We start from the raw sequence: 72,089 nt of genomic DNA on the forward strand, positions 1-72,089 counted from the left end.
TCTAGTCATAGGATTCTAGCATTTTACAAAATATGATGAAATGTAAACAAGCACAAATGTCTCATTTATTTAGAAAGAATTGTATGTGCAAAGCACTGAGCCAAGTTCTGTAAAAGCATGCAAGATAAAGTCTCTGTCCTCCAGAGCTGATAATCTAGGACAGAAAATATGGCCCATACATGTGGAAGAGTTTTTGTTTCAAATTACTAAGTAATTAAAATCAGGAAGAAGAGTAATTTGAATAATTCAAATATAAGAATGTTCAGGGAAGGTAAACACAATGTTTGCTGAGGGGTCAGGGCGAGTTTTATTGGAGGAATTGGCACCTTGAAGAATATAAGTTTCCAATAATAATTCAAAGGAATCTTAATAAGCCATTGCTTATTAAGTGTGATTCAAAGATGATTTTTTCAAAATCTTTTCTTAATGAGGTGCTTTAATTTTGATGCTTAAAGCTGGAAGAGAACTGATTCATTCATTATTTCATTCATTTATTTATGCATACAATAAATAATCATTGAGTATTATTGTGCACCGTGCATTGTTCTGTTTGCTCATGATGGACCCAGTGCAGATAAGATTTCTGCTCTCTTAGAGCTTGTGTATCATTTGAAGAATCAAATAATAAAGAAGCAAATAAAGACAATAAGATGGTAAATGCAAATTCATTTTCGATTTGAAAAAACACAGAAAATAATGATGATATGATTAGTAGTAATGACACAGAGGCAGAGAAGAGAGACTAGAGTGTTAGTCAGATAAAGCCTCTTTGAAACAGATGGAGACAGTGACATGAAACTCTGAGGAAAGAGTTTTCCTAGTCTAGAGACATGACAGTGCAGAGACAAGCTAGGAAGAAGCATGGTGTTTGAGAAATAGAAAGAAGGTCAGCGTGGCGGGAATGGAAGGGGATAGGTGGAGAGCGATAGGAGTTGAAGTCTCAGAGATAAGTAGCCCTGTCAGGGCCTTGTTGCACAGAAAAAAGGATTTAAATTTTATACTACAAGTGATGGAAAACGCTTGGAGGATTTTAAAGGAGAAAGGAATGATATGATGAGATTTATAATTTTAAGAAATTCACTGTATTTGATGCATGAAAATTGCATTGCATGGTAGCAAGAATGAAATCTGAGATGAGTAACTGGAATCATTCAAGAAAGAGGTGATGTAGTCTTGCATTACTGTGGTCAGGACAGTGGGAATGGAAAGTTTTCAGGGGTAGATCAAACTGTTGAGAAGATTGGATGGGAAGAGATAAAAGAGTCCAGAATATTTCCTTCTCCTAACTCTGCTGGGAAGACTGAACAACAAAGCCATTTGCAATTGTTAAAATTAGGGTTCAAAAGTCATTCACACTTTTATTCAACAGTGGTAAAAACTTACTATTGAACATTTTTGTTATTGATCATCCCAAGGTCTGGACTGCAAATTTGGCATTGATGTAAAACAGACATGACAACTCTCCTCCCTAAATTTCTCCCACTAAGTTCTGACTAATAATAGCAAGGACATTCTGTCCCAAGTAGTATTGAACATATCAGGAATGTCAACTGTAAATTGAGTTTTAGATGTTCATGATGTAGAGAGAATTTAATCTGAATCATGCCATAGCAGGATCAAAAAAGACCTTCTCTACCATCAAGTGACTTTTAAAATTCTGCATTAAAAATTGAACTAAATGTATTAATATTATAATTGGAACTTTTACTTGAACACATGTTTGAGACTATCTCATGCTCTAATTTCTAACTTATTTCTTGAAAGAAAAATGTAGAATTTTGACTTTTTTGTGGTACCATATTAATAATGTACCTTTTATTTTCTGTTTTTTCTCCCATATCTCACTTTCCATTTTCCTACTGGTAATTGCTCCATCTTGTATATAAACTCCTTGTGCCCAATTTCTTATCTCAAGATTAACCTCTGGGAGACTACAGTTGAAAGCAAAATGTTATCAAATTGTTTCTACTTTTATAACTCTGTAAGTGACAAAAACAAATGGACATTTGTAAAAGATATAGCAAAGGATATTTTGTTGTTACTGTTAGCCCCTCCCCATTTTTTCTGTTTCATTTTGTAATAACAATACCACATGCATATATATTTGCCTCTAAATTCTAAATTCAGAAAAAATAAGGACTACTCCTATATTCTCAGCGTTATATTCTTACCAGTTATCACAGTGCCTGGATCATACCTACTTCCTACAAGACCAGTGTGTTGGCCGCAATGTGGAATAAACTGATGAATTAGAGTTCTTGCCTCCAATGACCTCAAACCCTAGTAGAATAAATAACATACTCCTCATTAACACAAAGTAGCAATTGCTAAGTGCCTTAAGACATGGAGTGGTGGAGGAGTGCTTTCTCATTGTTATTATACCTACTTATTAGTAGGAAAGAATAATTGACTTTTATTTGTTAAATTTTAATTTACACAGCATTTTCCTATAGAATTTTTTTTTCTGATACTTGAGACTACCTGCCTTCACATTGCTTAACCATCAGAACTCAGAACTAAAACCATTTATGTGAACATCTTTTATTCCAGGTAATTCTTGCCTAAGAAGATAAGGCTGTAAACCAATAACTAAACGCGCTGCTTACGTTAGAAAATTTAAGCATACCAAGGTGACTGGACAACAATTTGCTCATCAGGGATGTTATGTTGAGAAACTCAGACCCTTCCTGAAAGAGCCTACTAACCACATAATTTGGAATTAAATGCTATTGTTTTCTTTAAAATATTCGCAACTGAATTGGTCTAACATTATACAAGTGACGCCCCTAGATAATAAGTGTTTTGACTTTATTTATTGAGAAAAGTAAATACTTTGTAAGTTGTTATGACTCCTTACAGTAAAAATGAACATTCCTGTTCTTATTGTGGATATTTTTTAAAGCAAGTACAGAAAAATTATTAGGGGTTAGTTTAAACTGGAATAAGGAACACTTTTAAAGTAGATTAATGTCCCATCTTGCATGCCCTTGTGAGTCTGTACATGCTCTATCCTCTCTGACTAGAATGCCTATTCCACTTCTGCCTTTGTGCTAAACTTTTCCTTCAGGACTTAGATTAAGGTCTATTATTTTCCCAAAGGATAAAAGCTGGCGTATTTTATATTCACAGGAAAAAAATAAGACTGTAATCCCCAGCCTTCCTTGAAGTTGGAATCATGCCATTGGAATTGGCAGACATGGCAGTAAAATATCTTGTCCACAATCAATCTCTCTTCCCTTTCCATGGTGACCATTCCAGGCCACATGCTTAAGTCTTAGAGTCACTGCCTTAGGAGAATCCAACCCTCACTGGACTATTACGTAATTTAAAATCAAGCTTTATTACAGTGTCACAGAAACTTTGGAGTTGTTATAGCAGCTAGCATTAATTACACTAGTAACAAGTTGAGTCAGATATTTAGTACTTTGGCTTATGAATTTATTGTATCACAGTGACAGTAATTGCAGTTGTCTATTTAATTGCATGTTCCACACACAGACTATGAGCAATCTGAGAACAGCTGCAGGCCTATTCTTTTGCTCTGACACCTGTACAGTTTCTGGCATATTCTGAGGTTGCAATAAATGTCTGAATGCATAAATCAAGAGATGAAGACCTATAAATAAATGTTGCTCTTTGCCGAGTGGTCATGACAATATGGAAGTAACCAGTCCTCTTTCCAGCATTCTACCTCTGTCAGTGGAACAGTAACTTCCATTATGTGTGAGATAATAAAGACAAACTTCCACTCTTCTGTTTAATTGATGTCACTTCTTCTTCCAAGGATAAAAGAATGACTTACCTTTTGGGTCAGTCACATTGGTGAAAAAGCTCGGCATGAGGAAAAACATGACATAGTTGTATCAACTCATGTCAAAGAGATAGGGCAGACTTACGAAAATGCAGGAAAGTGTTAGTCAATTATTTAGGCTGAAACATCAGGTAAACTTAAGAGCAGTGAAATGAAGCTGTAAAGTATTTTAGGGACTTGATCAAGGAAGGTCTCAAATACATTTATTAGGAAAATACTGGAAGTCAGACATGCTTTAGGATTAGCCTCACAGTTTCCTGAGGGATGGACAGGAGGCATGAGAGAAGCCAAGAGTCTTACTGGGAAAGCATCACCACTGTCCCCGAAGATTCACCGAGAATCAGGTAGCCATTTGAAACTCTGAACGTGCCAAGCCTCATAAGTAGGATTCTACTTTTTACTGTTACCTTTCATTTTCACTCGTCATTAATTTTTCTAAACAAGAAAACCAGACTCTAAAGACAAAGTACAGTATTTGAAAGCAATGTCATACCTTTCTAGGGAAAAAAAGGCCCATTGAGTATGTAAGACATTGAACAATGGTCATTGTTTGACTTGGTGGATTACTGACACATGTTTGTAAAAGATTCTGTTCTGAAAGGAAGCAAACATTCTCCTGAAAGACTGGCTTCTTTTCTCTCCGATTTTAGTCCCCTTTTTCTAACTCTGCTATTATGTTGTTCCAGCTTTTAAAAGGAATATTTTACTACCTCTCCTCACACCAGCTAATACTTTCACAGCCAACCTATTTAGAAGGTCACTTACATTATAGTCTCTTTCAATCCAGAGAGTGACACCCAGAAAAAAGTCTCCCAGTACACCCGCATTGCTTCAGTCAGGTCACACAGATTGTGCTGCAAGTGTGTCTTCTGTAACAGCTTAGCATTCAGAAAACCTGGCACTAAGTAGGTCCAGGAGAAAGGCTTCCTGATATATTTATGGTCATTTATAATGTAGACAGCCATGTTGAGCAATGAAAGCTGAGGCATTTCTAAAACTAAAGAAATAGCATAAAAACTGTGCCTTTAATCAGTATGTCACATGATTTTTCACGCATTGTTTTAAGCAAAAAATTTCATTTAAAAGCATTTTATTCCTGCCAATACTTCTCTGGGGGAATGTTGAGAAATCTAAATATCAAATCAAGCATGAAATGTTGCACAATTTCTAATTACCAAGTCCTATGAAAAGAGTAGATCTGATTGAATGTAACAGCAAGAGTCCTATGGCATGATGTATTAAGAACACCTCTTGCCAGGCAAAGTGACATCTAAAGATGCTGACACAATCTCCCACTTAAGATGGTTAAAGTTTGCTTAGGGTAAAGCCAATAAATTCAGAGTAAAATGTGCTGTCAGCTAAAAGGTAACTGCGCCGAATGGGCCTCAGAAGTTTCTTGTTTTTGTTTGTTTTGCTTTTCTAATCTTCTGCCAGCATCATTATCACAGCGTTCATTTTCCCAATGGCTTCTTGTTAATCTATACAGGATGCAACAGGTATATTAAAATGCACTCATCCTTTGCTAACCTGGACTTTAATGAATACTGGCAGGTATTTGTTTCCATTAAAGGACAACAGGTCCTGGGCAACCGGTGTCCAAATCTATTTAGTGAATATCTTGGAAATAAAAGTTTAATATGCTATTGTTGCCATTACCTTTTATTGCATGTGGCTCCTGTCTTACCCTGAACACAACCTGCCTTGTGGATGTTATTGTATTTGTCTTCACAGTACAGTGTGCTGTTGTCAACTCTTATTATCCCTGCTTCACAGATGCCAACACAGACACACTGGCATTCTGTGACTTCCTCAATGTCAGTGTTAGAGAGGATTAATGAGTCACCGTGGTACACAATCCAGGTTGACAAGTCTACCGATGTTGACAACAAGGCAACAATGCTTGTTTTTGTGTGATGTATTTTTCAGGAGGATGTGCATGAGGATATGTTATGTGCACTTTTGTTGCCAACCAACACGACAGCTGCAGAACTATTCAAGTCTTCTTGAATCATTACATATCAGGAAAACTGAATTGGTCATTTTGTGTGGGAATATGCACGGACAGAGCAGATGCCATGACTGGACGGCTTCCTGGTTTTACTACTCGGGTCAAAGAGGTCACTCCTGACTGTGGGTCTACACAGTGTGTCATCCATAGAGAAGTGCTGGCTAGCCGAAAAATGTCACCTGAACTTAACAACGCTTTGCAGGATGTGATGAAAATTATCAACCACATTAAAGTACATGCCCTTAACTCACATCTGTTCACGCAGCTCTGTGAGGAGCTGGACGCAGAGCACACACGTCTTCTCTTACACACAGAAGTAAGATGGCTTTCTAGAGGTAGATCACTGGCCAGAGTTTCTGAGTTATGAGAGCCGCTCCAGAGATTTCTTTTAGAAAAACAGTCACCACTGGCAGCACATTTCAGTGACACAGAATGGGTCGCAAAACTTGCTTACTTGTGCGACATATTCAACCTGCTCAACGAACTCAATCTGTCACTTCAGGGGAGAATGCCAACTGTGTTCAAGTTGGCAGATAAATTGGCTACATTCAAAGTCAAACTGGAATTATGGGGGCGACGAGTGAACATTGGGATTTTTGACATGTTTCAAACATTAGCAGAGATTTTGAAAGAGACTGAGCCAGGGCCTTCTTTCTCCCAGCTGGTGCACGATCACCTACCTCAGCTTTCAAAAGAGTTTGAGCATTACTTCCCAACCACAAAAGACCCCCAAACTGAGAAGGAATGGATCCGTGACCCATTTGGGAATAAGCCAGGTGAATGACTTTGACTTTCCATGCTAGAAGAGGATCAACTGCTTGAGATCACAAATGACGGTGGTCTTAAAAGTATGTTTGAGGTAACTTCAAATCTCCATACGTTCTGGATTAAAGTCAAGGTGGAATAGCCTGAGATTGTCACAAAAGCACTGAAAAGCCTGCTTCCATTTCCAGCATCCTGTCTTTGTGAAGCAGGGTTTTCTGCAGTGACAGCAACCAAAACGAGACTACGGAGTAGACTGGACATAAGCAACGCACTTCGGTGTCACTGTCTCCCATCACCCCCAGATGGGACCATCTAGTTGCAGGAAAACAAGCTCCGGGCCCCCACTGATTCTGCATTATGGTGAGTTGTATAATTATTTCATTATATACTACAAGTAATAATAATAGAAATAAAGTGCACAATAAATGTAACGTGCTTGAATCATCCCAAAACCATCCCCCCTGCCCTGGTCCATGGAAAAATTATCTTCCATGAAACTGGTCCCTGGTGCCAAAAAGGTTGTGATGTACTTTGAATTCCTCTCTACTTGTACTCTTACATTAATGAAACATAGATTCTGAGTTAAAATCATACATATAAGATTTCATTGTGTAATTGAGTATCTTTTAAACAGCACTTTATTATGAGATTGACACCAATGAGAATTGTTCTAAATATGAAGCAATTAGTAGCCAGTAAATTTCATCTTTCATAAAGTAAAGGTGACAACAGAGCCATTAGAAACCAAAGTTCCATTAAAAAGTTCAATAAAAATTACCTCTTTCTCAGTTGAAAATAAGCAATTAAATATTAATAATTGGTGAAACATACATATGTTTTTACATATATATATATATTTGTGGGAAGATCATCACTTCTATCACAGTTAAGAATGGTGATACAGATTGTACAAAGACCTTTGACTTCCAAGTATCTTACATTTTGCTAACCTTTCATACCTGTACCTGTTTATTTGAAAGAAGTGGTAAGATGATTCTACTGTAAAAATTTCTATAAAATTTTCATATTTCATAATGGAAAAAAGAATGTTAAGTATGCTGGATCAAAGGGTAAGTTTTTATACTTATAAATCAAAAAAGGAAACAACAATTTTGTTTGCACATAAACCAAACTATAATGTTTTACAGATTGAAAGCATGACTGAAATATCAAAATGTTAGAAGGTATTTGGTTTTATTTAACTCTAATTCAGTTGTGAACATTACTGCTGAAATTTAATGCCCCAAATTTGTGTTTGAATTAAAAATGTTCAGGTCAGATGAACTGAAAAAGCCTTTTTACAATATCCTTAATAGACAAATTGAAAATTTTTTGATGCAATAGGTACAGCTCAGACTAAGCAAATAAAATAAATTTTCTATTATCTAATACTTTTCAGTGGACTAATCTTTTGAAAAGTGAGTTAAAATTACCTATTTAGACTAGTTTAAAGAAAATCAGAAGACCTTTAAAATAAGGTAATTTAAATAGAGCTTGACAAGTTAGTCTTCTGAATTCTTTTAAGTTTATTCTAAGCACTCATCAGTTTACATAATGCTTACTAGAGTCTGCCTTAGCATAAACTAAGCTATTTGAAGTCCAAATCAGGAATTTGCATGGCAAGCTTATAAATTACATATAATAGAATCACTGAGCCATTGGAACCTTAGATATTATCTAGTTCAATTCTCTTCAGTTGAGAGAGGAGGAAATTAAAGGTGCTAAAAATTTTAAAGAGCTTTCACATACATCATTTCACTCATTGTCACAGCAGCTTCAAGAAGGGACATAGATAGTAGTCATGTCATTTTACAAATGAAGGTCACACACTGAGGCTATATCTTCTGGTTGTTCCCTGGAGGCAACAAGTGACTCCAGGGGACTGTTAAGGATAGTGGGATCTTGAAGGCAGGTGCAGAACATTCAGGAGTATCTGTAGAGATGAATGGTGATTGGGAATCACCAAAAATCTACAGGGCAATTTCACAAAAGGAGACTCAGTTGGGTTGTCCATTGGCTGTGGCATTGTGAGCCTTAGGGTTTCAAGAGAGGTCGTTTAGCTGCTCAAGGTAAAAGATCAGGGTAAAATTGTTGGACAAATGGTGAAGTCAACCATCAGTGTCCAAGTCAGCCACAAGAACTGAAGAGCTGAGCAGAGTGTATTCCCTACCAACAAGTGGAAGAAACCAATGATGGGGCTGTTTGTTACAGGAGCTTCAGCAGAAGACTGGGGAGGCTGAAAATGCAATTATTATGAGGAATTGGAGCCAAGACAAACTTGGGTGTGAGGCTAGGCTCTGCATCTTTCTTTTGGCTTTGGACTTGGAGAAAAATCACTTATTTCTCTAATCCTTAGTTTTCTCAAATTCTGTCTTCAGACAGTTTGAAGCTTGAATTGTACAATTCATGTTAAAATGCTTGTAGCAAAGTGCTTGGTACAGAAAAGCTCAAAAATAACAAATAATGAACTGTTATTATCATTATCATTTAAAATCTGCCCCTTTTGTCTAGAAGTATTTATTTTTAACTGAGCCAGTCCTCTAAGCAGTAAGGTGCATCTGAACATGGAGTTAGCATGCAGCAAAGGGCTGGAATATATTCCTCGTAACTTAAAGTGTCTGATCCAAAGTTATTGGAGACAGAACAGAAAGCAAGTTTCCTTCCTTCCAAGTTTAGGAGAGCAAAATTTGCCACCCAACAGTGTGTCTCTTTGGCATGAGGATTCTTTTGGGCTGGGTAATCTTGAAAAACAGAAGACTCAGGAAGTTTTTCTTTTTACCTCCCCTTTAACTGTCTAAAAGAATTTGGATAGGGTGCCTGCATCAGGAGGAGAGCTATTACTAAAGATCACTTTTTTTAACATAAAAAATAATTATCTGCATGGCAGGGCAATCATTTGGTTACCAAACATTTGCTCTTCCCACCTCCCTGTGAATTATCTTCCTCACCTTTGAAATACCAGATTCCTACCCATTTCTCCTTTGATCACATAGCATATAAGCAATTGCCTGGCTGTGTGGAGGTCTCATATTCTTATAGAGCCCCCACAGGTATGTAATTAGTTTTTTTTCCTGTTTATCTGTCTCATATAAATTTAATTCTTAGACCAGCCCAAAGAAACTAGAAGGGGAGAGAAAAAATTTTTCTCACCAACACAAGTCATTTATTTCCCTTTAATAAGGCATTGTAGCTTTATAAACTCTTTTTAAATTAAAAAAAGGGAATTCTTTTGTTATTCTCAAAGCTGTATTTAAATTAACCCACAAATATCCATTAGAATATCCATAAATATTATTGTTAATCTCATGGAAATATCACTGCTTATGGTAAATTGCTAATTCAATGTAAAAATGGGAGACACTCATAAAATATTTTAATCATCCACCTTGTGGAGTTTGAATATTATTCAACCATAAAAAAGGAAATTCTGCCATTTGTGACAACATGGATGAAACTTGTGGGTATTATGCTAAGTGAAATAAGTCAGACAGAGAAAGACAAACATTATATGATCCCACTTATATGTGGAATCTAAAAGAGGTAAACTAATAGAAACACAGAGTAGATTGGTGGTTGACAGGGGCTAGGGGGTGGGGAAAATTGGGAGATGTAGGTCAAAGGTTACGAAATTTCAGTTATAAAATGAGTACGTTCTGGACATCTAACATACATCATGGTGATTACAGTTAAAAATACTGTATTATATACTTGAAATTTGTTAAGAAAGTTAATGTTCTCACCACACACACAAAAAAAAATCGTGACTGTGGGAGGTGATGGATGTTAACTAACTCTACTGTGGTAATCATTTCACAATATATACATATATCCAACAATTAAGGTGTTATTTGTTAATTATATCTCAAAAAAGCTGGAAAAATGAAAAAGAAAAGCCCTCTGAAACAGTGGAAGAAGAGCAAAGCCTGTGAATGGTGTGAAAAATGAGGGGATGGATTAAAACTGCTCTTGGTTATTTACTAAAAAATTATAATTTTATTTGATTTTTATTTTATTTTAATCATGAGACATGTTAGCAATAGGTCTGTGCTGGTATGTACAGCGTAAGCTTAGTTAGCCACGCTTAATGAGGCCAACTCAAAGTTTGACCTTATTATGTCAGACACTAAGGAAGGCAAGTAATCAAGAAAAGAGGATGGCCAAGATTGAGCTGCAGAAGATTCCATGAAGCATAGCTGGTCCTGTTCTTATTACCATTATTTTCCCTTCCAACTAGGTCAAACCTGAAGATTGTCCATGTATGGTTAGCCTACACTGATGTTCTCTCTTTGCAACCCCTATCCCAATATAATTCTATTGATTGTATCCAACCTAGACTTATACATTCTTTTCACTCCTTTGGGGTTAAGAAAAATTTGCCTAGTATCACTGTTGTGTAAAAGAACACATCCATAAGATATAAGGAAAATATTAGAACTGTTCTATATCTTTGTTATAGGGTGGTTACACAGTTGTATTCATTTGTCAAAACTCATCATTTTGCTAACAAGCACTTTTCAATAACAAAACATAGAATAAAGTAATATAATATGTATGAAAATTAATAGAAAAGTTTATTAAATTCTGTAGATTTGCCAGCAATGACAGGTCATTACTGGGCTTTTTTTTTTTGTTGTTCTAATTTTGCAAAAGGATTGCATTTTTTCAACTTGGAGACTCCAGAAGTTTAACTGAAGTTTTATTAACTTGGGGCTTTTGTGACCTAAATCATGAGAAAGAGCTTTTGCTAATGCTATGCTTTGTGCTCAAATTAAGGTATCTCACTACAGCACTAAGAGTATTAATCATAAACTCTTAGTCTATTTATTTGATAGAACAGGCAACAGAGAAGAAAATGAATCTCTCCAGTATTGTAAGCCACAGTTATATAGCTGTATTGCTTCTAATTGTCTGATCTACAAATTTTGAAACAAATGGAAAAGATTTAAACAATGTTGTCCCTCGCAGCTACATGGATGGACCTAGAGACAGTCATACTGAGTGAAGTAATTCAGACCAGAGGAGGACAAATATATGATATTGCTTATGAGTGGAATCTAAAAAAATGGTAGAGATGAACTTATATACAAAACAGAAATAGAGTTACAGATGTAGAAAATAATCTGATGGTTACAAGGGGGGAAGGTGGGGAGGGATAAATTGGGAGATTGGGATTGACATACACATAATACTATATATAAAATACATAACTAATTAGGACCTACTGTATAGCACAGGGAACTCTACTCGATACTCTGTAATGACCTACATGGGAAAAGATTCTAAAAAAGAGTGGATATATGTATATGTATAACTGATTCACTGTGCTGTACAGCAGAAAGTAACACAACATTTTAAATCAACTATACTCCAATAAAGATTTTAAAAATAAAATAAGCAATATTGTCCTTAAATGGAAGCAGAATAATAAAACCTAAAGTAAGTTCATTCTGTGTAAGTGAATGTGTCTCCTAGAAATGAAAAAAGAAAAAGAAAGGAAAAGGATTAGAAAGACAAATACACAAACACATGTAGATTATATTAAAACATAATTAAACATCAGGTATTCAAGATAGCTTAAACTGTACTAAATAGACATATGTTATATTAATTAGGCTATCCTGTGTTTCTGTTAAATATTATACTATTTGGCTGTTTAAATAATTGGTCACCAATTTAGTTTAAAATGCAAATTATTAATTTATTCACAATTTCAATTGATATTCTGGAAGGATTAAATAAAAATATACATATAAAGTGATTAGCACAATTCTTGGCAGAGAATTTACACCCAATAGATTGCAATTATTAAAGTTATGTACTATTTGAGTGGCAAGGTTTCTTTCCCCCAGCCCAGTTTTAATGTTATATTTGAGAGAACAAATCAGCAATTTAACATTTGACTTTATTTTAAGATAGAGATAGTCAGGTGTCTTCATATCTCTTTGAATTTGTAACTCTAACAATACAATTGATCAGGAATCATAGAAATTATAAGGCACAGTTTGCCAAAATTGCTATGAATCTATGCCCTTGAGAAGTCTCCTGAGGGACATTGCTACTCACCTCAAAAATACAGAGAGGAATGTAGGCTTCAAAGTAGGATGTAGTAAAGCTTTAATGAAAGTGAAATGTGAAAAAATAAGAGTACAATCAGATATTTCATACCTTATAAATGAATAAAGTTAGATGAGTTTATTTTTACAAGGCTCTAAAAAGGCATAGCTGATGTTAATTTAGACAGCTGAATTGTTTCAGATAAACAGTGACTTAAAAGCAGTTACCATAGCAAATGTGTTAATAATTTAGAAAAGACTAAGTAAAATCCATCCAACTGAGGAAATAAAAACACAAAGCACTAAACCTTAGATCCTCTTTAAAGTGATATTTTACTTATTTATTTTGTTTAGGAGAGTTTTCCTCAACAGAGCAATTCATTTCTTCTGATTTGATATATAATTAAGTTGCTTGTGCATAATTGTATTCCTTTAATTTACATTTCTAAGAAATCATGGAACTTCAAAACAGAAAGTTCATTACAATGTCAATATTTAACACTTCAAAAGAATCCCCCTGTGCAAATAACTAAGTTAACTGCTTGATTAACTCTATTTACTACATTCCTCTTCTCTTTCATTCATGCCATTTTTTTCCAGTTTCACTCAAGAAGTTAATTCTCTATGATTTATTGGGCAAGGAAATATTTTTCTTGGTTTACTTGGTTGACTTGTTTTCATGTGTGAACTTTGCATTTTTTTTTCTTTTACTGCTGTCAATTACCTCCAAAAAGCAATTTTTAAAATTGTCCACCAGACGTCAACTGTACTAAAGTATATTCTCCCCACCAAATTCTGAAAATCCTACAATGTACCACCATTATTTAAATTTATTTAAAGGGTAAAATATGTCCCTATAATCTTTGTAATATAAGATAAAGGTATCAGATTATAGAAAAAAAAGTAGCTCTAAATGACAGCTGACTTGTTAGAGTCCTAAAAGAAGAGTGTACTATAAAAAAATGAGAGGATATTTTTTATTATATTATAACTAGAATAATGGGTTGGGGGAACAGATCCTCTCTTTAGGTTAGCTAGATGTTCATATATTTAGTTCATTGCATATTTAAAATACAGTATTTGATGAATGTTAAATGCCCACAGAGTACTGTGATTAACTGAAGGATGAGCCTATAAATTACTTGAAAGCAAGGTCTCTGCCCAATTCCTCATTGTCTCCTCAGTTTCCAAAATAGTATAAGGAAAGAGAAAAAGGAAACGCTAGGTAGTGAAAGAAGAGAGGAGGGAGTAATAGAAGAAAAGAAGAGAAGAAGAGAATCAGTGTCCTGAGTTGATTAGATACATTGCCTGTTGTGAAAGATGTGTCATCTCCAAGGCTGGCTCTTGTACTTAAGTGTATTCCTGGGCCTCATTTTACCCATCTGACTAATGGGGATAATATTATCCACTTCATAGAGTCCTTGGGAGAATTAAATGAAATCATCTCTTCAAAGTATCTGGCACAAAGTAAACTTCCAATACAAGATATTTACCACATCTGGCAGAATGTAACATCCGAGTCATCATTTGAAGCAGGTTCTTTTCCAAATCCTGGTTGATAACTTGAATAAAGGAATCAAGATCAAGCCAATCTTACCTGACAAAGTGTTGGATGAAGTGAGCTCACAGTTTAAAATACTAAAGAATTCACCCATATTAAACAGCCAAATAATAGAACTCCAGTAGAGCAAGCAAAAATTCAAATAAAGAAGGAAGAACTGACTAAAGGAAAAAAAAAAAGAAGAAAAAAACTAATAAATTAGGCCATGGAAGGCAAAGCTAAGTGTAATTAAAAAGGAATACTAGATTTATACTTAATGATTTGGAAGCAGTCTTCCTTTCTATTCTGTATTGAGCAATTCCTCCTTAGAACCCTGGGTCCTGCCTCAGCCACTTGGATTTAAAAGGATAAGCTAAAACTGGAAAATGAGGAAGAAATGCTAGAGACAGAATCAAGATACACAGTAGTAAATTTGAGATCTGGGATGTAAACATAGGTAGGCAGGACTCCAGAGCTCTTATCCATGCTTTTTTTTTTTTTTATTGGGGTATAGCTGTTTTACAATGTTGTGTTAGTTTCTACTGTAGAATGAAGTGGAGTTCCCTGTGCTATACAGCAGGTTTTCATTAGTTATCTATTTGATACATATTAGTGTATATATGTCAATCCCAACCTCCCACTTCATCCCACCCCTCTGTCCCCCCTTGGTGTCCATTCGTTGTTCTCTACATCTGTGTCTCTATTTCTGCCTTGCAAAATGGTTCATCTGTACCATTTTTCTAGATTTCACATATATGCTTTAATATATATTTGTTTTCCTCTTTCTGACTTACTTCACTCCATATGACAGTCTCTAGGTCCATCCACATCTCTACAAATGACCCAATTTCATTCCTTTTTATGGCTGACTAATATTCCATTGTATATATGTACCATATCTTCTTTATCCATTCATCTGCCGATGGACATTTAGGTTGCTTCCACAACCTGGCTATTGTAAATAGTGAGGCAATGAACATTGGGGTGCATGTGTCTTTTTGAATTATGGTTTTCTCTGGGTATATGCCCAGTAGTGGGATTGCTGGGTCATATGGTAATTCTACTTTTAGTTTTTTAAGGAACCTCCATACTGTTCTCCATAGTGGCTGTAACAATTTACATTCCCACCGACAGTGCAAGAGGGTTCCCCTTTCTCCATACCCTCTCCAGCATTTATTGTTTGTAGATTTTTTTGATGATGCCCATTCTAACTGGTGTGAGGTGATACGTCATTGTAGTTTTGATTTGCATTTCTCTAGTAATTGGTGATTCATGTGCCTCTTGGCCATCAGTATGTCTTCTTTGGAGAAATGTCTATTTAGGTCTTCTGCCCATTTTTTGATTTGTTATTTTGATACTGAGTTGCATGAGCTGTTTATATATTTTGGAGATTAATCCTTTGTCTGTTGATTCATTTGCAAATATTTTCTCCCATTATGAGGGTTGTCTTTTTGTCTTGTTTATGGTTTCCTTTGCTGTGCAAAAGTTTTTGAGTTTCATTAGGTCCCATTTGTTTATTTTTGTTTTTCTTTTCATTTCTCTAGGAGGTGGATCAAAAAAATCTTGCTGTGATTTATGTCAAAGAGTGTTCTTCCTATGTTTTCCTCTAAGAGTTTTATAGTGTCTGGTCTTACATTTAGATCTTTAATCCATTTTGAGTTTATTTTTTTGTATGGTGTTAAGGAGTGTTCTAATTTCATTCTTTTACATGTAGCTGTCCAGTTTTCCCAGCACCAAGAGTTAAGGACTCTGGATTTGCAGCCCAGTAAGAATCACGAGGAGTATAAGAGATTCTCAAGGGTTTGAAAACTGGAAGAATGGACATTTCCATTACATAATAAAGTCTCCTGTAACCTTTTGATTCATTTAAGTGGCTTTGCTTATTTTCCAGACATTTCTGATTCAGAGATGATATACTTGGAATATTGTGGATTTATTGTATTGATTCATTTATTTCATTTTAATCTACCCTTTATCACATGGTAATGTTTTCTGGTTAAAACTTACTTGAAAGTTAACCAAATACTAGAACAGTGTTTCTCTTTGACATAAGAACTCATCACTGTAGTATAGGAAAATGAGTTTGCTCTCTGAGGTTGAACTCTGTCAAGTTCAGTAGTCTCTGTATAATTGAGATGCTGCTTTTCTACCAAGAAAAAAATAATTTTCTTTTTAGTTTTGTAAAAACGAAAAGGAAAAGCATTAATGTACTTGAAAATCACAGCATATTTTTAATATTAAGATAAAGTGAAATTGCTTCTTAGCTGAAACACTAAACTTCTCTCAGAACCAGCAAGTCTAATATATGAACAACCAGGCAGCTGATATATTCTCTCCTGAAGTTCCTAGCATGGATCAGATATCAAACTACTTCACAGTTACAGGTCTGCAGGTTTCAGCTTTTAGCTTTCCTGTGGCACTATCTTTACTCTCAGAGCAAGGTTTCCTACGTGAGGAACTGTGAAAAGAATATAGGCCCTCCATGATTTGCATACTAAAAGGAATTTAGAACCAGAGTTCTCCTTCCCAATTTTACGGTTATTCTATGTTTCCCCCAGGAAAAAAAAAATGATCCCCCTTTTTAAATTCAGAAATGGCAAAGTAATTCCAAATAGCTTTCAAGATTAAATTTCATCTGTTCTTAAAAAAGAAAATAGACCCAATTATTTCTGGTTTGTACTTCTATTACTATGTACATAATATAATAAATGAGGCAAGACGTAGGGTAAGGTTTGAAGTAAAAACATAATCAACGCAGTTTACTTTTTAAAATGTATTTATGAAGATAAAATAAGGCTTTTAAAATGATGATATGAAAAATTTGAAAATCATTACATGATATTTTTGGTAGTAGAAAAAACTGTAGTTGAAATAGTCTTCCTATACATGGCTTCTTAAAAATATCGCAGAAGCTGTTGAATCACGTCATTCTGGAAAAAAATTCTGGGATTAAATAGCACCCTAACAATAACGTTCTAGGGATTTCTACACATAATTAAACTTCAGATCCTATAGCCAAATAGTTAAATGGATGATAAAGGCAATTTACAGTTTTTCTAAGCTATTTGCTGTATGTGTCGCTTTGTTTATATCACTCAGGTAAATTCACCCATTTATTTGTTTGTGATTTTATACCAAGGATAGCATGGACCTGGGATTAAGTGCCTCCACTTTCTCTTTGACTTAAAACTAGACTTCAGCATCTTATTTAACACAACCCTCTAGGCAGGCAATAATAATCATTTAGAGAGCGTATTTGAGCTGACATCTATTTACTATTTAACATAATATTTGAGCAGGAAGAAATATAAGGAAACATTTTTATGAAATGGGTGTGTTCTTTCACAGTGGGCTGTGTAAGGAAATAGAGGAATTCACAAGATGAGAATTCTAATTGGATAAATGGACAGGAACACAAGGACAATTGTATTTAACAAGACATCTCAAACAAACTTTAATCATAATCTTCCATAACCTCGGGGTATCTGGCAGAGTTTACTTCATTGTATATGATAAAGCCAAGATTCTCAGAGCTAAAAACATTCTGAAGGTCACCACTTCTAACTCTCCACCTGGTGTGTTCGTCTTCTCTATATCACCATCAAAAGTAACAGACTCACAGACTTAGAAAACAAACGTATGGTTACCAAAGGGGAAAGGTGGGGGGTGAGGGAAGGATAAATTAGGAGTTTGGGATTGACATATACACACTACTATGTTTAAAATAGATAACCAACAAGGACCTGCTGTATAGCACAAGGAACTATGCCCAATATTCTGTAATAACCTAAATGGGAAAAGAATTTGAAAAAGAATAGATATATGTATAGGTATAACTGAATCACTTTGCTGTACACCTGAAACTAACACAACATTGTAAATCAACTATACTCCAACATAAAATAAATTTTTTTTTAAAAGTGGATTTCCAGATTCTGCCTTAATAGCTTCACAACTGAGGAAAAGTGCTGCTTCTGAGGGCAGCTCACTTTCCATTTGGGACAGCTTAAATTATGATATTTAAAAAAAAAAAAAAAAAAAAACTTTTACCCCTAATCCTTAGGCATAGGTTTTCCAGACATTTGAGCACATCTGATTTCTTTCCTTATTTATTTTACATTTCATTCAACTCAAAGTTTCCTAGTTTCGTATGATTTAACATCTTACATTATTTTCTTATCTGTATATGGAAGATTTGTCCTAGATTCATATATTTAATAATTTAGATTTTTTAGTAGTGGACTTGTTAAACAAAAATCCCATGTGATACTCTCATGAATAAACTACACACCAGCAGATGAGTTGTGGATGGAGAGAGAGTGAAAAGCTGAGAAGCTGACTACTTGGCTTCCCTTTCAGCCTTCTTGGAAACCCTCAGAGACCTCAGTGGAAGTCTAGGTTTCACGGCAGGGACACTGAAAAACACCAGAGCAAGTAACTATGAAATTTACATCTAGCTGAAAATATTAGTACAGCTGCCCAAGGTAATTGTCTCTTTTCCCTTAGGTGATCTTCATAGGTGGTTCTGAGTCTGTTTAGCTTTCTGGTCACTTTTTTGGACATACCTCAGTGTGTCCCACTGGAGCATGGTTCTTCATATGCCCCATTTTGAAATCAGTTAACTTTAAAATGGAATTTAATATATGCAAAAAAGCTTTTCTTGCTGCCTTTTAATAGAAAAGTAGATCAATCATGGATGGGTTGCCCCAACATGATTCAGGTGAATACTAAAGATTTGGCTATGTGCATCATTATGGATAAAATATAACATTTTATTACTATTCATGACTCTTTCTCCTCAAATATCTAAAATAATTCCAAGAACAAGCAATACAGCAGAAGCAGTTCACCTGCCTTTATGATCTTCATATGTCATTAACTGATGCAAAATACCATCCAGATTGTCTAGTCTTACCTTTCAGCAAGCAAAGTATAGATGTGTATGGTCACCTTGATTTGTTTTGCCAATCTAATGGCTTACATATGTAGAAATCATAAAAATGAGTCATTTGGATGCAGAGCTCTTCTCTTTGCTCATTTTGATCACCAAGGATAGAGTTGTATCTACTGGAGCTGCAATTTTAATTTTAATATGCTTTAGGAACTTGTCAATATGAAAATTATGGGATGCTTTCCAAAACACTGAGGGAAAATTTTACCTTAAGCATCTTTTTAAGGGGTAAAATCAAACTTTTTGCATAGTCTCTACTAACAAATTTAAATCTCAACCAGTGTACACTATTTAATTAAAATTTTTTATTGGTACAATATTCATGCTATATTTTTAAGAGTACTGTGTTTAGTCAACAATTTCTATTGTGATCCATTTTTTTAAGTTTGTGTGTTCAATTTTGGAGAAGGAAATTGGAATAAGAGTGTGAATATATCTGTAACCATCATCATTAATTTAAAGAATATATTTTCTATTTCTTCTGCTTTATCTAAGTTATTTTTAAGATGTTTTCTATCAATGTGTTATATAGGTCAGCTATTCTATTTAAAGTTTTCTATTTTCATTGAAATGTAGGGAAGTTATCTGAATGGAGGCTATATTGTATATAAAAATGACACTAAATCATGTGAAAGAAACCAAGTTTTAACATCTAACAGTAAAAAGATTCTACCACTCATTTTGTGGGCCTTAGTTTTCCAATCATTTAGCTTAGTTAAATCAGTGCATTAGACCAGGTGTAGATGACCTCTAAGGCTTCTTAAGATTACAAAAATTTAAAAAAGAAAAGGTAAATGACTTTAACAACCTTTGAAATTTAGAATATATTTTTCAAAATCAGATTAACATTTAAGAAAAACCAGAAAGAGACTCATTCAGCAGTCAATAAAGACCAGAAGCAAAGTCCTGCAGACTTCAGTATCACCTGTACTATGTACAGTTTAACTAATGTTATTTCAACTAGTTATTTAGTATAATTTACGTATAAAATTAATCAAACTCTCATTCACTTCTGGATTATATTTTTGAACATTTATACTATACAGAATATTCTGTGATTGACCCTAAAGAGTTATAAAAATGATTCAGCAACTATTTATCATTGTTCTACTGTCTGCATAGTGATATTGCTGCCCTCAGATTGGTGAAAGACCAACTTTAAATAAATTAATACATAGGAAAATCCCAACTACAGATAAATACTATAAAGAAGAAACAATGGATTAATGTGGAAAGAGAGACTGGCACGGCCTCTCCAGGAGGTAATGTCTGAGTTGCAAACTGAATAATGAGAAGAAGGCAGCTATGGGCTGATCCGGGAGAGGTGAACTTTATGTATAAGTTATATCAAGTTCAGACGTGCTGACCGGAAATATATTTGGCTTGTTTAAGTGACAGAAAAGAAAGCCAGTATGGCAGGGCATAGTGAAAGCAAAAAAGGTATAAGGAGAAGCCATCAGAGAGAAAATTAGGATCAAATAATACAGGGTCATGTAACTGAGGAAAACAAACACACACAGAAAAAGTTTCTCACGGGTGGGAGCTGGGTTGACATCCACAGCTAGTCAACAGTGTTTTCCTGCTGAATGTAATCTCACAGAATGTCAGCATCAAACAAGACCACTCTGTGGTTATGATGAATCAAGAAATAAATAAGAACACTTTGTAATTAGGTCTGAATGCAGACAAAATGCGTGAACATTGTCCAAACTCCAAAAATGATCAAATGCTTTATCCAGGATCTGATATCCTGTCCTGACTTCTGCTTCTTTCCAATCGCAGGTTTAGTATCAGTCTATTCTCATTGAGGTCTGGATAAGAATGTTTAAGATACTTAATCATAACTAACAACAATGTCGGTTAATGCCCACAGCACATTTTGCTAAACCAGGACTCTGACTTGAAGGTTACAAAATACAATTTCATTTTGCTAGAGTTTTCTGACAATAGCTTTTCAATTCAGTTTGAAAATAAATCATCTGAGATATACACAATGACATTGACTACTTTCCATTAGGAACCTGTGTATAGTAGGAAATGCCTTTCTCATTTGTAGATTCCATTACGTTTGCACGACAAGTTTACACTTATTATCTTCTGTGCTCATCACAGATCAAGTATGCTCAGCATTTCTATCATTCTTTTCAAGGAGTAAGGTGTTCACAGAGAGGTCAAGTAATTTGTTCACCGTCACTCAGTTTAAAAATTTAATGGAGATTTTAATCAGAGTCCATCTGTACCACTTCAAAACCTGTTGTGGTAAAGATTCCTCTGAAACCACAGAAAGGAAAAACGTTTACCTCTACTCAAATTTTATTACTTTCTTCTTGACATATCAGCATAAACAGTAATCTTCATCATCCTTATCAACTTTGGAAAACAGATCAGAATAAAAATTTTTTAGACATATTCACGCACAAAGTCAGTCTGGAGTTGTCTCTGTATTTTATATATAAAAATAATCCCAAATTTAACTGACCTGCTGTTCATGTTCTGTTGGGGGAAAAAAAAAGTTATCTATCTTAGATGGAGAGATGTGTATCAGCAAACTGTATCTTGGGAAATGAACCTGTATGAGATTTTGCAAGCACTTTCGGGGTTTAAGAATTATATCTTGAATTCTGTTATGGTTCAACCTTATATCAGAAGTCTTTTCTTCTTGGGGGGAATTACAGGACCATAGGTCTTCATTGCCCAACACATTTTCTCTCCTTTGTCACAGGGAGACTACAAATTCAGAAATTGATTTTATGGCTTCAGAGGGTTGATATATGAATTTTAAACATCCAGCAGTGCAGACAGCAAGCTTGCTTAGCCTAGAGCAGTTACAGTTGATACTGTTGCAGATGCTGAATCTATAAGAGGAATCTTAGGTACAAATAAGCAATTTCACTAGAATCTCTCTCACAATCCAGCTTTGATTTTCTTCCTGGATTTCCTTTATTCTCTTGTTTTTTAAACTTTACTGTTCCATGGGACTCAGTCCTTGATATACTTTCATTTTTTAAAAACTCAAGGTGAGCTTATTATCATTTTCATGATTTCGACTTCTGCCAATATTAGATAACTCCCAAATATGTATCCGTTTCCCAGGATTCCTTTGAGTACCTCGAAAGCAAATTCCATGACGCTGATTCATTTTCCTCCCTCCGTATCATTCTTCTTTATTTCCCAGGATCCTCAACTTCTAAGCCACTAAACTTATAAATCTGAGAGTCATCTATTACTCTTGCTTCTTCCTTCCCTCTCATCAAGACCTGCAGACTTTATCTCCTACATATTTATTTCATCCAACCTACCACCTCCATCTTCATTCTCACTACAGCCCTAGTTTAAGCATTCCTGACCACTTGTGTCTAAACTGAACTCCTTCCTCCCAGGTGGGTTTTCTGTTGAATACATAGCCCTAGAGTAATTTATACAAACTAATTGGTTTAAGAACCTGGGCAATGGCCCTTACTTTTCTTTACAATACACTCCTCTGTTCTTGTTCTTTTCTTCTACGTTGCATTCAACTGTATACATATTCCTCCATTTAAAATATATTTTAAATAAAACTAGACAAAGTGATTGTAAAGATGAAAAATATAACTTGAGTTATTTTAATTCTGTCCCTCTATCTGACACATAGAGCTTTTACCACACAGACGTATTTATACATTATGTTATTGTTCTTCATGATCTACTCTAACAGATTCCAAACATGTATTTTTTATCTGTCCCACGAGGGGTAAGCAGAGGGTGATATGGAAGGACTCTGAGCCTTCACACAACCTTGACTTCAAAGAAGCTTTCTCAGAAGAGGTAACATCTGATTATGCTTTTTATTAAGACAAATTTCTATAAAATATTTTATTGGTTCCATAATAGTTTTCACATATAGGGTCTCCACCAAAATGTTATAGAGTAGGAATATTTATCTCAATTTTATTGACCAAAAAACTCAGCTCAGGAATGTTGTAAAAGTTGCCTGAGGTCACATAGCCAGTAGGTATCTGAGACAGAACTTGAAATCAGATCAACATTTTAAAAGAAAAACATGAGAAAATTGCAAACAAGTAACTAAGTCAAGGTCAAAAGTAGCTGGGGAAGAGGTGATCTAATCTTCTGATTTCCTGTCCAGTACTCTCTAATTCTACTCCTCCCACCCACCCCCACCCCCCAAATATTACATTTTCTCCAGCAACAAATGGCACCTTACATTTACTCTGTATAGTTGATTTAAAATACAGCACTATCTAATCCATGTAAACATTTGAAGATCAAAACTAATCTTCTGGGCTTCCCTGGTGGCGCAGTGGTTGAGAGTCCGCCTGCCGATGCAGGGGACACAGGTTCGTGCCCCGGTCCGGGAAGATCCCACATGCCGCGGAGCGGCTGGGCCCGTGAGCCATGGCCACTAAGCCTGCACGTCCGGAGCCTGTGCTCCGCAACGGGAGAGGCCACAACAGTGAAAGGCCCGCGTAATGAAAAAAACAAACTAATCTTCTGACAATTTTAAATAGATTGTTTATCAAGCATTGTAAGTGCCAAGTGTTGGTGTTATAATACCTGTTATAAACAACCAAGCTATTTGGTTGTGTCTAACATATTTAAGGGCATTCTCTAACTTATTTAAGCTTTTCCAATCTAAATTTTTGTAATGAAAAATGTTGAAAGATAATTTTTACCAGCTTTCCTAGTTTTTGCCTATTTTTCACTTTTAATGTACTGTCTTGGCTTTATTTAAATGCAGGCAGTGTATCATGGAAGGATCCATAATGTTGGACTAGCACTACAGAGAATATTGATACATGCTATTTTATGTCTTCATTGCTGGGGACATTTGTACACTTTCGTCAATTATTCTTCCATAAAGTCCTGAAATAAAACCAAGCATATGGTTGTTGTTTGTGACATTTGCTCCATATGGCCAGACCAGAAAACCTAAGAAGTCACAATCACATTGACAGAGCCATATATCTCATCAAATTGAATCACTCATACTTGCCTCACATGCTACAGACTTCAAAGCTGAAATCATAAGTAAAACGAAACCAAGAGTCAGCCACCAAATACTTGTTAAATGAATATTTTTATGTCAGTAAGAAATGCGGTTAAAACTACACATACACACAAACCTTTGCATACAGATATATACATATAACTTATAAAACATATATAAAATACTAAAAGTCTACTACATGTGAATAAGATATATAGTATATGATCAAGATTATATATATACATATATATAATCAACACATATATATATGATCAAGATATATAAATATACCATATGTATATATAAATCTTAGATTTATGATCACAGGTAGTGAATACTTAGTATTGTTCATCTTCTTGCCCAGTGTTCCTTACCCTCCTTCTGTAGATAGAACATAATTTTAGATGAAGAAAAAAATTCTCCTTCCCAGCTCTTGTGATTTTAATGGGGCAGCACCGACTGCCAAGTTTCAAGGGTAGATATGTGCAGCAGTAATTCTGTCTCTTGACAAAAAGACTTGTATGAGTACTGAAAATGTATTATTATGAGTATTGAAAGAAATCATGTCTGTGGGTCCATACTGCAGAAGATCACATCAAAAATGCCATTTGATGATTTTTCAGATAATATTTGAAATTCCACTTCACTCTCCTTTGGTGGCTTCTGTAGGATTTGAAAGTAATGGTACCTGCCAAATCATTTTATTTTTCCCTTCATTAGTAGCAACTAGATGTGAGTTTGCTCCATGTCAGACCTTAATTTCATTCACTTTAAACAGATCCCAAAGTTGAGTTTCCTTAGTTTGCACTGCCCTGAAATTTAGCTGCTGCTCTTTAAACCTGTGGTTAGACTATAAATATTGAGATTTCTAGGAATTGGACGCAGCTGCTAAGTTTTAGGGTTTTTTTGTTGTCGCTGTTTTCTTTACTTTTTTTTTTTTGCAGTTAATTAGGTTTGCAATTAACCTGACTTTTGCTTATTGTTAGAGACAGTTTTGAATGAAAATATTATAAATTTTAATATTTTTATGGAGAAAATTTGTTCATGTAATTATATAGATGAGATAAAAGGGTTGTATTTATAGCAATGATATTTAATGCTTTAAACCCTTTTGAAGTTGTATGCTAAGAAGTACAAAGTGATCTATCATCAGAATTCTTCAAGTTAGCCACCAGTTGATGACTCAGATTTCCCTTCTAATTTTGTTAAAAGGACGTAATGTCTTCCTATTCAAAGCCCTAAAATGGCTTCCCATGTTCTTACAATGTCTGAAATAGTCATATAAGACTTGGCTGTCCATGGTCTCCCTGACTTTACCTCCTACAAATCCCCCTTCACTCACTAAGCTTTAGTTATAATAAATTCCATGAGGTTTTCTCCTTGAATACGCTAGGTACTGCTGCCACTTTAACTGCTTTTACACTGCCCGTTTCCTCTATCTGGAATGCTTTATCCTAATGTTTAAATGTCACCTTTTCAATGGGTACCCTTTCAATAACTAATGGCTATCTTCTTTATTGTTGCAACCCAGCCCCCCAACCTTGACTCTCCACCCTCTTATGTTGCTCTGCACTTAAAATTTTTTATGATTTACTTATTATTTTATTGCTTGTTTTTGTCTCTTTCCTTATTAGAATAAGCTCCATGAAAGCATGTAACTTGTTCAAGGTGATGCAAATGGCAGGAGAGACAAGGATTGCAAATCAGGCAGCCCAATTCTGGGGTCAATACTCTCAACCACTGTATCCCAAGCCACACTCACCCTGTCACCTCCCAACATGCCCATTCACTACCCAACACAACCATTTATTTGTATTGTCCCTCTTTGGACTCCTTGACATAGGTAATCATTATTGATTTCTTTTTCTACTAAAGGGAAAGTCCTTGAGTGTACCTTAGCTCCTAACATCACATCTGGAAGTGGAAAATGCAATGCCCTGTAATTTTTTATTGTTTTTTACAAAACAATCTGACTGGGCTTCCCTGGTGGCGCAGTGGTTGAGAGTCCGCCTGCCGGTGCAGGGGACACGGGTTTGTGCCCCGGTCCAGGAAGATCCCACATGCCGTGGAGCGGCTGGGCCCGTGAGCCATGGCCGCTGAGCCTGCGCGTCCGGAGCCTGTGCTCCGCAACAGGAGAGGCCACAACAGTGAGAGGCCCGCGTACCGCAAAAAATAAAAATAAAAAAAAATAAATAATCTGACTCACCAATGGTGAAAATGTATCATCTATAGAAGGAAAATATTGGTGCTGGTCAGACATAGGAGTAGGGTACTACAAAATGATATTTTTCATTTCCTTTCTGTAAGAGCTGTTGATTTTATTTTGCAGTACTTTACGTGGCTTTGTGTCCATCACCTTTCTTCTCTGCCAACCCAGTCCATTTAAGAAAGCAAATTATTCCAGCACAGCTGATGGGAAGTTGTGTGTTAAGAGGATTCTTTTATCACAGGAAATAAAAAATACAGTTCTGATTATTTATTTTTCTCTCCCTCTACTTGGATAAGATCAGAGACCAGGGAGGACTGAGCAATCCAGTGCAGAACTTTCTATATCTAGGGGAGATTTATCTGACCGGTTACAGTAACAGTTCTGGTTGTGTATTTGAGTTTTAAGTTTGATTTACTTTTTGGAAGTGCCCTAACTTCTTTTCTGAAAAAAATACATTTGATAAATTTTGTTTCCTGGGGCTACACTGTACCTGGGGACTTGACGTAACTCAAGCTTTGATCACTTTCAAATGGCGTGCATGTGGGCATGTGCGTGCACACACACACCCACACACACACCTCTCAAAACATTGAGATTAAGCTGGAAACTAGAAGGAAAGCTTTACTCCTACTGTAGCTCTGCAGGGAACCCTCATCTAAGATCACTGACTTTCTTGGCAAGCAGTGTTCAGGGTTTTAAAGGTACAGGAAAAAAGGTGGCATTTTGCCAGGCACTTCCTCATTGTAGAGAAACAAATTTGTGAATAACATATCTGTAGATTTTGTCAATTTGTTTGTGCACTGACACTAAGCTGGTGTGGTCTAGAGAGAGTGAATTTATCTTTTTCCATTGTGATCACAGCGGCATTTTCTGATGTTGACCTGTGAGATTATTTTGTTCTACAGGAGGACACCATGGTCTAACTTTGAGTGTTAGGTCAGCTCCTAGAGAAAGCTGTCCTATTTCAGTCTCACAATCCAAACAGAATAGTTTCAGGCAGTAAAATACTCACAAATTTATAGATATGTATATAGATATAGCTCACTTGTTTTTAATAATGTTAAGAGAATCAGTTTTTCTTATCTTTCCTCTTTATTTCTTAAAAACACCTTTAAACCAAGTATTTATGACATTGACACTTAGAGAATAAATTATTTACCAAACTGACTCCAAATAAAACATTAATATGTTTTAATTATATTAGAGCAAGACTTCTTGTCAAGTTCTCAGAAAACTGACCAGGAACAAAGTTTATTGCTAATACTTTAATGGAGAGCATAATTCCAAGAAAGTAGAAATGAGGGAAGGAAAAGTGTATCAGGAAATGAGGGAGAGGATATATGAGGAAACCTGGATACCGCTTGGGTCAAGCATTGGTGTTGGCTCAATCTCATGGGCTTGTCTTCAGATAACCCAAATTACACACTTAGTTCATGCAGTGGAAACCAGATTACACACTTAGTTCATGCAGTGGAAACCAGATTACGCACTTAGTTCATGCAGTGGCTGTTAAGTAAATGTTTAGTTACTGTTCCTCATGATAGCGCTTGTTGAGTATACTGCTATTTGGAAACATATACTGCTATATGTTTCCAATTTAACAACTTCTTTATACAATCTAATAAAGAAATACAGGCACACCTCGGAGATATTTGGGGTTTAATTCCGAACCACTGCAATAAAGTGAATATTGAAATATAGCGAATAACATGAAGTTTTTGATTTCCTGATGCAAAAGAAATTTGTTATAAAATTTATGTTTATACTGTGGTCTATTAAGTGCAATGACATCATGTCTAAAAAAATAATGTCCATACCTTAATTAAAAAGTACTTAAGGGCTTCCCTGGTGGCGCAGTGGCTGAGAGTCTGCCTGCTGATGCAGGGGACACGGGTTTGTGCCCCGGTCCAGGAGGATCCCACATGCCGTGGAGCGGCTGGGCCTGTGGGCCATGGCCGCTGAGCCTGCGCGTCCGGAGCCTGTGCTCCGCAATGGGAGAGGCCACAACAGTGAGAGGCCCGCGTACCGCAAAAAAAAAAAAAAAAAAAAAAAAGTACTTAAGAAAAATAAAAAGTATTTTATTGTTGAAAAAATGCTAACCATCACCTGAGCCTTCAGCCAGTCATAATAATTTGCAATAGTAACATCAAGGATCACTGATCATAGATCACCATATCAAGTAAAATGATAATGAAAAAGTTTGAAATATTGTCAGAATTACCAAAATGTGACAAAGAGACACAGAATGAGCAAATGTTGTTGGAAAAATGGCGCTGACAGACTTGTTTGACACAGGATTGCCACAAACCTTCAATTTTTTAAAAAAGTTCAATTATCTGTGAAGTGCAACAAAATGAGGTACGTCTGTACCATAAGAATTAGGATTTTGACATTATGGTTTCAGGCAGTAACACAATCACAAATGTACTCGATATAGTAATTTCTAGTATGAGAATATCAATAGAAAATAAATTTGAATTGTTTACCATATTTGAATAAGATTAAGATATTTTGCTTCACATACATATGCCAACTGAACAGACAGTGAGGTTGCCTCTTCTAGATCTGTGCATTCTGTCATCATATGCACTATTTCCAGGTGTTTTGATATATCCTGTATTTAGTCCTTGTTTTGCCCTAAAAGTAGTGTCTCTGTATAGCTGTATTTCTTGAGTGCAGTGTAGACCATGAGTTCCAATAAGCTTGACATTTGGTCAAGTAAAGAAACCAAAGAAAAAAATTTGCTAAAAAATGCACTCCTTTGTATCTGTCTTTCACTAATAACCACCCACTATCAAGTCTTCTTTTCTTCCTTGGAAAATAAAATAAATCTTCATTACATTTCCCTATATGTAAAACTTTATTCATTTCCGATTTGTTGCTATTATTTATATAAACTATATTCATTATTTTTCAAATGCTGTGTTTTTATCTAAAAATATGGTAATACATTGAATTGAACAGCATCATAATTTTGCCAATTGCAATTAATGAAAAATGTTTCTGTTTAAGATATGTTTTACTTATTGCTGTTGTTTTCAAGATCAAATTATGGTTTTAAGGAAGGGATATGTGTATTGCATTTTAGGAAAACCTATTCAAGTGAATAAAATAATGCATCCACTAGATTTTGTTTCCCATTGGTGAAATGTTCACCCCTATAGGCACAGGCAAAGTTGTTGTTCCAAGTTGTTCATCCACAGAGCTGGACTCGTAGTTTCTCATGTTTCTCAGCAGCTGGGAGACAAAGAAGCAAAACATAAGATGAGAGGTGTGAGCTGTGGGAGGCTGGTAAACTGGCTTTCCAAATAAAGGAAGGACAAGAGAGAGAGAGACAGAGAGGGAGAAGGAAGGAAGGAAAGAAGGAAGGTAGGAAGGAAAGAAGGGAGGGAGGGAGGAAGGAAGGAAGGAAGGAAGGAGAGAAAGAAGTGAAAGTATAGAAAGAAAAAGAAAAGAAGAAAGCCCTGAAGTATAGCATTGATTGCATTTGCCTTAACTGTGTTACAGAAACACCTCCCCAAAGCCAATTTCAAGCTACTGATGATTTAGCAACTGGCTCTCAATGTTCCCGGATATTTAACTCTCAGCTCTAGGAGCTCATAGGAACTGGTACAACAAACCACTAGGTGTAAGACATAGGTAGTATTAGTCTGTGTTCATGCAAAAGCAGTTATCATGGTGGCTTGGATAGCACAAGTGGATAATGTAAAGAAAGATGTCCTACAGGATCTAAATCGGTATCTAAGATGCAGGGGATTCAGGCCTTGATTATCTCATATTTATGTTTAAACTAACTTTTGCTTTTCTAGATCTTGACTTCCATTTTCCACTTCTAACTAACACAGCTTTTAAATTTGTCCAGTGAATATTTAGAAAACATCATTTTCATCTTGATACTTCTCCAGGCTTTATTTAGTAGTACTGTGTCTCCATCCTATCTGGATGTACTGAAATTCAATTCTATTCAATTCTGACACTGACTACCCAGAATTGGCATAGATCTCACAAGTTAAGAGCTCAGCCCTCCACCATATTGCTATTTTCCCCCTATTTGTAGATCTGCATTTTCTCTTTGTATGTTGCATAGGTGTTGTTGAAAACTAGTCATTTTAGATTGTATGTCACAGCAGTTCTAGATTTTGCTTGCTTTTTACATGAGGCTGTCATTGCTGCTTTGTTACTATCTTTTCTTGTCTTTGTAAATAGCCCACCTGGCCCAGATCTCATCTATGGAATCTGTTTCCCCTACATCATGCTGCCTCTGGGGTTTCCAGAGTTTTCGTTTTTCTTTTCTTTCATTTTTTTTTTTTTTTAGAGGTTGTTCCCAAGTGTCAGCATAATTTTTCGTAAGCCAAGGACTGGTCAGAGATTGAGTTCAAACACACCTTGACCCAATAAAGATTCCACACTACCGATGTAACTCTATGTGTGTTGGGTGCACCTTCAAAGTTCAGGCAGGATATGAGTCTACTCCAGTTTTCACTTTCTAGCAGGCCCCCTCCAGTCTCTCCTATGTGTGTCAGCTATCACCCAGTCCTCTGGGGTTGGTGCAGAGCTTGGGCATTTTCAGGTCTCTCCTGAATGAACCTGCAGACTCCAAGCTGGTCAGAGATGTGTGGTGAACTTATCAAGTACTCCTCCCCCCTACAAGAACACACACATCTGGTTGTCTCTTGTATCCAAAATCCCCATTTTAAATTTCTAAATATAGGTCAATTTCAGAAAAGCTGAACAGTAACATGTATAGTTGAAGTAACCAAATTAGCAAATATACAGAAGGACAGCCTATTTATTATATGTGATACCTGCATAGTCAATCAGTGGCAGAAAGACTTACCTAAAAGAATGCTTTATAAAATAAATCATTCAAAAAGAGAGAAGGCAGCTTGCTTTTCTGCCATTGTTCATCAAGCTTGGCCATAATATTTCAGTGCTAAGTATCACTCTTCTTCTAGAGTCTCTTCTGTACTAAATCATTTAGTGCTTTCAACCAGTGCACTTTTTATTCTCTTTGCAGAGAATTCTTCAAATGAGAGATAGATTTACTCAATAACAGTTTATCGTGAAATGTGACTTATGTGACTTTGAACATTTTCCCTTCAGTATATGTTCTTCTTTCTTCCTTATAGACCTTAAAAATATAAGTCCTTGTGATTATCATTAAATCCTGATGCTGTTAAAATCTTATGTTCCCCCATGGTCCTATTTACATAACTTATTTCTAGAATCTCCCTTGTTGTAGCTGGTAGTCTCTTTTTTTTGAAAAGTTTTTCTTTTGGGGGGGATTAGTATTATTTGTGAAGAATAAGCTTTCCTAGTTTTACATAGATGTGATGAAAAGAAAGATACTAATTTATCATGTGAATAGAAATATAAAATGAATGAAGAGATCAGCTGCATTTGAAAGCGTTCCAGCACATAGCATTTTAGAAGAAAGCTTTCTCAGACTCCAGCAGAAGTAGCATCTGCAGGCTTTAGCTATGATCATACTTATTCCCAGTCATTTTTATTCCTTACCAAATAGGTTCAATCACATTAACCATCTACTTCTATAGCATTAATAATTTACATAATGACATTAGAGTCCATTATTAATCTTAGATAGCACCAAGATAGTATCAAGTTATATGCACTTGGAATGCATTTTTTTTAGTTTTTGGTTCCCAGTTGCTGCCTGAGTTATCGTTAGCTTTTTAAAAGGTCTCTAGTGACAAAGGAAAACTGGAACAATCTCCACCTACTATGGTAAGCCCTTGCATCTAAAAAGGGCTTTTAACTTCATAAAGTATTATTAAATGCACTGTTACATTTTTTCTGAAAAGCAGTTTTATCAGGAAGGGATAACAATATCCTTAGATGGGTGGGGAAACAGAGTTTTGGTGAATTCCCAAGGTTATACCACTTTTGTCAGAATTGGGCTGATACCCCAAAACTCAAAAAAGGGAAAGGGGGTTGAATTGACATTTATTGACTAGAATGGACAATAAAGGCAATATTTATCTCACTCAGGAGAGAACCCCAGTGAGTATGGGGTATCTTTTGAGGTGATTTTACAAATGAAAATGTGAAGTTCTGAGGGGCAATGCAATTTCCCCAAATTACATTCCCAACATCAGAACTGGGATTAAAACCTAAAGTTTCTGATTTCCAGTTCCACACATGGCTGTACTCTCCTACCCATATTGAGAGCCAATGTTAATAGTTTCTTAACATGTATGAAGCACTACTATACAGCAGGCATTGTATGAAGAACTTTTAAATTGGGTATTTTTTCTCTCTGAAAGTTCTACCCTAGTTAAAATAATCAGACTGCCTCTCCTCCCACATCCCAATCAGGATCCTTTCACCGAGATTATTCTTAACTGAGCTGAAAATAAAAGAAGCATCTTTCTTTTCCAATCAGAGGCTACAAAGATGGGGGCCTGGAACTGAAGGAAAACAGGTGTATTACCTCATGAAGAAGAATAACAACAATGACAACAACAAAAGACATTCTTTGTCATTTAATAGCAGAGAGGTGCCTCAATTGACTTCATGGCTTGGTGGATTTGAATAGTCTAGTTACTTCTTTATTATTCTAGTCTTGTGGATTTTACTCTTTTGAAGTGATATCTCTCAGGGCTGGAGTTGGTGTGTAACATAGCATCACTCTGTTGAGACTGTAAAATAAAATATTTGCTCTGCAGAAATGAAGATGAAATGATTATCCCAGTTTTCCTTTATTAATATAATAATAATATCATTTCTAATTAGGGAGGCCTTAGGAAAATAGAAGAGGCCACATTTGCATTAAGATATTCCTGCTGTGTATGCCAAATCAACTGCAATTTGCTAAAGATGGGGTAAATTAATCAGTTTGGATGTTAAGTTCCTTGGGTATCTGTCCCTTAAACTGAAGCTACAAACAGCACTTGTAATCAGTCTTGGCAAAACAATTTCAAGCTGATAAATGTTCCCATAATGGCAATACTTGGCTGCTCAATATTTTGATACCCAGTGCTTAAAGTCAAACCAACAGCATGCATTGCTCTGGCATTAGTGTTACTTTTGTATATGCTTTTACTGGAAAGGCATTTATTAAAGTTCTCTGACATCACTGCATTATTAATTCACTAACTACAGATTAAATCAGTTTGAATCCCAAGGGAGTGGCATTGTTTACTTTCTATATCTTACTGGATTAGCATATTCTTGGGAAAATAATTTCAGCATCAAAATATAATAAAAGCCATTTTACATTAAATATTAATCAATTTATTAAATTTCTGCAAATACAATATCATTCTCTATAATTAGTCTTCTAGGTATTCATAGAAGTATAGATACTCATATCAAGCTAGATCACATTTGATGTATTCTCACTTTTTTTTGACTGGTCTTGCAGGAGAGGATAATCTTGATGGAACTGAGCAAAAGAGGAAAAGGAGCTTTTTCTGTCTAATGTTGGTTTACAAACCCCACAACATTCTAACTTATAAAATTGAGAAAGCTTCAAAATGGGCCTTTTAGAACTCTATCCAGGGATCAAAAGAGAATACATTCTGTTGCAAAATGGCATCTCTGTTGATGACATTTTGAAGAGGAATCATACAAGCAAGTGTAAAATCATAAGTTTTTCTTCTAAAAAGCAGTTTTTCTAGAGGTTTGTGGGGAGAAACTGCTTCAGCTTCTAAGACTATCAAGCATCAGTTTTCCATTCCTTTTGGGCTGAGTGCTTCAACTTCAAAATGGAATTATCTTTAAAACACAATTTAGTTTTAATAATTTATCACAACATTCATGAGACGGGGATTGAGACTGGGTCCACAGCAGCCCAAGTCTATCATCTGTGCTTAAAAAAATGATTTTAAGAAATTTGCTTAGATATGTTCTTAAAAATGTATTTTTAAACTCCTTTTATCTATCAGCCATTTTTTTGATGTGAAATGAATTTAAAAATTATTTGGAATTAATTTTGTATTAAAAAGTGCAAAAAAAATAGTTCAAATAAAGAATGTTTAAATATTTTCTTCTTTTTCTTTTTAAACAGCAAATGCAATGAAATATGCCAGAAATAAACTTCCTCCAAAATAGGATGCACAAAAGCTTTTATAACTGTCAGAAAGTCCTCACTGGCCTTCCTATATTTATTTCCCTGTAAATAGAAAACATAGTCCTTAAGAGAGGAATGGTTTAAAGACAGAAATCTATCAATCGATGGCTTTGTGTTGTTGAAATTATAAATGACAAATCATTCAGTCAGAATTGATTTCTCCAAAACACCTTGCCTCTATTAAGCATGATATTTGTTTCAGGGAAAGTGTAGCTTCCAGATCAGATTCTGAGCTCCTTGGAAGAATGGGGATTTTCTTAGCACTTTTCAAATCTCCCATAGCATGACTCATGCCCAGTGAGTAAGTTAAAAATCAGAGCTCAATAATATAAAAGTGAATTGATTTTCAGGTGTCAAGGAAATTAACTTGTCCTATAGATTAACTTCAAAGTCACTTTGCCTTATTTCCTACTTTTTAGAGAAAAGCTTTTCTAACACTTTTATTTGTTTATCAGACAGTAAAACTATAATTACTAATTATTTATTTGATGCATCCTACTATATAACAGGGCATATAGTGCTATCTATATCTAGATATAATTAAACCTAATCATAACCTTATGAAGTATATCCTATTATCTTCATGTGCTATACTGAGTAAAGCATCAATTTCTCAAAGACATTAAGAGATAGTGTGCTAGGATTCAGATCTTTTCTTTATGATTCAGAGACTGTACACTTAACCAGCATGCCTAAAAGAAGGGATCTATGAAATATAATTGTGCTTACTGCATCTTAGTTTGCTGTTTTACGTATTTGTAAACGTATAGATTAAAATTCAAAATTTGTAAATCAAAATCTACAGCACTTTTAACTCTGTAGAGGCATGAACTGTGAGTCAGAATGCCTTTGCCATCTTACTGTATTTGTGGACATAGTAAATTCTCTTCCTGTCAATCTGAGATATTTTATGTAACAGGTGAAAATTCTTCCATGTTCTCTAAAATGTCTGAAGGCTCCTTTCTCTTCAGAACTACCTGTTCTCACTCAAGGACATATATAATCAAAGTTGCTATAATATTGAAGTTAGAAGTCTATTTTTGAAAAGTGGAAGTGAACATACTTTTAACCATGTTTTACTCAATACAAGATATAACTTATTGCTGCAGGAAAATTGTTCTGTTTGTTAGGAGATAATATGATTCACATGCAACAAAAAATTTTAAGCAGATAATGAGGGCACATTATTTGTAAAAGAGTTGACCAAAGAACTAGTTATTGTTAAATTTAAATTGTGTATTTACTTCAAAGTAAGGTGCATTTAAAGTTGTTTAACAAAAGACTAGTGTATACATAGAAATCAGTTTCTTCCCTTCTCCCCCACTTTTGGTATGAACTCTGATTTTCTCATTTTAGGGAGGTTGAAATAGAAGTTGAAGAATGAATTCTTTGCCCATGATGTTACTAAGAGTCAGCCATGGAACTCAACTTCCAGTTTTCTGGTTCTGAATCTGGTGCCTTCATACAGTTTTCATTTGCAACAGAAGTGTTAACAGAGTATCAAAATTATCCACTCATCTCTCACTAAGCAGGAAAAGACAGTAAAGTCCAATTATATTAACAGCCTTCAGTTTAATAAATTCATTTATTTCTCTCAACAAATGTTTTTAGTAACACCAACTATGTGTACATATGGTATATTGTGAAGAGTTGGTGGCCTACCCATCCTCTTCTATCTTGTAGGGAATGTGGAAAAGGTGCATGCTCAGCTCTAAGCATTGGGCCCTGATTGGCCTAAACAATTAGAAAATATTATCTAGGTCTGTGTCAACCATGGCATGCTATTCCACCACTGTAAGGACTTGTTCATCTGCAGGTACCTAAATGGATGAAAACTGGAATTTCTGTTCCTGGGGTAGAAAAGAGAAGCTTACTGTCTATAGATTTGGACAGCAAAGCTGAAGGCAGCCACTGTGGAATCAAATGCAGAGCTAGTCCTCAAATATGATAGCATTAGTAAGATAGAACAGAAAAAAAGAAACTGGGCCTTTAATGACATAATTAGATCAAAACCACAATGAAACTTACCCTATCTCTGTCATTGCCAGATACATGAACCAGAAGATTCACTTCATGGTTTAAGAATATTTGCACTTGAATTTTGGGTTACCTTCAACTGAACATATTCTAACTGATACGCTGTACATATTATATAATTGTATCATCAGTTAAAAAAACGTTGCTCTTGTTTACAAGGGCAAGTTAAAGTGGCATCTAATTTACAATCACAGAGCTTTCATGGAATAAAGATGGGATGTTTGTTGTTGTTTAATTGACTTTATTTAACTGTGTATTTGTTATTGATTTCTCTTTAACTCTGTGCACTTCAAGGCTAGATAACCAGCTCCTTTTCTTCAGTTAGTTTGTGACAAGTTCTCAAATGTCCCTATTGTTGCAATTAAAGAATAGGTATGTGCCAGAGCTCACCTTCCAGCCAATCACTCCTACCCACCTCAACCAATATCATCCTTTTCTCAAGAAAGCTGCCAGTCTGCCAACTAATTCTCAAAGCTCAAGATAGTTGTTTAGAATTACAACAAAATGATTCAGGGAGGCTGGTCAAATGCACACTTGCTCCTATTTAGAAGAAAAGCCATGAATGGGCCTTGTTGATCTGGCCAAAATTTTCAAAGGAGAGGTTTGAGGCTATAACCCACTTTACATGAGGGTTAAAGCGAGCTCACTCAGGTAAAGGCAAAGAATGACGATGTGTTGCCAGCCAAGTGGAGCTGGTTCCCTAAAACTCTTAACAATATGGGACTTCATATCTCCAATATCAGCATCCAAGGAAGGAGTTAGATTGTGATAATTGGACTGTAACAGGCTTTCAAGAATGAGGTCCACAGGAGGATGCCAAATTTACACCATGATGCACACATAAATTGAATTAAAGAAGTGTAATCTGAATTGGGGTCAGGAAGGTAAACTCAGCAAAGTTAAGAAAGTGTTATGGAAAACATGCACATAGACTCAGATGATTTCACGTTGCAGTGGCAGATTTTTAAGAGCAACAGGCTTCCTGTTTCCTACTCCAGATATTGAGACATCCCTAAAGAAGTGTATGTTTTGCCACTATAAGAATCGGTAACTAAAGCTCTTGCTTTGTTTTGAAAAGTAAATGTCCTTGGGAAATGTAACTTTCAGATAATTACATTCACTAACACTTTAGAAGGCAGAGTGCTCAGGAAGAACCTTCTCATGGAGGGTAGGGAAGGAGTATATGATACACTGCTTATACGTTAATGATTTCATAATTGATACATGTATTCTATTTTTATAGACATGGAAAGTTCAAGAAGAGTACAAGTCATGATTTACAATAAAATGGATGAATAATTGCATTCACAACCTTTCTAGTGACAGATAATACCACACTTACCTAAAGGATGTGTATTTGAAAGATGTTTGAAAGTAATTAATTGGAGATCAGATGAAAGACATACATGTTTTCAGGAATAATCTGTTTCCAGAGAGCATATTATCAAATACCCACAGGGATTTGCGTAAGACTTCTCTTTCATGCACAAGCAACCTAGTAGTCATATATAACGTGTAAGAGTTGGGAAGTGCCTAAACATGTTAGTACATTTGTTGACATAAGGAAGTACTTTAATTAAAAAATATATTGTTACTAAGATTTTGTAATCAGCTGAAGCTAAGGAAATTCAAGTATAATGCTGATTCCTATAATAAATAAGCCCAAACTTCCTCTATTGCTTGTGTGAAATTTTACATTTTGTAATTTAAAAAATAATCAACTGAATTTTTTTCTATTTTATGTATTGTACATCTTTTATTAAATAGCTGTATATAGGTTGTTACCTATAAGTACATCTCCACATAAATAGATTATAAGAAATTCAAGTAAAATTTTAAAGCTATATTAGATATAGTGATCACTATATTTTCTATTTTTATTGATTTTTAAATTGTAAAATGTTGATTATTTCAGCTTACAGAGGCAGGTATGTCATCTTGGTACGATTTTAAAGCGTTATTATCACATTTAAATTACCTCATGATGGTTGCTCTATTAGTCTTCTCAGACTGCCATTACAAAATACCAGAGACAATGGGGCTTAACCACAGAAATTTATTTTCTCACAATTCTGGAGATTGGTAAATCCAAGATCAAGTTTCAGGCAGAATTCAGTCTCTGGTGAGAGCTCTCTTCCTGGCTTGCATATGAATTTGCTTTCTCGGTGTGTCCTCATATGAGTGTTCTGGTCTCTTGTTCTTTTCTTATAAGGAAAACAAACTTATCGAATTGGGGCCCTGTTTGTATGACCCCATTCAACCCTTGTTAATTACTTAAATATATCTCATATATATTTACACTGGGGATTAGGGCTTCAACATGTGAATTTTGGGGGAACACAATTCAGTCCATATCAGTTACCTTTCAACATCTGGGAAACTTATGCTTCCTCTGTTTAATCACTGCTTTGATTTGAATGCAAATTTTAAAGTATCTGAATAAATGAATGAGTCATAAGCATGTTTATTCACTCTCCATCTGATAAGTTATTTGGAATTTCAAACTTGTTTCATTTTAAAGAAAAAATTTATAAATAGCTATGTTTATTTATTAACATTATAGATATAAATATATAGCATTCCTTTATTAAATAACTTGAACCCTAGAATATATTTTGTGATTTTTGTGAGATAGTAACAAAGTGGTAGCAAGATGATGATCTATTTTATAACTGCAGATTTTACCTTATGATTTTGAAGTTTAGGAATATAAATCTATATCATTCTAAACTTTTTCTCCCTATTAAGTACATAGGTATATATTAAATACCATTTTTCCCAGTATCCTTGTAAAATTTATTCTGTTGCTATTTTTGATGTTGCATTTGCAAATTCTTAAGTAGAATACTTTGTCTCTTCTCTCATCACAGCTGCTGCTGGGTCCCTAGAACTTTTTCTCATTTTCTCAGACAAGTTTAATTGTCTTTTGCTCATTATACTATGTCTTTCCCTCTAGACAGTGATGAACCAACTGTCAAAATATAATTTGTAAATTTTTTTACTTAGAAGTTCTCTTGGATAGTCTGACAATTATGTTTTATATATATATAACATATATATATTAAATTAGAAGTTAATATTAGATTTTTTTCTTCAAAAAATTTTTTTAAATTATAAGATGGAATTGTTCCTACCCCACTTCATGGCATTTACTTTTTCTAGACTAACTCCCTAACATTCTGTATCAGCAGACTGTAATACACAATTTGTTTGTTTCACTAGCTCAATGGGAAGTTTGTTGGTTGTCATCAAGACATAAAATATTAGACCTTTTAAAACAAATTAAAGAATGTCTATTACCATGATTATATATGAATGTGATTTTATTGCTTAAAGTATACCTATAAGAAAATAACATTTTTCAATAATAAACTGTCATTTTAATTTTGTAAATGTATAAATTTTTTCAGAGGCATTGAAGAAAAGAACAAAGTCTTTAGTTGTAGCATGGCCATCTAACTATTTAAGAGACTGCATCTCCTTAGGTCTCAGTCCCAGAATTAGAGTTGGGATTAGTCTGTTTCTCACATCTTTATAACAGCCACAATTGTGCAACACAGAGGCATTATCAGTGAGATTCCCTTTTCACATCCAAGTTTATGGGGTATGTTAATGAGAAAAAAGTAAAGTGAATAATAATTCTGTGTCAGAAGCAGCAAAGTCATTTAAAATGTAGTGTGACATATTGCAGTGTTACTTTCAAGGGAACTGACAACTCTTTGTTTACAAGAGTAATGGAACATATTTACTCTATTACAAAAATGCAAACTATGAGCAGGTGAGGTTTGTGGAGGGTTTGATGACCTTTCAGGGCTCTAAGCCATATCTTATCGCATCCAGGCAGGCTAAACTTGGTGTTTCTAATTAGATAATAATCATTAAGAGACATTTCAGTCATTTATTACCTTGGACATTATAGAATCACATTACCAAAAAGATCAAGCAGGTTATTTAATATTTTAAGCTCTTAATGTAAATAAACATTCCAAGACATTAAATAATTTATCTTTAATAATAGAGTAAATCAGTGTCATAATAAGTATCCAGGGGTATTAACTCCAGAAGAAACTCAAAATAAATTTCAGTGTATTTTTTAAAAGTTTATTGATAAAATCAATTCCTTATTATATAACTATTTGCAATAAATCTTTGATAGCTCTTTATTACGTAGTATAAAATCTATACCTAAAGAATTTGCCCTGTTATTTTTTCCTACAGTCTGCTTCTGTATACAAATATATGCCCTGCCATTCAGTTACATTACTTATTCAACAAAATAGACCCTATATGGTTTCTATGGATGCCTTGATGTGAACTGTCAAAATTTGATCTCAATGTATCTTATTGATTTTTCTTTTCAACCTTTTTTTCCTACTCCCACAAGACATCTTGTGAACTTCAAGAATAAAAAAGAATCCATTCCCTGCACTATTAATTCTTTTTTATATTTTGCGGTACGCGGGCCTCTCACTGTTGTGGCCTCTCCCGTTGCGGAGCACAGGCTCCGGACGCGCAGGCTCAGCAGCCATGGCTCACGGGCTCAGCTGCTCCGCGGCATGTGGGATCTTCCCAGACCAGGGCACGAACCCGTGTCCCCTGCATCGGCAGGCGGACTCTCAACCACTGTGCCACCAGGGAAGCCCTATTCATTCTTTTGAAAATAAGTGTTTTTGTCTATTTTGATCCCATCAGATGGGATTTTCCTTATCTATTTATTACATAAATGTCAATTATTTATTTTTTTTCATTTATTTCAGCCATCTGAGTCATTATATCCTCCTTTGGGCTTCCCTAGTAATTTGTTCATACAGTATTACAGTAAATAAATAAATAAAAACAGGTGACATTTTTAGAGTATTTACCATGTTCCAGATACAGTTTTAAGCAACTTTAAGGAGTAGAGGAGGGAAGGGCAAATGGGAAGGATGAGAAAAAATGTGGGCACCTCTAGAAGCGAAGACTGGCCCCTAGCCGACAACCAGCAGGGAAACAGGGACCTCAGTCCTTTAACAGCAAGAAACTGAATTTGAGCAACAATCTGAATGAACTTGGATGCAGATTTATCCCCAAAACCTCAGAAAGGAATGCAACTCTGCTGACCCCCTGATTTCAGCACTGTGAATTCTAAGCAGTTGACCCTTCTGAGCCATGCCACACCCACACTCTGATCTGCAGAACTGTGAGACAGTAAATTTGTGTTGTTCTGAGATGCTGAATTTGTTACAGCAGCAACAGGAAACATACATTCCCACCTCAGACACCTCATTGAGCTTTCTAGAACACACCTTCCTATTTCCAGCTTCCTTAGTTTTCTCATTTCTCTTTTTTTCTGCCTGCAGTTTCCCCCCCTCTTCTTCTCATTTTAGTTTTTTAGTTTTTTAAAATATATATAATAAATATATTCTATAGTCTTCCTAATAGTAAGATTGGGTGAGTTTTACATCTGCTAGTGTCCTAGCACATGAGTAGCATCTCTCTTACTGCAGAGCAGTGCCATGGTTAACCCTGGAGCTGTGAAGTTAGATGGCTTAGACTTATTGCCTCTGTATACCACTTACTAGTTGTGCAGCCAGGTGTTAATTGTTACAATGGTCCTTCCCCTGATAAATTGAAATTATCTGTTACTGAATTCATGTCTAGACTATAAGAATTCTGAGTGCAGAAACCATGATTTCTTTCTTCTGTGTATTTCCAAGTTTAGACATAGTGTTTGGTACATAATAACCACTTAATATCTGTTTACCAAACTGAACTTGTATGTCAGCTTGCTTTACCACATACAAACGATATTTATCAATATTATCAAAGGCTCATTATGAACTCAATTAGCTTTATATTAGGTATCTGTATATCACTGCTTTATATATAAGGAAACTGAGCCAATAAAGAAGTTAAGTGTCCAAGTTAATGTGCGAGAGAGCTCTTTTCACCCTGGAAGTTTTTATTCCCATGTCTATGTTATACCCACTCTATCACAGCACATTCTCAGCATGGAAATTCTCCCTCATGTGACAGATTTCCTCCTTAGCTATAAACATCAGACCTGGATCTGAGACTTGTCATCATTTGCATCATGGGATTTAAGTTATGCACCAAATAGTTCCCTATGCATGATTTAATTGGAGACATAAGAGGCACAGTGAATAGCCCTAAATTGATGCTTGAGCAGAACTTACACCCCAGAAACTGTAATGGAAAACTTGATTGGAATTAAGTACTGTACTGTAATGAGTCTTGCGTTATAAAATGACTGTCCAGGGATAAAAAGATTATTCATAAAGAACAAGAGCTCAGTGACTTTATACTGTCCTATCAAGTATCCAGAGAGCTGCTCACATGTGAACCAGAATGAATAAAAATAATCAAAATAGCTACTGACAAGTCATTTTCTTTTATGGAATTTGAATATATTAGATGAGCAATGAGGGTGTAATTTTTGCCTCTGTCTTGGGTAGCACCAGGCAGGCTGCAGTTGGCACATTCAATTCTAAATGTTTTTGCTGTGAACAGGGCTAATTTTAAGTCCTGAAAGACTTTTTCTCCCCACCTGCTATGTATCTGGATCTTCTCCATCCTTCAGAAACCAGTACAGTTCCTTTCTCTCCCTTATAACCCTCCCAGACTATAATGTGATATACTCAGTAGAGCTTTATAAAATCACAAATAATCATTTTTCACTTACAAAAATTAGTTTCATTTTTCGGTATACTTGCTTCGAACTGATCACCTATTTTCTTTCTTACATTTTTGAGATTGAAGGGATCTGAAGGTGCTTTGAAAAGCTATTAAGTCACCACATGAAAAGCTCTGAATTATAATACATACAGAAAGTTACCTATATGTATTTATGTGTGTATGTTTGTAGACACATACATCTATATATGCAGTGTACACAATCTAGTGAAAAACTATACTAAAAAGTAAAAGGAGAAGAATGCTAGTGTTTGTTGAATGGTTATTGAGTGTTACACCCCTTTTAGCAACTTTAGACACATTCTTTAATTTCAGTTGTCGGCTTTGAGTTAGGTATTATTGCACTAATTTTAGAGACAAAATAGCTTCAGAAAATTTTAATCACTTTATCAAATCTATACAGGTAATGAGGAGTAGAGCTAATTTTCACATTCAATCCATCTGTCTCCCAAACTCTCCAAAGTGTGACCTTTCAAGCTCTTTTCCCTTCTCCCCTGTTGTTAATGAACATGGCAACTTAGGAAGATGGAAGACCCACATGAAGGCAGAAACCTGAGTTCCTAAAACATGCTCGGTGGAGAGTCTCTGCTGTCTAGGAATGCACAACTTGAACTTTGTGTGAATAAAAAGTCCTATTGTATTCAGCTATTAAGATTTAGAAGTTCATCTCTTCCTGAGCCTAGTGTTATTCTGAAGAAAATGAGTACTTTGTACTGTGCTCTAGTTGCATTCAATTTGCCTCCTGGGCTGCAACATTGTGGGGGATGAACGCTTATATTAACATGCTCTGTTTCTTTATACTGTCTTATATAGCAGGGGTCCCCAACCCCCAGTACCGGTCCTTGGCCTGTTAGGAACCAGGCTGCACAGCAGGAGGTCAGCAGCAGGCGAGCGAGTGAAGCTTCATCTGCCGCTTCCCATCGCTCGCATTACCGCCTGAGCCATCCCCCCACCCTCCGTCTGTGGAAAAATTTCCTTCCACAAAACTGGTGCCTGGTGCCAAAAAGGTTGGGGACTGCTCTTGCATAGGAATGGAAAACCGGCTCAGTCTTATGAGCCAAAGCAAATGGTTTGATAGTGACTCCTTAGAGTACTGAGTTAAGAAGGATTCTGAGGCTGCATCTCTACCGTAGATTGACCATTTCTAGTCTACTGCTTTTATTACTTAAATTGAGTGCTTAGGACACACTTTCAACAGGGACTAATTCTCTTGGCTTCCTGGAGAGCCTGACAAATGTAAGGGCTTGGGTATCAGTTCTGGTGGATACCACAGATCTTTAACACCACTGGGGCTGGTAGGCATCAAGGCTGTGCCTGACCTGAGTCCTGTGGTGTGAATGATTCCTAGGGAGCCGGCTCCAAGTCTGTAAAGAATGGCATAGAGCTCCAAGAGGTTAAAACAAATGGGAGATTTTCAGTTTCCTTTGCGACATGTAAAGGAGCTTGGACATCATCACTCCCATCCTCACAACAAGAAAAAAGCAAACTGAAAAGCAACAACTCCTCTAGATCAATCAGATAACTGAGGTCACAAGGAAAATTGCTGCCCCTAAAACTGAAGAGACAGGCAGATAAAGAGAATCACGTTATCTATTTGATTTTTCTGTAAAACTTATACTGTTCTAAAAATAGTCTATTAAAATCAATGAGAAAACTAAAAAGAGGCTAAATAACTTTCCCATTCTGATCTAGTAGTAAATGGGGGACCTATAATTTATAACTTGTAGTCTCTGATCCGGGGCTGCTCATTTAAGAGCAATGTTGCTCACAGAGGGTGAGACAAAATACAAAGTGCAATATGATCTTCATGTTATTGGCATAGTTGAGATGTATGCAGAGGAGAAAAGAGAGCAGGTAATTATAGCAGTGAACATTATTGAGAGCTTTACTCATCAGGGCACTGTACTAATTATTCTGTTTGGATTATCTCAATGCATTATCTCAATTTTCACAACAACCTTAGAAGGCATGTACTATTACTTTCCTATTTTACATACAAGGAAACTAAAGTTGGGAAAGCTCACAAAACTTCACTAAGATGACAGAGCTGACAAGTAGCATAAATAGCATTCAAACCCTGCCAGTCTCACACCATAGCATAGTCTTATACCGTGCTATACTTTACTCTTGGTCCAAACTAAAAAATCTGAAATGAACGTTCAATTTTGCTGATAACTGTAGGAAATTGTTTCAGTATATACGGTTGTAACCCACTGCTGAAAATCAAGCTCTTCCAAAAGACATATCTCAGGCATGTATTACAGAATTGCCTTTCTTATCCATTTAGTTGACTGCATTAATACAGCCAACAATGATTCACCATGCTAAATGTGTACAGGAGGTTTGGAGACTCAGGATTTTTTCATCGTACATTTCCTTTCTCTTACAGGAAAAGCCTGATTACATCTTGCTGTGCTTGTCACAAGACCACTGTTGTGCAATGCTGTGGTGTTTGAAATGATGCCACTGTAACTTTTCCTATTATTCTAAGGAATTAAGAGCAGGCACATGTAATCAATTATGACAGCTTTTAACCAAATGATTTATTTTGGTATTCATTCAATTAATTAAGGATGCACATTCTTAAAGCACTGTTTTCAACTTTTTTAACTTTGCATTTTCCATTTATGAAAATTTCTCAGAACTATCTATTCTCTATTTGTAATATTAAAGCAATGGCTGTGTTCCCCAGCTATTAGGTTAGTATTATTTTGACAATGGATAGCATACTTGTTTCCCAGTTATAAAATGATAATCTAATATTAAATATCTCCGCTGAGAACTAATACTTCCCTCTTTTCTCTTAACTATCCTTGTTTCCTTTGCTGGATATAACTCATTTTTGCATGCATCATCCTTTGCAAATGAGCTCAGGGAAAGCTGGCACATGGGAGTTGAGAAGAACCTTGGTAAAACAAGCCAAGAGTGTCCTTGATGCCATTTTCATGGCTAAATTGTGAGATACTCAGAAGAGAAAAGAAAGTATGTACTCCTGTTGGGGAGAAAAAAAGAGTGACAGCAAGGTAACCTGTGGAGGTTCAATGGCATTGTGGGAAATTCTGCCATGTGGAAAGGTATGAGTGAGTCAATTGGAGAGAATAGTCCTCAGCAGAGATCTAAGAGCTAAGAACCCATCTCTGTTGGGAAACATCTCTTGAGTGAGAGGTGGAGGGAGTGGTGCCACAGAAAGGAAATAAATCCTACTGCTCCTGCCAAAGAAAATTAGCACTCCCACAGCTATGTGATGCCTCGAATTTCAGAATTAGCTGGAGACAGTCCGTTGAAGTGATTAAGAACAGAGTTTTGCTGGGAGTTCAAGCCTGGCTCTAGTTAGTGATTAGCTGCTGTGTCTCTCAGTTGAGGTTAATTTTATATCCTAAAATTCTATTTTCTTACTGGTAAAAATGAGGATAATGTTCATATTATAGAAATGATATGACTAAGTTAAATAACTTAAATTTGAAGTTACTTAGTTGTACCAGTTTAGGGGAATTGATTATTTAGTGTTAACTTTTAAAATTTTTAATGTATTTTGTAATATTTTTTAACTAAGCGTGCTGCCAGGAGGATGCGACTCAAAAAGAACCACAATGGCCATGTCTCACACAGTAGAAATCATAGAGTTTGGGCATCAGAACCTGAGCAAACAGAGAATAAACAAACAGGTTCTTAGATATTCATCACATGGCACCTCATAGATTCTCACATGGTGAGACGTTTGCTAAGTGTACTAATGGCTCTTTGTTTGTTGGTTTAGCATACATATGCCAAGCATAATTCTAAATACTTTTAGGACTTAACGGTGCCTCAATCCCATCATCTCTTTGCCCAAATCTTACCTTGTCCATGAGCCTACCATGGCCACTGTAGTGGACACAGTTTGGTGTTCTATCCAAAAATTCACTGATTCCCTTTATCATTTCGTGTGTACTGTTCCAAGTCATGGTGTGCTTTTCCTCTTACTTAACATCTGTACCTGGGACACTCTTTGAGGCTACTCTGGGCCTCTGGAGCCACTTTGTCATAAATGCAGAGACTCAGAAGTTCCTGGGGCTTTACTTCTCCCCTTCCGTGTGCTGTTGGCCAATGGATGACTGGTGCAGAATTATAAAATCCCAGCTTTCTGCCTTGAGTGGGACAAACTTTGAAGCATAATTTATACTCCTGAGCTCCCTTTCAGGATCAGACTAAAGCTTGGACTTGGCCTTGAATTAACAGGATTTATTCCTCTTCCTTGTTTTGCTTACCCCATTTTCCAACCAGCTTCTTATAGGCTAACCATCATCCCAGCATCTGCTTCTGTGTAACCTGGACAAAGACAAATATCTTCTTTAATAATGTAATGTGGTTATTTGAAACCTTTCTGGAGATACCACATCGTTAATTTTGCTCAGTTTCCAATTTAATTTTCATTTACCTTTTTAAAAACTATTGAGCTTTGAGAGTCTTTACATAGTCTAGTTCCAATTTTTTTTCAGATATATGGTATACAAATATTTTCTTCCAGTCTTTAGTCATCTTTTCATCTTCTTAAGGCCTTAATAGAGTAAATATTTTGAATTTGATGAAGGTCCATATAACAATTTTCCTTTTTAGGCATCATGCTTTTGGTATCAAGTCTAAAAACTCTTAACCCTAACACCTGAAAAAATTTCTTAGTTTTTGTGTATTTTTTCCTAAAAGTAATTCATTTTGAGTTAATTTATCAGGTGTAAGACTTAAGGGTTGTTTTTTCTTTTCCTTTTGCTTTTGCCTACAGATGGCCATATGCTCCAGAAAATTACTTACAAATTTGTTAAAAATGCTATCTTTCTTCTATTTTGTTCCTTTTGCACCTCTGTCAAAAATTAGTTGGGCATATTTTCTTGTGTTTCTTTCTCTGTTCTATTCCATTGATCTGTGTGTATATCTTCTGTTAATATCATGCAGTCTTAATTATGATAGATATTTGAAATCAAATAAACTGATTTCTACCACTTTATTCTTCATTTTCAGAATTGTTTCATCTATTTTAGGGCCTATGTCTTTCCATGTACATTTTAATATAAGCTTGTCTATATGTACACAAAAAACCTTGCTGAAATTTTGGTAGAAATTGTATTAAATCTGCATGCCAATTTTTGGATAATTCACATCTTTACTATGTTGAGTCTTCCAGTCCATGAATATGACGTGTTTATTTATTTAGATAGGATTTGATTTCTTCCATCAGTGTTTCATAGTTTTTAACATATAGGTCTTATAGAGATTTTGTTTGATTTATACGTTTCATTTTTGAGTGATTGTAAATGGTATTATAGTTTTATCATTTATGCCCACATGTTCATTGCTAGTATATGAAAATACTATTTGGATTTTCTTTTATTTTAGATTCCTTGGGATATTCCACATAGGCAATCATGTCATCTGAAAATAGGAAGTTTTATTTCTATTTTTCTAGTGTGTAGGCCTTTTATTTCCTCATTATATTGGCTAGAACTTCCAGCACTGTTTTGATTTAGAGTGGTGAGAACCAGAATTCCCTTGCGGTCCAGTGGGTAGGACTCTGTGCTTCCAATGCAGGGGGCAGGGGTTCAATCTCTGGCTGGGAAAGTAAGATCCCACATGCCGAGTGGCATGGCCAAAAAAAATAATAATAATAAATTTAAATTTTTTTTTAAATTAAAGAAAAGAAGAAAGAGTGGAGAGAACCAAAGTCATGGCCTGGTTTCTGATCTTAGGGAGAAAGCATTCAGTTTAATCATTAAGTATAATGTTAGGATTAGATTTTTTTGTAGATGTTCTTTATCAAGTTGAGGAAGTCGCACTCCATTCCTATAGTTCTGAGGATTTTATTCATGAAGGGATGTTGAATTGTCAAATGCTTTTTTCTGTATTAATATGATGGATTACATTGATTGATTTTTGTATGTTAAAACACCCTTGAAATTCTGGAATAAATCTCACTTGGCCATCTTGTATAATTATCTTTATATATCACTGAATTCTATGAGTAAATGTTTTGTTAAATATCAGTAGTTTTGTGTCTAAATTCATGAGTGATATTGGTTTGTAGTTTCTTTCTTAGTACTATCTTCATCTGGTTCTGTTATCAAGGAAATACTAGCTTCATAAAATGAACTAGCAATTGTTCCCATCTCTTCTGTTTCCTGGAAGAGGTTGTGTAAAATTTGTGCTAATTCTTCTTCAAATGTTTAGAAGAATTCTCCAGTGAAACCATCTGTGTTTAGAGATTTCTTTTCTGGGGAGACAAATTTGATTTCCTTAATAGTTACAGGGCTATGAAAATAATCTATTCCATATTGCACGAGTTGTGGACTTTGTATTTTTCAAGAAATGTTCTGTTTCATCTAATTTGTTAAATGAGGCAAGTAGAGCTGTTTGTTATATACACTTATTATCTTTTGATATCTGCAGACTCTTCAGTGATATCTTCTCTTTCATTCTTTATTAGTTATTTGGTCTTCTCTATTTTTCTTTCTCAAACTTGTTAAAGGTTTGTCAATTTTATTAATAATTTCAATACTTCATTTCATTGATTTTCTCTATTGATTTTCTGTTTGCAATTTGAATGATTTCTGCTCTTACATTTACATTTCCTTCCTATTCTTATTTTGGATTTATTTTGCTCTTCTTTGCCTAGGTTTTTGAGGTGGTTGTCATAGATCATCGATTAGAGACTTTTCCTCTTTTCTACTGTTCTGTTCATTTAGTGCAGTAAATTTCCCTCTCAGAACAGCTTTAGATACATCCAAAAATTTTGTCATGTTACATTTTTATTTTGTTCAGTTCGATGTGTTTTTTGATTTCCATTGAGAATAGCTCTTTGTCCTATAAATTATTTAGAAATAATAATAACATTTTAATTTCTAAATATTTGGAGATTTTCCTGTTTCCTTCTGTCACTGATTTCCAGTTTGAATCCATACAGATTGGAGAATCTACCCTGTAAGCTTTCAATTTTTAAAAAGTGTTAATATTTGTTTTATGGCCCAAGATATCATCTATCTTGGTATATGTTCTGTGTACACTAGAAAAGAATGTGCATTCTGTTATTGTTGAATGTTGGGTTCTATAAATGTTAATTAGATCCTGTTTGTTGATGGGATTGTGAGTCCTTTATATCCTTGTTGATTTTCTGTCTAGCTGTTCTATCAATCATTAAGAGAGAGGTATTAAAATCTCTAACTATAAGTATTTTTATATTTCTCCTTTCATTTCTATCAGTTTTTGCTTCACATATTTTGTAGCTCTAATGTTGTTGCTTATACATTTAAGATTGCTATGCCTAACCAATGGATTATACCTTTTATTTTGATATAATGCCTCTTTCTCAGGTACTTTTCTCTGAATTCTACTTTATCTGCTATTGATACAACCAATACTGCTTTATTTTAATTAATGGTTACATGGTATATATTTTTAATTCTTTTACTTTTAACTGGAATATATTGTTGTATTTGAAATAAGTTTCTTATAGACACATATAGTTGGTTTGTGTATTTAATCAACTCTGCCAATCTCTCTTTATATCAGTATATTTAGGCCATTTACATTTTCTGTAGTTGTTGGTATGATAGTACTTAAATCTTCCATTATATTTAAATTTTTCTTTCTATTTATTCTACTTTACTATTACTGCTATAATGAATTGCCACAAATTAAGAACTTAAAACAACATACCATAGTGCTACAGCTCAGAATTCCAGGAAGAGCTCAGCTGGTTGCCTTGCTCTGATTCTCACAAGGACAAAATGTAGATATTCTCTGTCCTGGGTTCTTAACTGTCGGCTCCAGAGACAATCTACTTTATGCTCATTCAGGTTGTTACTAAACATTCATTTCTTTGAACTGTAGGGTTGAGGTTCTTGTTTTCTTGCTGGCTGTCTGCAAGATGCCTCTCTCAACTCTGTAAGCTGCTTGCATTCCTTGTTACATTGCTCTCTCCATTTTCACATCAGTGAGGGTATGTCCACTGACAGCTTTTCACACTTTTAATCTCTCTGATTTATGCTTTCTGCAGTACCTCTTCAACCTTAGTTGCAGAAAATTCTGCTGAAAGTTCTGAAGGTTTATGGAATTACATTAGCTTCACAGACTAATCCAGGATATTTTTTTCCATTTTAAATCCATAACCTTAATTACATCTGCAAAGTTCTTTTTGTAATATAATATTACATAGTCACAGATTCTAGGGATTAGGGCATGAGCATCTTTGGGGAGCCATCCTGTCTACTGCAGGAATGTTAGAAATTTCCCTGTAAGGGAGATGCTTCACAGTTAGCGTGCCATTTACTATAGAAGGATCATGAACCCAACAACAGCTTGAAAAGAGGCTGATGCCTAGCTTATGCCCAGGCTCTGAACAGTTTTACAACTTGAAAATAAATGTACTGTTTGTCAGGGTATGATATAGACTAATATCCATGGCCCATCAGTGATGTGGACTACAAAGCTGGAAGCCACAACTCTTTTCCATCATGTCATTAAGTTTCAGAAACAGAAACTTGCAGCCCCTGTTACTTTTCTTCACTGAATGCAACCTGCTCATGAATGTGCAACCTTCTCATGAATAAGCATAAACAGAAAATTAAGGCCCTATCTTATTCAAAATCCAGGCATTACATTTAAATAGTTTGTTACAGTATGTGTTTGTGTGTGAGCCCACATATACCTTTGTGTCATAGTTAGTACATTCCTTTTCCTTTCTAGAAGTTTTTCCTTGGCATACCTAATATTTTTCTCATTACAGTTGAAAGAGGAAATCAAAGCAGCTGTCAGTCTTACCCAAAACCTTCTTTGGCAATCACTAGAGTATATCAAGGAGTTAGCATAGAACACAAATCTATTGCATTCTGTTTCTTGTGGCTTTTTCTTATAGAATTTCTCTAGTTTTGATCCCCATCTGTGCTCAGAAATAAGCATTTTATAAATTTTATTTTCCCGTTTTTTCCTCCATCACCTATGGCTGCTAGAGTTAAGTATACTTTCAGTGAATGAGGGAAAAAAAGAATATTAAACTTATAGCTAGATGTTCTTGGTTATTACTCTTTCAACTGAATAATAAGCTCTTATTTTTGCTGTACTGATTTTGACTATTATTTGACTGAAAAAAACATAGGTGACTTTTCTAGTGTCTGTTTCACTCTGCTAATAGTTGTTAGTCTCACATGTACCAAATCTAAGCCTCAGAGAAGTTGCATCCTTCTATTAATTTATAATGGAGTTTTGACTCAATTATTCATTCATTCATTTATTACTAAATAATAATTTAACAAGTATCAATTGTGTTTCAGAAGTAGTTCTAAGACTCCCTGTTGCCGGCCTTGAAAAAGCAAAGATGGGACCTTCGTTTACTGGGGCTGTTGCAGAGGGGATGTGCCCAGAGGTGGGGCCACCCTGCTTGAGAACCAAAGCACCTGGTATTCCTAAACTGCTTGAATGCTGCAATCGCCAGATTTTGGGTCTGGTGCAACGCAGGTCTTCGTGCGACTCTTTCAGAGTGCACTCTCTCTTGGGAGCATGTCTGGGGACTGGCTTCTCTGCTTCCACCTTTGCTGGCGTGGCCAGAGGAACATCCCTGTAGGCCCGGTAGCCACCAACCAGGCAGTATGTCTCCCTATGCCGGCCGAACTGCGTTTCTCCACACCCTCGGTTGAGGACATGGTAGTGACCAGGTGTAGGAGGAGAAACGGGAGCCACTGCTGCTGCAAAGAAAATCAGAACTGATCAGTCACTTCTGCTGTGCACAGTCTCCTGCCAGAATTTCCCTCTCTCATGTCTCTCCCAGTTTCTGGCCGAAGACCTTTAATCTACTTGACATACAAAACACAGCCTTGGCCCATCACCTCTATGAGTCCCTAGAGAAGGGACACTGGCTGCAAAAGCAATTCCTAGAGCCTAGGGCTGCAGCAGATGAGGAAGTCTCTCCACCGTTTCCAGGGGAAACAGTAGAACCCGAAAGTAATTGCATTCATGATCCTCTCCATCTCTCCCTTCCACAACAGAGAAAGCATTTCTTGCAGTCTGTCACTTCTGAGGCTTTAATGGAAATGCCTTTCAAGGTTTGTAAAAAAACAATCTAATATAAATTGGTTAAGAATCCCTCCCACCTTGGCAACCCCTCTTGGGCCCCATTTATACTGCCTGTTTCAACCACACTGAACTCTAGCCCTCTGATACTTTTATCTATATTAGAACAAGGCCAAATCCTGAGGCAGAGTGATCAGGAGACTCAGAACCGGGCTCTGGGTACCAAGTGTAGGCTCACATCGACCCAGCCTCCTGGGACACCATCTCCTCGGTCCTCCAGTCTCACTAGCACTTCGTCACCCCCTTGGTTCTTCCGGTCTTCCCATCAATATGGTACCACCGTCTCCCCTAGTTCTCAGCAGCTCAGTATGGGATGTGTCTGAGGGGACCGATATAGACGCCTACATGACAGCACAGAGGTGCCGGGGCTTGAAGGTGCCGTTCAAGAGTGGCCCTCTTCCTCAAACTGCTCCGTTTACCATTTGCCAACAAAAATGCACTTGTCTTTTGCTAAGAGGCCAATCAGGAAAGGGTCTGATGGAAGCATCCTGTAGCCCAAAGATGAAGGCTACATTTATAAAGATCAGAAGCTTCCTGCACACCAGTCCAGGGATGACCTTTCACTTGTCCTCAGCAGTGAGCACTGTGGGACCCTGAAGGTGTCCCAGGTCACTGGTATTACTTACAGCTGGGAAAGTGCTGAGGTTTACGTAGTGGGTAAGCCCCACAGGAATATGTGGCAGCCAGGTGAGGTTGTGTGTACACCATGCCTCTTCTACAGATGCCCAGTCTCGGTGTACCTGCTGCACTGCCCAGCCAGGGAACAGAGCACAGGTTTGAGTAAATATAGACGATCCAGTCAGACATTATCTCTCAGACAACCAAAGAGATTGGCATCTGGTGGAGAACTGGTAGGGAAGTTTCTCTGAGGGCAGCATGTTTCCATAGTTATGCTGCCATGGAAACTGTGAGAAGGCCTGTGAGGTCATCACTACCCAGTAAGGTTATAATAAGGAACCTGTGACTTGGGGGTCAGGCTTCAGGAGGAGGGGCAGTTTTGTGGAGGAGAGCAGGGTGGAGGCAGAGGTACTCTGCCTGGCCCCTCACCCCTGGGCCTCCCCACCCATGCCCTAGTCTAGTAGACACCCCACGTGGGGCGTGCAGGTGGGCTGGCACAGCCCCAGGGGCCCCAGGAGGGCAAGAGAAACCCACATTCTGAGATTGGCTTGAGAGGCAAGATTAACGTTAAGAGACAGCTAGGTTGTATGGCACTGACCCTAAGAGGCAGAGATTTGTGTGGCCTGGGGAATCAGGCAAGGCTCCTTGGCAGTGGGCCTGAAGGACAAGTGAGATTTGGACCCATGGGGAAGAGAGGGAAGACATTCCAGTTTGGAAGAATAAAAGCAAAGACACACTCTTCTCAACCTTGTCCTGCCCCAAATATAAATTCATAGAACCCTCACATTTTTACAGCTGAGGGCTTAAAAAAAACAAGATGTTAAGGGGCCTACCCAGTGTTACACAGGTAGTGGAGGGGTGTTCTGCTCAATGGTTAGGTTCATGTTGGGGCTCCGGATTCACAGCTGATAGGAATGTGAGGACAAGCTCACGTCATTTCACACATTCCCAAGTGATACTGAGAGAGATGTTAAAGGTACAAAGTGAGGGTGCTGAATGACCTCACAAAGTGGGAATGGTGGGCCCATTTTAACATGAAATTGAAAACAAATTCATGACAAAAGGACATAATACAAAATGACAACATAATCATTACACTCCCCTCTCCCCTAGAAGTAAAAATCATTATAATCCTCTCTCTCTCCCCCATGAAAGGATGAGATAAAGGCTCAGCAGCAGCCCCCGTGAAAAACCTGGTCAACAGGGTGAAGAGGTGTTAGTAAGACGACTTGGTCCGACTCAGAGAAGGAAAGAGACAACTCTGCCCTTAGCCTGATCAGGCCCACAGAAAGGAACATTGGGGGCAGTCTTTGATAGTGTGGCAATGAGAGGGAACCTTCTTTAGGAGGGGTCTCCCTGTTGCCGACCTTGAAAAAGCAAAGATGGGACCTTCGTTTACTGGGGCTGTTGCAGAGGGGATGTGCCCAGGAGGTAGAGACTGCTTGGACTACCATTTTAGAGGTTGGGCCATCCTGATTGAGAACCACAGCACCTTCTATTCCTAAACTGCTTGAATCAGCAGGTGCACGTTAGGACAGACGAAGTCAGGCCTCATTGGAGCAGACTGCCTTTGGGAGTGGTAGAATGTAAACTGTGAAGGGGAGTGCTCTGGAGGAGGTTTGTCGTGGCAGGTGGGCCAGCATGAGACCATTCAGACTCTCCAAGGCTCCAGAGATTACTTGGCTGGGAGCATCCCTCTGATGTGGTGTGGGGACTCCTACCTTAACAGGACCTGGCTGGGCATCTGGGGGAGGCAGAATAAATGGTTTATTAACTTAGAGAGTGAGAGACTCACCTGGGGGGTTCCACAAAACCACTTAAAAAGACTTGTACCTGGATTCTTGAGCCAACCCTCAGAAAACGTATCTAGATCTGGAGTAGGGCTCAGGAAGCTGCACTTCTAATAAGCTTCCTGGGCAGTCCCACCACAGTGGTCTATGGATAGAGTGACCAAATTATTGTGTATTCTCGGTTGCTTTGGGGAGTCAAAGTGGGCAATATTAAAAACTGCAGCAGGCATACGTATAAACAGGGAATATTCAAGGCAAACAGAGGTGTATAGTTATTCTATGCATGAATCAGATTTGAGAAAAGCTAGCCTGGTGGTTAAAGAACACAACCCTTAGGACAGACAGACCAGATTCTGTTCTACTTACTTGTGTGATTTTGACCAAGTTCTTTTATCCTTCTGACTGTTTCTTCATACGGAAAAGAGCTATGACTGTACATTTAGCAAAATATTCTCTTTTGGCAAAGGTTGCTCTGGGTCCATTTGTGTTCTCTGCAACTTAATCCTTTCCAGTGTGCAAGCATTTTTAAGTTGTTTGGTGAAGTATTACATTTGACTTTCAACTGTTCATTACTTTGGGCAAAGCTTATGTAGTGCCGCAGAGACTAGAACCTATACAGAGGTAGTGAGAGGATGTTATAATCTTATTCTGCTGGTTTATAAAAATGTTTAACCTTTTCTCCTCTTTCTCCACCTGCCACCAAGAGATGAGAAAGAAGGCAGAGCCTGGAAATGCACACCAAGCAATACTTCTGTGTCAGTTTGCCTTTTATTCCTGTGCCAGTACTTCCCAGAGAGATTTCACCAAAAGTGCCTAAGCTTGCCATGGCCATTGTTGTGAAGAAAATTTCTCTCTATTGCTAGTCACATCCCCTTTTCCTTCTCCTGGGGGCTTAATGGATGTTTGGGGGCAGGAAATAAAATTTAAACTAAAACATCAAAAAAAAAAAAGAAGTAGTTCTAAGATCTGAGGATATAGCAGAGAACAAAACAGGCACACATTCCTATTTTCACAGAGCTTAAAATTTTGTGGCCGTGCAGAGTATCTCCTTAGAACCCTGACAGCTGTGTTCTGCGTAACTCCAAGGGATGCTCTTCAAATGGACTGTCATGCGGAGAGTGCCCACTGGAGGCAGGCAGGGTTGGAACCTTAGTAAGTACAGACCCTCAATAAATAAATAAATGACACCGACTTGATTCATTTATTCCACAAGTACCATTGAGTATTTACCACAGACTAAGTTACTTGGAATACCTCAATAAATAAAATAAAGATACCAGTTTCATAAATTTTACAATCTAATTGGAAGATATAGACAATAAAATAATGTAAAGCTTAAGAGGTAAATTACATTTTATATTAGAAGATGCTTTAGAAAAATAGAGAACAGGGTGAAAGAGACAAGGATGCTAGGGGAGTACATTTTTCAGTAATAAGTGTAGTGCTTTTAGATACAGTTTAAAGCAAAAGCTCAATCTTAAAAGGAAAAGTGAGATATATATGTTTAATTAACTCCATTCTGAATAGGATGCTTAATAAGATCCTCATAACTTCAGAAGTCTCTGTCATTTTTTAAACAAATATTTGTTTAATTTTTTCAATTGTCATGCATTTCCCTAGAAACTCCTGGGGATGCCAAGAATGAAACATAGCCTTGAACTTAGGCAACTATAGTCAAGCAACAAGATAAGACTCTTGTATATGCAAAACTATATTCTTCATTTGCCACTATGCCATCCTATCCCTTTTAGCTTCCTCTCCTCTTCCCTCAGCTTAAATAATGCCCTTAATTATCGATCCATTGGTCCTCACTAGAAATATCATGCTCAGTTCTTTTTTTTTTTTTTTTTTTTTGCGGTACGTGGGCCTATCACTGTTGTGGCCTCTCCCGTTGCGGAGCACAGGCTCTGGACTTGCAGGCTCAGTGGCCATGGCTCGCGGGCCCAGCCGCTCCGTGGCATGTGGGATCCTCGCGGACCGGGGCACGAACCCATATCCCCTGCATCGGCAGGCGGACTCTCAACCACTGCGCCACCAGGGAAGCCCTCATACTCACTTCTTTAATCTTCTTCACCATTACCCATACAACTCATAAGCTTCTCTATCTTGAATTCATAACCTTGGCATTCGTTCAGTAAATGCTGAGTACCACCTATGTGCTAGGACTTGAGCCAGGAGCTGGTAACCCAAGAAAGAACAATACAACAGGCAAGGTCTCCAGCCCCCAATACCAGGGACACTGCCCTAAATTAGGCTCTCATCCCATCTTCCCTAGTACTAATTATCTGATGTCCCTTTCTCCAATCTCCTTTATGGAAATCAATCCTTTTGGTGTCAGAGTGATAGCTATCTCTATAAAATATATATGCAAAAAATATTTGTTACTATATGATGTTTTTATAAGGACTTTTTTTTTTAGTTGCACATGAAAGAAATTCAACTCAAACTAAAACTTTCAGGTTTATTTCTGGATTTAGGTATGGATGAATCAGTCATTACTCAGTCTCTCTCTCCTTTATGCTCTGTTCAATGATCCCTCTATCAAATTCTCACTGGACAAACAAATGCTTTTTACTTATCCCTCAGTGATTCACTCTTGCCGTGAAGGTGGAATATTACGGCTGACAGGCACAGTTCACATGCCCACTCTTGGAGCAAAGATCCAGAGTCGTCTTCTCCATCTGAACCATGTTGACTGTAAATGGGGAAAATTTGGGTCTCCAAAAGATAACTGTAGTGCAATAATTAGAAGCATAAAAAGGCATAATGGGAGAGAGGGGACAAATGCTGGGTAAGCAAAATCAACATATGTCTGCTAAATCTGCTTAAAAATTAGTATGAGTCGGGGCTTCCCTGGTGGCTCAGTGGTTGAGAGTCTGCCTGCCATTGCAGGGGACGTGGGTTCGTGCCCCCGTCCGGGAAGATCTCACATGCTGCGGAGCGGCTGGGCCCGTGAGCCACGGCGGCTGAGCCTGTGTGTCCAGAGCCTGCGCTCCGCAACGGGAGAAAAAACATTGTAGTCAACTGAAAAGTAGCATTCTCACAAATACGGCTTACTTATAAAAATGAATATATTTGCCATTCTACATAGATCCTAAATGTATCTTCTGGCATTCTTTTCTCAATCTGTGATTGCACAGAAGGCGGCCTACCTGATATTAACATTTGAGAACTTCCATTTAAATAAGATCCATAGTTATCATAAAGGAGAAAAAAAGGTGTGAAAAACTTGAAAAGACAGAAAAAGGTAGTAGAAAATTGGAATATATATCTAGTTTTACTCATCTTTCTTAAAGGCAAATTAATTAGAGTGGCAATTCAGTGGATTGTAGTGACGGCAGGTGCTGGCAATTAAACCATAAACTCGGATGATTTGAAAGAAGTGTATAGCATGTGCCAGGCAGAGTGGCACAAAGCAAAGCTTCCAGAATTTCTGCTTTATTACAATCTTGAGTTAATAAACTTTCTTTTTTCTTTTTTAATTTAATTTTTATTTTCTATTATAGTTGATTTGCAGTGTGTTAATTTCAGGTATACAGCAAAGGTATTCAATTTTACATATACACATCTATTCTTTCTTCAGATTCTTTTCCCATATAGGTTTTTACGGAATTTTGAGTAGAGTTCCCTGTGCTATACAGTAGGTCCTTGTTGATTATCTCTTTTATATATAGTAGTGTGTATATGTTAATCCCAAACTTCTGATTTAAGTAAATGGATTGAGGACACACCCATAGGGAGTTTATCTATGTTATTCGTATTATGGTTGACCATGAAAATATTAGTCTTCTTTTCAAGGTAACACTACTGAATCTTTCTTTTTTCCACTTCAAATTTCCTTTCCAGTACTATTTTCAGGAGTAAAAGCAACCAACTAGTACAAATCAGCTTTAAGCTTCGGGGGTGCCAAAATAGAAGCAGCAAAGTTTAAGAGATTATTTTACTTCTTTGCTGTGTACCTTAAGCAAGTCATGTTTTGAATGTGCTTTACCATCAACAAAATAGGGAATGTGCCATACTGCCCACAATATATTCCATATAACAAAGTTCACTGAGTATCAAACCTATGACAGGTATGACTCTAGGTTTTGGGGACATAATGGTGAAAAAAATACAGAAAAATACTCCCCCCCACCCCTGCATGGAGAGCACATTTTATAGAAAAATACAGGCAATGAAATAAATGAATGAATGCATAATGAGAATCATTATGAAGAAAAATAAAGTGGGGCATATGAATAGGGAGTGCTATCTCATGTAAGGGGATCAAGAAAGGTAATTCCTCTCTGAGGAAGTGGCATGTGAATAAAGTTTTCAAAGAAGTGAGGATGAAGTATAACTACAGGCAGAGAAGAGCTTTGCCAATTGCTAACACACAAATACACATATGTGCATATATATGGGCACATATATAATAGATGTACACAATATACTTATGTATGTATGTATGTATACACACATACACACAGATACCACTTTTCTACTGTTTAGCTTAAAAAAGCCTGATAGATGTCAGCCTTGATAGGCTGACGGTCCCTGCTATGACAGCCCCAAATATAGTCCCAAAAGTCCTATCAGGGGATTTGTTGGACTAGTTTTGTTCTCTGGATTCCAGAATATATCAGAGACTCTATAGAAAAATTAGGACGACTATCTCTGACATTCTTTCCAATTATGCCACAAAAAAACAATTTCTATGTGAGGATGGAAATTGTCTTCTTCCCTTATGCCAACTTGTCTAGATAGCTCAAGCGACAGGCTGTGGCTGTGCCTCAGTGAGGAGGAATGTGCTTGTCCATGTTAGAGTTTCTGTGCTGGGTGGAGGCCCGCCAGTTACGTACTCACCATCCGTGTTCTATAAAATCAGCTTAATGCCCATGTTGCTTCTCAAGAAATTTTTTAAAAAAAATCATGGATTATTTTTCTGATATATTTCAAAATCAATGCTCCATACATATTTGATGAATGAGCGACCAAAAATCAGTTTTCATAATAGCTATCCTGATGAATATATAGGGGAGTACTTTCAAGTTATTTTCAAAAAGCTCACTACAGCTTCAGAGAGAAGATCCAATCCAAGCATGTGCTTTGTCAGAAAAGTCTAAACAAGGAAACCAGTGAAGTGTAGCTGGTCAAAACACACACTCAGGATATGAACCCCACTGATTTCACAGTTCTGTGCTTCTAAGAGGTTTCAGACAAACATCCGGTGGTTAGCAATTCCCTGTCCCTATTTTGGAACAAATGCAGGGAACTTTATTTAGATCCCTGAGCCCACAAACTGAGGGATCTAAAAACACAGGGATTTATTTCGGTGCATAAATTGGCTTTTATGCAAAGCGCAATGCCATCCCTTATTCATTGAAAATTCTTTTTCATTTCATGGTATTTCATATATGTTTTGCCTTTTCTCTTCTCGCAAACTAAGAAATTAATTTAGAAAAATATTTTCAGCTCTCTTGTTTGTGCTTCAGTTGCTAAACTTGCTTTTCTGCACTTGAATTATAATTTTAAAATGAACCATTGTGAAATGAATCATCCCTTTAATAAATTTAAGAAGATGTATATGTTAACATAGCAAATAAAATCATTCAATTTTTCATCCTATTTTACTGTGAGGATACTTGTTTTGTTATTTACTTATTTCTTCCCACAATACATACAAAGCATATATTGAATTAACAGGAAGACACTCTCATCTGTCACAAATTGGTCCTGGATACAGGATCTTCAGCTCAAAATGGCTGCTGCCCTCTCTCCACAGGGCTCTGCTCTTTTCAGTGCCCTTTGCCTCCTGAAATTCCTGGACACATGTCTTCCCTCAGGCTGCTGCTGTTCTCTTTACTGCTTTGTCCCAAGTGTGGTCACAGACCTTTGCTTTAATTACCCACAATAATAGCTGAAACCAGATGGTAAATTGTGATGAGAACGAACCACAGGTATAGAAATGATCAATGAGAAGTACAACCCAACAGTAATTAGAGTGATTTACAATTCCAAATACGCCCATAGTTTCAACCCCATTCCAATGGGGGTTCCTGTTGAATTGTGAGCTGTTTCATCATGAATGGTGTGAGCTTATTCCTGATTCTTCATGCCTTTTTTAAATGGGTACCATCAATTTCTTAACTGATGAAAATATGAAAGATAAGAAATAATTCTTATTATGTTTTAACTTGCATTTTTAAATGTTTAGATTAACTTAATTTCAGTATGCTGTGAATGCTATGAATATATTTATTTTTATGTGATGTTTCCTCTCAATCTATTTTTAATTTATACTGTCTTTTTAGCCCTTTGGTAAATTATTATTATTATATTTTAAATTTATATTCTACCAAACTCCCATAAACTCATCAGTTAACCCAACAACTGGATAATTACCAATAGCTTGAATTTCCTAGGTGTTCCTCTGCTACACCAGCATCTGGACTCCCTCCAATAGGTAACCACTTATCAATGTGGTACAGACTGTTATCTGTCCATCTAAATTTATTCTCCCTCTCCTCATAGTAATAGAATTTAAATTAGACATTCAGATATCCAGCTAGAAAATATTATTCCCAATCTGGCTAGAATAGCCACCTGACTAATTTATTTATTTAGGTATAAAAACATGAAGTAAAAGAATCTAATTTTAAGTACACAATTTAGTTTTCACAAATTCTTAGGTTTATGCATTCTCCATCATTAATATTTCCATCACTTCAGAGAATTAGCTTGTGCCCTGTGCAAAGTAATCCTTTGCCACATCGAAGCAACCAGTGATGTGAATTCTATCACTGTATCTAAATTTGCTTTTTCTAGAACTCATATAAATATGCATTTTATTTTGTGTTTGCTTTCTCTCACACAAAGTTTGAGATTAATACATATTTCTGTAGTTTGTCCTTTTATATTTTTGAGAAGTACTCCATTGTATGAAAATACCACAATTCTTTGTCCAATCTCCTGTTAATGGACACCTCGGCTGTTTGTAACATTTGGCTACAATTTATAATGTTTCAATGAACATACTTGCACAAGGTTTAATGTGGATATATGTTTTCATCTGTCTTGAATAAATGGCTAGGAGGACATTGCTGAGTTGTAGGGTAGATATAGATTTTTAAGAAATTATAAAATAGTTTTCCAAAGTGTTTGTATCATTTTACTTGCCAAACAAAAAGACTGTTATGAGAGTTCCAATACTATTATGTCATGGGTCAGCAAACTATTTTTCTGTAAAGGACTAACTAATAAATATTTTAGTGTTTGTGAGACATATAGTTTTAGTTGCTGTTAGTCAATTCTGCTATAGTAGTGTGAAAGCAGCCACAGAAAATATATAAGGAGATAAAAATGGCTGTTCTAATAATACTTTATTTATTTTTTTAAAAAGCAGCAGAAAAATTTGGCCCATGGGTCATATTTTGCCACACTCTGCCTCAGCGCCAACATTTGGTGTCATTAACAGTTTTCATTTTAGTTATTCAGGTAGATGTGATTTTACTTTGCATTTTCCTGATGACTAATGACGTGGAACATGAAATCATGTGCTTATTGGCCATTTATACATCATCCTTTCTGAGTATCAGTTGAATTTTTCCCATTTTTATTGTGTTGTTTGTCTTTGTATTATTGAGGAGCAGACAAGTCCTTTCTTAGATGTATGTTTATAAGTAGTTTCTCCCACTGGGGCTTGGCTGTTTATTTTCTTAATGGTAGCACTCCCTGAGTAGATGTTTTACTTTTGCAAAAGCTCAAATTATAATTTATCTTTAAATTTTTTAAGGAACCTCCATACTGTTCTCCATAGTGGCTGTACCAATTTATATTCCCACCAACAGTTTAGGAGGGTTCCCTTTTATGCACACTCTCTCCAGCATTTATTGTTTGTAGATTTTTTAAGGACGGCCATTCTGACCAGTGTGAAGTGATACCTCATTGCAGTTTTGATTTGCATTTTTCTAATAATTAGTGATGTTGAGCATCTTTTCATGTGCCTCTTGGCCATCTGAATGTATTCTTTGGAGAAATGTCTACTTAGGTCTTCCACCTATTTTTTGATTGGGTTGTTTGTTTTTGTGATATTGAGCTACATGAGCTGTTTATGTATTTTGGAGATTAATCCCTTGTCAGTTGCTTTGTTTGCAAATATTTTCTCCCATTCTGTGGATTTTCTTTTCTTTTTATTTGTGGTTTCCTTTGCTATGCAAAAGCTTTTAAGTTTAATTAGGTTCAATTTGTTTATTTTTGTTTTTATTTTCATTAGTCTAGGAGGTGGATCAAAAAAGATCTTGCTGTGCTTTATGACAGAGAGCATCCTGCCTATGTTTTCCTCTAAGAGTTTTATAGTACCTGGTCTTACACTTAGGACTTTAATCCATTTTGAGTTTATTTTTGTGTATGGTGTTAGAAAATGTTCTAATTGCATTCTTTTACATGTAGCTGTCCAGTATTATTGAAGAGCATAACTTATTAAAGAGACTGTCTTTTCTCCATTGTATATTCTTTCCTCCTTTGTCATAGATTAGGTGACCATAAGTACGTAGGTTTATCTCTGGATTTTCTGTCCTGTTCCATTGATCTATATTTCTGTTTTTATGCCAGTACCATACTGTCTTGATGACTGTAGCTTTGTAGTATAGTCTGATGTGCCTGATTCCTGCAGCTCCATTTTTCTTTCTCAAGATTGCTTTCTCTATTCAGTGCCTTTTGTGTTTCTATACAAATTGTAAAATTTTTTGTTCTAGTTCTGTGAAAAATGTCATTGGTAGATTGATAAGGATTGCACTAAATCTGTAGATTGCTTTGGGTAGTATAGTGATTTTCACAATGTTGATTCTTCCAATCCAAGAACATAGTAGATCTCTCCATCTGTTTGTATCATCTTTAATTTCTTTCATCAGTGTTTTATAGTTTTCTGCATACAGGTCTTTTGTCTCCTTAGGAAAGTTTACACCTAGGTATTTTGTTGTTGTTGTTGCAGTGGTAAGTGGGAGTGTTTCCTTAATTTCTCTTTCAGATTTTCGTCATTAGTGTATAGGAATGCAAGAGATTTCAGTGCATTAATTTTGTATCCTATTAGACCAAATTAATTGATTAGCTCTAGTAGTTTTCTGGTAGCATGTTTAGGATTCTATATGTATAGTATCATGGCATCTGCAAACAGTGACAGTTTTACTTCTTCTTTTCTGATTTGGATTCCTTTTATTTCTTTTTCTTCTCTGATTGCTGTGGCTAAAATTTCCAAAACAATGTTGAATAATAGTGGTGAGAGTGGGCAACCTTGTCTTGTTCCTGATCTTAGAGGAAATGCTTTTCATTGTTCACCATTGAGAATGATGCTGGCTGTGGGTTTGTCATACATGGCCTTTATTATGTTAAGGTGGGTTCCCTCTGTGCCCACTTTCTGGATACTTTTATCATAAATGGGTGCTGAATTTTGTCAAAAGCTTTTTCTGCATCTATTGAGATGATCATATGACTTTTATCCTTCAATTTGTTACTATGGTGTATCACATTGATTGATTTGCGTATATTGAAGAATCCTTGCTTTCCTCAGATACACCCATTGATCGTGGTATATGATCCTTTTAATGTGCTGTTGGATTCTGTCTGCTAGTATTTTGTTGAGGATTTCTGCATCTATATTCATCAGTGATATTGGCCTGTAGTTTTTTTTGTGTGTGACATCTTTGTCTGGTTTTGGTATCAGGGTAATGGTGGCCTCATAGAATGAGTTTAGGAGTGTTCCTCCCTTTGCTATATTTTGGAAGGGTTTGAGAAGGATAGGTGTTAGCTCTTCTCTAAATGTTTGATAGCATTCACCTGTGAAGCTATCTGGTCCTGGGCTTTTGTTTGTTGGAAGATTTTTAATCACATTTTCAATTTCAGTGCTTGTGATTGGTCTGTTCATATTTTCTATTTCCTCCTTGTTTAATCTTGGAAGTTTGTACTTTTCTAAGAATTTGTCCATTTTTTCTAGGTTGTCCGTTTTATTGGCATATAGTTGCTTATAGTAGTTGCTTATGATCCTTTGTATTTCTGCAGTGTCAGTTGTTACTTCTCCTTTTACATTTCTAATTCTGCAACATTATATTTTTAAGAAAGCAATGCACATTTTTTGTTTGTTTGTTTTGTGTTTTTTGCGGTACGTGGGCCTCTCACTGTTGTGGCCTCTTCCGTTGTGGAGCACAGGCTCTGGACGTGCAGGCTTAGCGGCCATGGCTCACGGGCCCAGCCGCTCCACGGCATGTGGGATCTTCCCGGACCGGGGCATGAACCCGTGTCCCCTGCATCGGCAGGTGGACTCTCAACCACTGTGCCACCAGGGAAGCCCATGAAAGCAATGCACATTTAAATCTAAGATGTCATGCCAAAATTATAGTTTTTATCTAGTAATAGATTTATATTAGAAAAAGTTTTTACTCAGTTTTGGCACACAAAAAAATCCTGCATTTATTGCATTTAGTTGCCATGCAATTAGCAGCATATGTTGATTAACACATACAAAATAACAACAATCAATTTAATAATAATTGAGATACATTGAGGCTGTTATAGATACCTCAATGTGTGAATATTAACCAAATTAAATACAAACAAAATGTGAATATTGGAATAAATTATTCTGTTTAAAATACAATTATAAATTATCATAAATGTTGAAAAATTAGGAATTTAAAATCTCTGAGAGAAAAATATGATTTCCCAAGTAATTATATTTTTGACATTTAAGACTTTATCTTAGAATAAACAAAAATACCTTTTATATTTGTAAACAAATCTTAACAGTACACATTAAGAATTGAGGGTTAGAAAATTATTCTTTTTTTAAAAAAATCAAAAATATTTTGTCTTCACAATAATTATTACCTTACTATCTAGAGTGATAACTTTATATAATACCATCTGTAAATAGTTTTTGATAGTTCTAAATAAAAGAAACGTCAAAAACAAAAAAATGTTTTATATGTTATTATAATGCAATCCTAAATTATAAATAGCACCAAATAAGAACAGTCCAAAATATGAACAAATTGTTTTCTCAATAATTTAATAACATTACTTATTCTGTTGGCTCACTTATGCTAATCAGTGTCTCTTAAGAGCCATCTCACTTGTAATCCAACACTTTCTCTTTGATTTAACCAACTAATGCCTTCTTTTTCTTAGTGCCATGTATTCTTGGGAATTTTAAAATTTCAATGTAATCTAATCAGCCTCCACAGACTAACTCATTGGCCCGTTAGCACAATTATTGGTTATGTCAATCTTTCCTACATTTGGAATAATATCAGGGTAATTGAATATCTATATGATTGAATACATTTGAAAAGTTCATAAGAACAAGACAGCTATTTTGTATCAAATTGCCATTTGATACCTGCTTTGTGCCAGCATTGTGCTGCGATCAAAATTAGGGATATTTCGGGCTTCCCTGGTGGCGCAAGTGGTTGAGAGTCCGCCTGCCGATGCAGGGGACACGGGTTCGTGCCCCGGTCTGGGAAGATCCCACATGCCGCGGAACGGCTGGGCCCGTGAGCCATGGCCGCTGAGCCTGCGCGTCCGGAGCCTGTGCTCCGCAACGGGAGAGGCCACAACAGTGAGAGGACCGCTTACCACAAAAAAAAAAAAAAAAAAAAAAAAAAAGTAAGGATATTTCAAAGAATATTTAGCCTCCTGGGAAATCAAATATCATTAATCTTTGTATAAAGCAATGTGCTAGAAATTATCATAACAATGTTAGAAAATGTTGTTCAAATAGGAAGAAGGGCTAAGGACCACTGAGATGTCATTTAGCCTGGCTTTCTGGGATGCACAGTATTTTGGTAGAGAAAGGAATCCTTTGGAGGTAAGGTGGTATCATTGAGTAGGATATTTCTTGAAGAGAGCATAGCAGATATAAAAAATAAAATAAAATAAAGGTACCAAGGTGAGGATGCATTATTTGCATGGTCTGTTCATATACATACAACTATTATTTTACAATGACAACCAGGATGCTGCAAACAGCAAAACAGTTGCTTTTATCCATGGTGTAGATATTCCTCGATTGGATTTTTCATTTGCTTTCACACATTTGAAACTGTACTATTTACTTAGCAGATGTTCTGCACAGTTGCCTTGACAACTACACTTTTATAATCATTGAGCCATGAAGACAAAAGTTCCTAAGCAAAGTGAAAACTTGCTATTCATTTCAAAACATTGCTCTGTTCAACTAATTAGTCATAGTAAATGTGATATTGCTGTTCAGTTTTAGTCAATTTCAGACCAATACTTAACATGTGTTTTGTTTGTATAATTGGTACCTTAACAAAAGTCAAGAGCATCACTGAGGGTTCTAATATTAGAGATATGTGATTAACTACATTTTCAGTATTATGTCAGCTTTCTGCATTGCCTGACCTAGAAACCCTGATGTCTCTGAATATTGATCTAGATGTAGACTACAAACAAAAGATAGCAAAGTCAGAAAACAAATCATGGAAGCACTTTAACCAGAATGGATAAGTGTTTCATCAAGCAGTTCCAAATTTCTCACAAGGTGAAGATGAGAACTACTGTTGAACAAGCAAGACAAAATTAAGAAAAAAAGAGTTAAAACTCATTAAGACTGAAATTCTCCTTACTGCTTAGACAGTGGGACAGATGATTAGCCCACAATTTTCTAGTTCATCTTCTTCATATTTCGTACTAATGTTATGGTCAGATGTTTCATTTCTTTAAAGTGGGTTATTTACGTGAATGAATTTGGTCTGTAGAGACATAGAGCCTTGAGACTGCCAGCAGCAAGAGACTGGAAAATGGCCAAAGTGTCAAAAGTCTTGACAGCCACCATCTGTGGAATTGACTACAGATGCTCACCACCCCAGTACTAATGTCACCATTATCCTCAGGTCAGATAACTAAATGCATTTGAATGGTTTCCAAGTATCTGGTATTTCAAAATTTTATTGGAATACTTGTGTTCTAGTCTTTCCTTTAAAATTTAGCAGTAATGTAAATTTTGTCCAAAAAATGCCACTTTGTCTCATTTCCTCCTCTTAAAATTCAGTTAGTAACAACTTGCCTTTCTACTGAAACTGGTTTATTATGGAAATCTGGAAACATAATAGAACTTGAAATTGCTTAGTTGTATTTTACGTTAAAAATACATGTGCAGTTTTTATTATATATAAGAAATTTTTGTTTTTCCTAGAAACCATTCTTCTGGGTTTCTGAGGGATGCCAGTTTAAAACCATGCAGACAGATAAGATAGGAATCAAGCTACTTGTTACTAAAATTGAGTTAGAGAACCCACCTTGGACTTCCTAACAAAATTTGCATTTTATAGTATCGCTACTGAATTGAAATCATTCTCCCACTGACATACAGAGCACCTGAAGCATTTGCAGCTTCTCTAGGAGTGAAGGCATCACAGAGTGGGCCCATCTCATGGACAAGTGGAGGATGGGCTCAGCGTAAAGAAAGGCAGATCCCAAAGAGAGACTCAAAGAAAAGGTAGAGAGCATGTTTACAATGATAATCTTCTAAGTGTTGCCAATCAGGTAAGAAGAGTGAATAGGCAGAGAAAAGTTAAAGTTTCCTCCCAATATTTCTAAGAGGATAGAAATCTCTATTTTATGAACCAAGGTAGAAATGCAGGAAGACAGAAGGAATTTTACCCCCTAGATCCCTTACATTTTGTCGCCTCTTATACTTTTGGTTTTGACCTACATACCTATGCTTAACCAAGGTTCTAGCTGGTCCCAGCAGGGGAGCAGATAAGCATTGTACTAAGATAGTCCTATTTTGACCCTCATGAAGCAGTCTGCTAATACTAACTGCTTGTGCATGTCTCTTTTGAAAACTTCTGAGACGTATGCACACAAAAGGTTCTAAAGTTGGTTAGAATAGTAAAACAACCCCAAAGTTAGGTTGCATCTTTAATCCCCATAAATCACTAAAATATTTTTTAATCTTGTTTTAAACTACATCCAGGGCCAAAGAAGAAATTGTGGAGAATCTCACTTTTTTAAATCATTCTTTTATCCAATTATGTATTGAATAATATACTGTTAAATAAACAATATGAATACCTATTATATACCAGGTACTCATTTGTGCTGTTCATATATCAGTAAATAAAATAAACACACACAAATCAATCTTGTCGTTGTATAGTTGCATTATAATGGGAATAGCTAGGCAACAGTATAATAAGTAAGACAGTATATTATATGGGTATGATCACCATGACAAAATGAGTAAAAAAAAAGAGTAAAGTGTTTTGGAATACCAGGAGGAGTTACCTTTTTAAGTCTAGTGATTCGGGTATGCATTATTGAAAAGGTGACATTGAACAGAGACTTAAAGGTAATGAAGGAGTAAACTAGCATTCCAGGTAGAAAGAAAAATAAAGAGGTCTCAATATGATTTTATCTTCTATTTTTGAGAAGTACATTTTAAAGGCTTGTAAAAAATAGCTGTGAAGGCATTCAAACAGCTATATGAAATGTATAACATCATAGTGTTTTTAAAAATCAGTGTTCTGGTGAGTAATATTATTTAGTGGCTCTTGGTTTACAAACTGCCTTTAGCAATATACTTTTTATGTGAGTTCTAGATATAAAGCACCCTAGATGTAAAACAGCTAAAAACAGGGATCTGCATTAAAGTGGTGATGAGAAGCCTCCCTCACAATCATAGGTCAAGCAAAATTCAGAGTTCGATTTTTCAAAAATATTAAGCACCAGTTAAAATAAATAATGTGGATTTACATATGCAAATATGAAAGTTTTTTATAGTGTATAGTAAAGTGAAAAAATTATACAGAACAATTTATAACATGAGAAATTTTTTTTAAAAGTGTGTTGTAGTGTGTTATCTGGGAGTGTGCCTAGAGGGAAAAAAAATCAAGAATAGCCATTAACAAACCTAAATGGGAAGGAAATCCAAGAAAGAGGGGGTATATGTATACATATTACAGATTCACTTTGCTGTACAGCAAGAAACTAACACTACATTGTAAAACAACTATACTCCAATAAAAATTAATAAAAAAGAAGAAGAAAAACAACTACAACAACAACAAAAAGAATAGCCATTAACAGTGGTTCCCTCATGGAAGGGAGCTACAGAATTCAAACATAAATATCTTTATTGTTTTGGCTGTTTACAATGAATTTGTATTATCTTCCATTTAATATATATTTTTTAAAAAAGGAACCATTGCTCAATATTGTCACAGATAACTTGAAAATATATATGTATTCACACTCTTTTCAATTTAAGTTAAACTCAAATAGTGAAAGCAGCAGGATCATTAGGTACCACTGTGGAATTCTGTGCAAACCCCAGAGACAATTTTCATCTGCCAAAACGCACCTGTCTACACAGTACTATCCATCACTCAGACTCAGTATTAAGGCTGTTACAGCATATGGTAGTTCCTAAAATCAATCAAAATCCATGGCTCATGGGAAGAAGCATCTTTCCAAAAATTACAGGGACAGTTTCAATTTGTATCACATTTGCCACCCAACATCTGTCAGATAACAAGTCTCTTTTCTGCGAATATAGGATAAAGTTACTAATGACAAGCTTGTTCCCTGATAAAAGAGCTGTTGTATTAAATATAAGGCAGGGGTGACTCAGTGATTGGAAAATTTCTAACTGTATTTTTAATGATGATTTCACATTAAGATTACCAACTTATATAATTTCTATGATATGGGAGTTATAGGCACATAATCTTTTTCCTCTCTGAATGACAGTGCAAGAGGGTGGAAAAAAAGACTGGTCATTTCACATCTTGAAACCATAGACTAGTAGGGAAAAAAGCAAAACAAACAGAAAAAGTAGAGGAACTGGCATCTGGGATTTGCAATAATATAATATTTTAGTAATTCCATAGGCACTGTAATACTTATTTTTTTGTGTCAACTTGACTGGACCAGGGGTTGCTCAGATCCTTGGTTAAACGTTCTTCCTGAGTGTGTCTGTGATGGTGTTTCAGGATGAGATTCACATTTGATTTGGTAGACTGAGTAAAGCAGATTGCCTTTCCCAGTGTGAGGGTCATCCAATTTGTTGAAGGCCTGAAAAGAACAAAAGACTGAATAAATAAGGGAGACTTCTCTTTCTCTGCCTCGGTATCTTTGACCTGGAACATCAGTCTTCTTTTGCCTTCAGACTCAGACTCCAATTGGAAGTACCTCATCAACAGTCTCGGGTCTCCAATTTGCTGACTGTAGATCTTGAGACTTAGACTCCATAACTGCAATCTCCTATTGGTTCTGTGATTCTGTTTTTCTGAAGGACCCTGACTAATACAGGCGCTTTTTTAAATTAGAAAAAATTCTTATAAATAAAAGGTATAAAATTTTCTTCTTATTCTCCACTTTGTAGCCATTGATCTAGACTAGGAAGGAGACTAGCTCTCTCCTGGCTGCTTACTGAGTGTTCCACAGGTG

This window comes from Delphinus delphis, chromosome 8 (genome assembly GCF_949987515.2).
Source record: "Delphinus delphis chromosome 8, mDelDel1.2, whole genome shotgun sequence".
Classification (NCBI taxonomy): domain Eukaryota; kingdom Metazoa; phylum Chordata; class Mammalia; order Artiodactyla; family Delphinidae; genus Delphinus; species Delphinus delphis.